Source organism: Crocuta crocuta, unplaced genomic scaffold (genome assembly GCF_008692635.1).
Source record: "Crocuta crocuta isolate KB4526 unplaced genomic scaffold, BGI_CrCroc_1.0 scaffold61, whole genome shotgun sequence".
Classification (NCBI taxonomy): domain Eukaryota; kingdom Metazoa; phylum Chordata; class Mammalia; order Carnivora; family Hyaenidae; genus Crocuta; species Crocuta crocuta.
Window position 1 is genome coordinate 1,087,051 of NW_027528369.1, and position 72,089 is coordinate 1,159,139.

Consider the following 72,089-nt stretch of genomic DNA (forward strand, 5'->3'; position numbering starts at 1 on the left):
CGTAATCCAACTGAATTAATGAGCTGTTTTACATTCTTTCTCTGTGTTGTCTTTGAAATTCCCTCTGTATTTTACACATATGACACATCTTATTTGGATTAGCCACATTTCGAGTGCTCAACGGTCATACGTAACTTGCGGCCACCTCATCGAGCCATACAGGACTGACATTTTTCGACTAGCACCACTGTCTCTTAAATACATCTGATTTCATTACTATTAAGATGTCCCCTGAGTAAGGGCAGATGCTCTTCTCCAGAGTTGCTGGCAAGACTGATGTTTGATGAGTCTAATAATACAGACTGTATTCTCAGCGCGCTTTACCAGGTCTCCAGATTGATTGCCAGCCCTGTCCAGTCTCCTGAAGGATAGCTCCCTCTAGTGTCTCTCCTTGGGTTAGCAAATTGTTTTCAGCACAACATAACGCTTCTCGCAATGCCATGTCAGCATTTTTCCTTCTTCCACCAAGGATATATACCATGCGTAGAACACGTAAGAACTGATTTCCAAATAGCTTCATGACTTTCAGTTTAGGAAATCCAATCAGTAGACGTAGTCAGGGGAGGATTTGGGAGTTTGAGCAATCCAGAAGCCACGGCAGAGAGGACTCTGGAGGGTTTTCACCAAAGGCTTCAAATACAGTGAAGAAATCCGTGCAGAATTGCAGTGAAATGCTTTTGAACACTGGCTGATGTGTGTTCCTGAGGATACCATTTACCTCTGTCAGTGCGAGCCATTGAGATGCTTCCTCAATTTGAATGTTTATCTGCCATCAGTCACCCAAATCATGATGGGTATTTCTGGTTTCAGGATTGTCTGAAGCTTTCCTATGGTAGAAGCAATTCCTACCAATACCCAACAGCAAGCTTACAATTATGTTTCTAAATGGCTGCATTGAGCAGCTGCATCGGACCGTTTTCAAGTCCAAAATCCTTGCCTTCTCCACTGAGTAGCTGTATCGATTTCTGCCAAAGGCTTTGGTCTGTGTGTGTTCTAGTTGCTTACACTTCCGCAGTCATTTGTGCATTGGGGTGGTAAGGCTCAAGAGGCAATGCCTGATTGGCAGTCCTTTATAAATCTTTTATTTGTTTGTTTCTGTCAGGGCACAATTCAATCTCTGATTTCTTTCTGGTGACTCTGTGAATAGGACTAACAATATCCCCAAATGGGAGAGATGATTTTGCCATAACTCAAATAGTTTCTCCAGTCTCAGGACTGTTTAGTGCAGGGTCAAGATCAGATCATAAATTATTTCTCAAGCTATAAGGAAAGCTCTCTGTGGTTCTAGCTCTAGTTATTTTTCGAATTTTCAGAGACTAGGGTGAGTCTTGAATTTTAATGGAGTCTATCTGCTATGCTCTATTGGCAGATGGAAGATCTCAATCTCTAAATTCCCCTGTGCTTCCTCCTCTGAGGAGGCAATTATATTTCACTGATGCTACCAACTTACGCTTTTCTTTAATTTTTTAATATTTTATTATTTATTTTTGAAAGAGAAAGAGCACAAGTTGGGGAGGGGCAAAGAGAGAGGGAGACACAAAATCCAAAGCAGGCTCCAGGCTCTGAGCTGTCAGCACAGAGCCTGCGGCGGGGCTCAAACTCACAATTTGTGAGACCATGACCTGAGCCAAAGCCCGAGGCTTAACCAACTGAGCCCCCCAACCCTTTAATGGTTATTATAACTATGTGTAGCCACACTAGATTGTGACTGGTGAGCACATGAACACAAATTGTACTTGACTGGCTTCTGAAATAAGAATAGAAAAGCAAACATGAACTAAATCGATATTGCATATTAGTCTCCTTTGGCCCATTGCCTTTTGGTGAAAAGCTTTTTTTTTTTTAAATCATATCTACAGTGCATCTGAGGTAATTGGTAGATGTACCTAGATGAATTCCCAGTCTCCCGCTATCAGTATCTGCAAATCATCTGCTTTGTCTTTTGGCTTGAAAGGGCTGTTAAAAAGAGAATTAATGGAGATCAATACACCTGCTCCAACCATTAATGGTAACTAAGGCATTAATCTCCTCTTGCACTCCTGGAATTCTATATTGTTTAATATTTTCTACGGAGGAGGGCTTGGGAATGGCAAAGATTCTCATTTAGCATTTGAGTTGAGACCAGGCTGAAGGTGGACATGGAAGACATACCATTTAGAAATGGGGGAGACATCCTCCATCTGCACGTGGTGTCCATCCCGGTTCTGGCATTTTAATACAGGTGGTGCAACCAGAGAACACTGTCTCTCATCAAGTTTTCCAAGTTAGAGCTTAACCTTTATCTGGTATTATCTATCATGGCATGTTCATAGTTTCACCTTAACGCCCTCTGGGGTGTTCCATCCACCCCCTGGGGATTATGTTACACTAGGTCCCGGGGGCAATCATTCTAAATACTTTAGTTATTTCCCAGAGGCCGCTCCACCCACATAATTTTCTAGTTCCTTGGATTCCCCCTCTGAGTGTTACGTGAGCAAATCCCAAACCTTCAATTTGCTTTAAAAATGTTACCATTTTAACCAGGGAATAAGTTCAGTCCCTCTTAAAGTCTTTCCTATTCTGAACTGCGATCTGTATAATTGGATTTATGCTTATCCATATTAGGTGATATGCAGTGAATCTGAAGGGGCTCTGAAGGTTTGTGGGTGTCACAGCCAGAGCTGAAGTTGGTTTTGCGCCTCTCAGGCCACAAGATTTTGCCACCGGCACCCCTACCGGGATCCTGTTCATTGCTTCCTTTATCATTCTGCCTTCTCAACAGAAATAAAGCAACTCCAGCAGACTACGTCTATTATCACTTCTTCCTTCCTTCTTTATAATTTTCCCCTCAGTCTACACTTTCTTTTGAGTAGCACAGGCATCTTGACACCATTGGATTCCCTGTAGAGTCCCTGAGCTTTACTGTCTCTTGAGTCTTTTCTTAACCTCTAGATTGCAGTACAACACGAGGAGCCCGAACCTGGGGAGCACCTCACACCACAGGATCTATCATGGTTTGGGTCAGTGGTATCAGACTAGATGTGCCCATTTTCTTGATTGTGGCAATGGTTTCCTGAGTGTATACCTGGGCCAAAAGTCTGAAGAGGTGTGGTTTGCTGTGTGCCAATTATATCTCAAAGCTGTTACGTAGATACGTTGTTCCAATGGTCGTTTAATTCCTCTAAAGTTGCATCTACGTTCGTCATTCCTCCTGCTTCAGAAAGGTGGTTTCAATTTGCCCAGCACCAGGCTGATGCATAGTTATCAATGGGCCTGAGACCGGAGCAGTAACATGGATAGTCTCTGGGAAGCTCCAAACCTGCAGATAGAGTTTCCTGAGTGTCCCTTCCCACGCCAGACATATCTTGGCTTGGGAACTTGTCAAGAATATAGGACAAGTTAGCCAGGGAGGCTGCTGAGCTCCAGGGCCTCACTAGGCACCAGACCTTGCTCTGGCTCTGTGTGTAGCCTCCATGCTTTAGCAGGGCTTCAGCCTGTGATCTGCAAGACAGTTCAACACAAACAATTTAGACGGACCAGGATACAACGCTAAAATCATTTCTAAATTAGTAATCAGTGCATAGCAAACCCTTTCAGGACCTTCATTTATCTTTTAGCTAGCATATTTGATCAGCTGATATTTGCAAAGAATTCTGGTCAGGGTCAAACTTCTTCAGGGATCCCCTAGGAGGGAGGAATAAATTACAGGCCCATGGTTACCCTTTCACATAATAGCTAAAAGACCATTATGTGGAAAGATTCTCCCTGAAATCTAATTCTTGCCTCAGCCAGGTCAATTTAGGAAGACTAGACTGCCAGCGGCTAGCTCTCAAATGCTGTCCAAACAGAAAAAAGCTTGTGGTTCTGAGTAAGGGCCAGGCTGTGCTTGCTGCCTCTATAGAAACAGATGTTATTCTGTGTGAGAACAACCATTAACCCATGGACAGAGCTTCCATAACCTAATAGTGGACAGGGAAATCGTCACTGTTTACTTTCCTATGTTGGTGCTGTAGACAGTAACTTCTAAGGTGACCCCCGGTGATCCCTGCCTCTGGGTACAAGTCTGTTAGTCGCTGTGTGTGTGTGTGTGTGTGTGTGTGTGTGTGTGCACGTGTGCGCACGCGCACGTGTGCGCTGGCCTAGAAATTTGTTTCTAGCCAAAAGAATATAGCAAAGGTGAGGGGTTATCACTTCTGTGATGAAGTTACATGATAATGTAACTTCCATCTTATTGCTTGCTTTCTCTGGAAGCAAGTTGCCATGATGGGGTGGCCCACATGCCAAGGGCAACTTCTAGCTAACAGCTAGCTAGGAACTGAGACCTTCAACCCAACAGCCCAAGGGAAACAATCCTGCCAGTGACCACAAAAATGAGCTCAGAAGCTAATTCTTTCCCAGTCAAGACTTCAGATGAGACCACAACCCTGGCGGACAGTGGGGTTGCCAAGTTTGTGAGAAGAGGGCTAAAGCAGAGGACCTACCTGAGCTGTGCCCAAATTCCTGAATCACAAAAACTAAGATAATAAATATGTGTTGGTTTGGCCATTAAGCCTATGGCAGATGGTTATAGAACAATAAATAATGAACAGAGGCACAATCTCAAAAGTATAAAGGCAAAGTGCATGCGTTATGACTTTTCCCCTCTGCTCATTTTATGGTTATTTTCCCTCTAGCTTTGAAGATGAGCTCATTCACTGAGCAGATCATGACTTGAGGTAAATAGCATGAAAAATAAAACTGCTTTGTAGATCAAGAAGAAAAGGTCACTGCCTTGTAGGTCAAGAAGGAAGTAGTTAAGAGAGATTGTGCAAAAACACAAAGAGTCAAGGGGCACCTGGATGGCTCAGTTAAGCATCCAACTCTTGGTTTCAGCTCAGGTCATGATCTTGCGGTTCTTGAGTTCAAGCCCTGCATTGGGCTTTGCACTGGCAGTGTGGAGCCTGCTTAGGATTCTCTTCCTCTCCATCCTTCCCCACCCCTCAAATAAATAAACTTTAAAAAAAAAAAAGGAACATAAAGGGTAAAGATTATGATTGAAGTTGGTCCCAAACAATTAAGGCATCAAATACGATCTGGCTTTGCCCATTAAACCCTCCAAACCTTTGGTAGGGACTGAAGTATAGCAGGATCTTCCCAGGAATGGCTTTAGACTGGGAGTCTGGAGCGAGGACCTACTAAACAAAAATGAGGAAGGACATTTATTTCACAGTGGTGTAAGGTACGTGGAAAAAACAAGAGGGCGGAAAGTGGAGTCTTGGGTATAAGCACAATTTAAACTGAAATCCTAATGGGAACTTGTGCCCATTGAAATCATGTAAGGTTTATAATTAAAAGCACAGGTTCCATTGGCTTGGCAACTGAAAAATAACAGGTGTTGCATTGTGAGCAGTAGGTGATCAGTTTAGGCCAGAAAAATGTCTACTTGTTTCAGGAAATGAGCAAAAAAAAAATCCCTAAAGTGAATTTAAAAAATATATGTCCAAGAGACAAAGGTATTTGGGAAAAACATAACTATATTTTGGCATACTGTATACTTCTTCTACATTTAACTTTTTATCAACTTTGTAAAGAATAACACAATGGCAGTCTCCAAAAAAAAAAAAAAAAGAATAAATCAACAGAAACAAAACATCAGTTTTTCAACTTACCATCCTCATTATTAAATACATAGAGAAATAGGGCATTAAATTCACCTCTCGCCACTGGATGTGTCTATATCCAAACTTTCATAAAGTTCTCTGAACTTTTAAAATTTAAAGATATTAAAATCTGACCCTGACTATGAATATGAATATTTTTCTTCATATTCTTTGGTGGAATTTTTGGGAGAATGTCAAGTTAACATGGGAATCCTATCTCCCCTCTTCTTTCTCCTGCATCCTGATGGACATCACCAAAATAAGTTCAGAATATGGTAAGAATATAGGTATACTTCCATCAAGGCTAATAGGAAGTAAAATAACAATTTTGAGGCTTTTCTGCTACCTATAATAGAGATAGGATCGTTTTAAACTAAGAATATAAGGGTAACCTAGCAACTCTCTCTTTTCTAATGAAGCCGTGTCATGTGGTTTCTGTTGGATGTACCTAGAGTGTTCTCTAAGAGGTTTTGAAGAAAAACAATTCATAGCCTGGGGGTTAGGGAAGACTGAGCCCAATAACAGATATGCCATTTGCTCATCTATTATTGGATATCAAATTATTTGGGACACCTGGAAAAGTCCCAGGAAAATAGCAGGTCCTCAAGAACTATGTCGAATCCCTGAAGGCATGTCTGTCTGATCAGAATCAAAAAGCCATGGCAGACGCGGAGCAGGAAGTCTCCCTGCCACCGTGCTGTTCACAAGTGAGGGTGTGGGAGGTGGCCACGTGATAAGTCACTGTTATGACTCCTCACTGCGCCAGGAACTTCTCATTGACAGAACCTGATGGAAGTGAAATTTCATTGTCGTTTGTGGGATTATCTGTTAATTGTTTATCAGACTCTGCTTTGTGTCTAACACGGGATCCTTTGATGGCTAGAGCTTGAAACTGACGGACTGAACCCCATCCAGCCAAGACATTCATTCAGTTTCCTGGACAGAACTTCCTTAATGCTTGCAAAGTCTATGACTCAGTGAAATTAATCTTAGGAAAACAAAGAAGAAAATCTAACAAATCAAAATTCTTTTCGAGGCTGACATCGTCTGGTAGAAGTTGACTTTCTGGACTCATTAAAATAACCTTCATATTTTTAAATGACAGTGAGAGCCAGAGTAAGGGGGGTGTGTGCGCGCATGCACCCATGGTTGCATGCTTCACTTCTCTGGCTTGAATTTGCAATAAAAGGTAGTGAGAGTATGTGGATATCATGTTTATATGCACATGAGCATGCATGTAATGTGTGTGTGTGTGTGTGTACACTTGTAAGAATTTTTTTTAAATGCAGAAGCCCAAGAGCTACAGACCTATGATAGGATATATTTTTTGTACATTAATCTTGGTTGTACCAGGATATTTATTTTCCCACTTTGCTATTGTTTGGGTCCTTATTCAGAGATTCATGGCCTTTGTATATCTGCTCTAAACTTTTCCAAGGCTATGCTTTATGACAGAGTTCTGAGTTTTTAGTCTACCCAGTACGTGTGTGTGTGTGTGTGTGTGTGTGTGTATGCATGCACGCATGCATATGTGTTGAACACCACAAGGCTCTGCCTACCTGTCCTCCATGGGAAGATAGGAGGCTAATTTATACATGGCCTGTGGCTTTATCAACATCTTCTCCTGACAAAGGATGAAATTCCGTTGTGGCTAGCTGGTATACTTAGAAAGGGTAAAACAGAACACCTGCACACCAGTCATTATCAATAAATATAACTCCGTTCCTTGTAATTTACAAAGATTGCAGTTGAGACCTGAACTCTTTTAATCTGTCTATTTCCCTGGGTGCTCTAAACTCTATCCTTATATTGATCCAGAGGAGGATTGAACCAAGAACCCAACCTGCTGATACCATCATGGGGCACTTTTCCTAAACCATAGTTTTCCATCACTGTCATTACAATTTTGAGGGCTGTTTTAACATACAAGATGACACCTACATGATTTAGTATAAAATGTTGAAAACATTCTGCACTGTGATGGTTCTGTGATGCTCATGGGTAAAGTTTTTCTCAGCAGAAGTGAGGGTAATTGTGTTTTCTTTGAGCACTGACTTCGATAGCTACTTTAGGATGTAGCCAAGCAGTGGGGTAATGTGCTCCCCTCACTACAGTGACTGATGGAGAAAAGGAAGTCAATTTCAACTGTCCCTTCTGGAAACTTTACGCGAACCAGATTTTATCTTGTATTCTGTATCTTTGTTTTAACTTTAACTGATTTTCCCCACTTAAGTGTCTTATTAATTTCATTATTCTCCATATATTTTGAAAGTTGCCATAAACCTGTTTTTAAAACTTTTTAATCATTTTATTTTTGAGAGAGAGAGAATGCAAGCAGGGGAGGGGCAGAGAGAGACAGGGAGACATAGAATCTGAAGCAAGGTCAAGGCTCTGAAGCTGTCAGCAGAGCCTGATGTGGGTCTTGAACTCAGGAACCATGAGATGATGACCTGAGCTTCAAGTGGGATGCTTAACCAACTGAACCACCCAGGCACCCAGCCATAAAAATCTATTTTTTTTTTAATGTTTTATTTATTTCTAGGAGAGAGAGAGAGACAGCGTGAACAGGGGAGGGTCAGAGAGAGAGGGAGTCACAGACTGAAACAGGCCCCAGGCTCCGAGCTGGCAGTCAGCACAGAGCCCGACGCGGGGCTCGAACCCACGAACCGCGAGATCATGACCCAAGCGAAAGTCGGACGCTTAACCGACTAAGCCACCCAGGCGCCCCATAAAAATCTATTTTTTGAAGAAACTAGGATAAGTTTTAAGACATCAGGAAAAAGTATATGAGTAAATAAATTGTGTCCAATGTTTTTAAAAATATGTACATTTAAAACAGCTATTGATTTAGTTTTAGAAATGTATATTATATTAAACATAAATAAATATACACATTTAAAATATATACCTATATTTAAGCCTTATATTTTCAAGCACTGGACACAACTGTAAAATATTTATGAGGTCATAGAGACAAAATTATAAAGAGTTAGGAATATGAAGAGGTTGCTATTTTAAATAAAGTCAAACAAAGCATCATTTCATTAGAAGAACAGGTAAACTTTCAGACAGAGAAAAACAAATACGGTATTTACACGTCTCTCTTCTCCTGTGCTTTTCTGTTAACTCTGAATGCACCAAGGATAAATATTATTGAAGATAATGACTTGCCTTGGGAAATATCATGGGTGTTTCCCCCCTCAAACACAAACAATAGCCTGTTCTGTTCCATCACACAATTTCTAAAATCAATCTTGTGAGGAGACAGCACAGTCTTCAGCAATGTTTAGGATGCAGGACACTGACTTAAATTAAGCCTCAAGATGCCTGAAACAATGACTGCTGGGAGTGAAAAACTTAGAAGGTCAATAATCCTCTACATACTCGCGAAATAGAGAACTCGCTCCTAAAAAAAGGACTCCTTTCCTCAACAATAAGGAGAAAGTAGAGCAGATTTTAAGATAAATATTTTCTTGTGCTTAGGGTTGTTTTTGTGACAATTCCCATCATGCTTCAGAATGAGACAGTTCCGAAATGCAAATTTTTTAAAGTAAAGCTGCTGCATTTTCTTTTGGGGGAAAAAAAAAACCAAAAAAAAAAAAACCCTAAACAAACCAAACACGTAGAAGTATCAATGCGAAGATAAATTATTTTTTTCCCCATAATGTTGCAGAAATACCTTGGTACTTTTGAAGTGAGGTCATATATATAAATGGGTTGATCTGTGGTTTGCCTTTTTTGAAGTAGGGGACATTGCTAGTCAAGAGGCTGGAGTTACTTAGCACGGTCTGTAGGTATGAGATTTTGCATAGTGTTAGGGATAACACAATATAGTAATATGCTCTACATATGCATACATACATGTATGTGCATTTCTTAAGTGTATATGAAATTTTATTTTTTTAATGTTTATTTTTGAGAGAGACAGAGTGCAAGTATGGGAGGGGCAGAGATAGAGACACGGAATCTGAAGCAGGCTCTAGCCTCTGTCTGAGCTGTCAGCATGAATTCATGAACCAACTGTGAGATCGTGACCTGAGCCCAAGTCAGATGCTTAACCGACTGAGCCACCCAGGCGCCCCCAGAGTGTATGAAATTTTAAAAACACTTGAAAATTCAACACTGCAAAATTCTCGATCCTTGAGATATTTGTTTCTTCCCACCCTAAAATATAGATTTCCTCCAATATTTAAAGAGTGCAAATCATTAGTAAGTTCAGCTACATTGGAGTCAAGAATTTCTCTTGGTCACAGGTAACACCAGAATTGCATTCTAAACAATTGGGCAAAATCAAGTGTTTGCAAGGATATGAGACAACAAAAGCTTTTGTCCACTGCTCATGGGAGTGTTTATTCACACAACCTTTTTGGAAAAGAGTTTGACACTGAGATGAGAGATGATTGTTCAGATGATATTTGGTGAAATAGAGCTGAAAGATCAAGAAATAATATTTTTTTCAGTTTATTAATTTATTTTGCAAAACAGCTTTTTTTTTTAAATTTTTTTTTTTAATGTTTTATTTATTTTTAGGAGAGAGAGAGAGAGAGAGAGACAGCGTGAGCAGGGGAGGGTCAGAGAGAGAGGGAGTCACAGGCTGAAACAGGCTCCAGGCTCTGAGCTGGCAGTCAGCACAGAGCCTGACGCGGGGCTCGAACCCACGAACTGCGAGATCATGACCCAAGCGAAAGTCGGACGCTTAACCGACTAAGCCACCCAGGCGCCCCAAAACAGCTTTAATTGTACAAACACATAAAGGGACTGATGTGATCATCTGGGTAGTCCTTCCGGCTAGATTCCCAGCAAAGTGTCCTGTAGCACTTTGACATTTTGGACATTAAGCTAGTCTTTGGGATGCAAAGCTTTAGATAAAAAAGGGCAGGATTAGAGAATAGAGCTAAATATCAACCATTCTCGGTAAAGAACAGTCTTTTATAATGTCGAAAAGAGATCTTTGATTGACAGCAAAAAGAAATTAAGCAAAAAAGGAAATTATTTTGAGCTCAGAATTTCCCACTGTCAGAAGTCCGAGCTGCAAGACTGAGATGTCTAAAAGCTAAATTGTGTGGCTAAACTTTTCATATAATCCCTGAACTTCATGAGAAAAAGAAATCTAAGAGCGAAAAGATGTGAATGAATTGAAATTATGATTTAAAATAAAATAAGAATGACTTCTTCCCCGAAGTTTCTTTGACAAATGGTCCTAGGAAAACTGGATATCCATATGGAAAAGAATGAAATATTTGACATTTATTTGATACCATATAGGAAAATCAGCTTAAAACAGATTAAAGATTCCAACAAAGACCTGAAACTATGAGACTCCTACAAGAAAACAGGGGAAAAGCTACATGACCTTGGTGTTGACAATGGTTTCTTGGACAGGACACCAAAGACACAAGCAACAAAAGGAGCAATAAACTAATGGGACTCCATCAAACTAAAAAGCTTCTGTACAGCAATCACTCATGAAAAAACAGTCCATAGAATGGGAGAAAATATTGGCTAACGCTGTATCTGACAGGGGTTAAGCTCCAAAACATACAAGGCACTTATACAACTCAATAGCAAAATAAATAATCCTAAATAATCCAATTAAAAAATGGACCAAAAGGAGCCTAGGTGGCTCAGTCGGTTAAGCATCCGACTTCGGCTCAGGTCATGATCTCACGGTTTGTGGGTTCCAGCCCCACACTGGGCTCTGTGCTGACAGCTAGCTCAAAGCTTGGAGCCTGCTTTGGATCCCTTGTCTCCCTCTCTCTCTGACCCTCCCCTGCTCACGCTGCCTCTCTCTCTCTCAGAAATAAAGTATTAACAAAAATTTTTAATGGACCAAAGATTTGAATAGACATTTCTCCAAAGCAGACATACAGATGGCCAATAGACACCTAGGAAAGATGCCCAACATCACTCATCATCAGGAAAATGCAAATCCAAACCACCATGTGATATCATCTCACTCCAGTTGGATGGCTATTATCAAAAAAGAAGATAAACATTGGTGGGGATGTGGAGAAAAGGGGACACTTATACACTACTCATACGATGAGAAATGGTTTTGCCATCGCAGAATACAGACAGTATGGGAGTTCCTCAAAAATTAAAAATAGAACTACCATATGATCCAGCAATAGCACTTCTGATTATATATGCAAAACAATTAAAATTAGATCTTGGGTAACTCAGTCGGTTGAGTGTCCAATTCTTGGTTTCAGCTCAGGTCATGATCTCTCACAGTTCTTGAGTTTGAGCCCTTCAGTGGACTACATGCTGATGATGTGGAGCCTGCTTCTCTCTCTCTCCATCTCTCTGCCCCTTCTCACACTCTCATTCTCTCTCTCTCTCTCTCTCTCTCAAGATAAATAAATAAACATTTAAAAATTAGATCTTGAAGAAATACCTCCACACCCATGTTAACTATAGCATTATTCACAATATCCAAGATATAATACAACCTAAGTGCACATCAGCCAATGAATGGATAAAGAAAACGTGGTAAATACATACAATGGAATAATATTCAGCCTTAAAAAGGAGGAACTCCTGCCATAAGCAACAACACGAATGAACCTGGAAGACATTATGCTAAGTAAAATAGGCTGGACACAGAAGGATGAATACTGTAATATTATACTTTTGGGAGGCATCTAAAATAGTCAAATGCATAAAAACAGTAGATGGTGGTTGACAGGAGCTTGGGGGAGAGAGAAGGGGGGAGTTGCTGTTCAAAGGGCACAAAGTGTCAGTCCTATAAGGTGAGTAAGTCCTGGAGATCTGCTGTACAACATCATGCCTATAGTTAACAATACTGAACTGTGCACTTAATAAATTACTTCTGGTGACTGATAAATTATAAAATAGTTTCTATTCAAGCAAAAATTCTGACACAGATTTTGAGGAAGAATTTGTTGTGTTTTGAGTGAATGAGAAATTATGCCATATCTCCAAAAGTCAGTTAAAAATGAATTATTGATAATGAGAGTTCATGCTACAAGCTATTGGCTGGATATACAATAGCTATTCACTTGGAAAACAATGTGAAAAAGAAATGGAGTATCCGAAGGAAGTATCACTCTGACCTAACTGCTTTTAAGTGAAATAAACTTATGTTTTATCTCACTTTTAAAGAAAACTAAGGATATGTGGCTAAAAAAAAACCGAGGAAGAAATTCTTTCAGACACGAACTATTTTTAGAAGATCATTTAATCAGTGTGATTTCTTAGACTTAAATTTTTTAAAAATTTTTAATTATTTTGAGAGAAAGAGAGAGAATGTGTGAGCAAGTGGGGGAGGGGTGGAGAGAGAGGATCCCAAGGAGGCTCCACGCTGTCAGCACAGAGCCCGACGCGGGGCTCAAACTCACAAACTGTGAGATCATGACCTAAGCCCAGATCAAGTGTTGGATGCTGAACAGGCTGAGCCACGCAGGCGCCTCCTTAGACTTGATTTAACTGGCATTCAGTGATTGACACAATCCACTGAACAAGCCAGGTGACTAACCTGCCAGAGGAAGGGTTATTTTAGGAAGGGAGAGAGAACACCCCTTTCTCAACGGTGACTCTCATGACTAAGACTTGTGTTGGTGCTGGCTTGTGCCCATGCATCCCTGGGGATAAGAGCTTGAAGAACTCATCCATTCACATAAAGTGCTGACGTGGAATCATTTTAGTAATAAACTCCGAGGAGTGAAGAGATACTGATGTTATCTCGGGTGATGGTTAGTCTCCAAAGCGAGCCACCTGCCATTCCTTTCCTCTGTTTCCACATAGCGCTTCTCACATCAAGAGATGGCAAACAATTCGCCCCATCTCCAGCACTCTCGAAATTGGGTCGTCCTAAGTGACTTGCTTGACCACTAGAATATCAATGGAAGTGATGTTCTGCGATTTGGGAAGCGAGGGACAAGAAGCTGGCGGATTCCATCTTATCCTTGCTCTGGGGAAAACCAGGCCATGTAAGGCTTCTGGGCCACTCCCCAGATGACCCCCTTATCCTCAGTGGAGATGCCTGACATGTGAGCCTCTCGTTCCAGCCACCATTTGATGGCAACTATCTGTGAGGCCCCGAGTGTGTACTGTCTAGTTGAGTGCAGTCAATGCGTATGACTATGACAAGTGATAAAGTATCATGTTAAACCCCTCAATTTGGGGGTGGTAGGTTAGGCAGCGATATATAGCCAAACATCTTGACTTCAAATGGGAATATTTAGCATTTTATCCCATCCACTCAGCATCTAAAAAGAATCTCCAAAAGTATCTTCTTAGCATGTTTCTTGTTGTTGTTCATCTAATTAGCACCCTGTTAAATGATATGCCAAGAGCGTCTTTCCTTCAGGCTACATTTCTTGTGTAGGTGTATGTTTTCTACAGGGCTGTCAACTCAGTGAGGCTGCAAGCCTCTAAATTTCTTCAAGACTGCACCACACATTATTTTCTGGCATGCTCTGATTATATCCCCTCTGCTGTCTGTCCCCGAACTATTTATAGTAAAAATTGATGGTGGTGAAGGAAGCCAAAAAAACCCCATATATATATATATATACATATATATAAAGAGCCTACAAATAATATCAAAGCAAAATATGAATTTCTCTCTCTCTGCGTCATGTTAGCCATTAATAACACAATCTGTTGATTCTCTCCTAAGATCAATTTCCTCAAAATATACTACAGTTTACCCTATGAAAGACTGAAATATTGGCTTCAATTTGCATTTTTCCCGATTACCGGTGAGGTTGAGCACTTTCCTGTTACGTGTTTATTGCTTTTCAGGTGAATTGCTCATACATATTTTGTGCATTACCGATTTTTAGGAGTTCTGTATACTGGCTGCTTGCATAAGCTATAAAGACCCTCCTTGCCTGTGTCTTACATTTTGAATCTGTTTATAACTTATTTTAGTGTCACAGGATTTCCTTTATGATTGTGCTGCTTTAAGAAAATCTTTTTTACCTTAATATCCTAAGGATAATTATCTATATATTTTCCAGACATTTTAGATTAGCTTTACTCGTTGAGGTGGTTAGAGTATTTGGGCTGGACTCTGGCATGTAATATGAGCAAGGAATATACATTTTTTCCTACGGATGTTAAATTTTCCCATTAGCATTTAATAAGAGAACCATCATTTTTAGTGATTGGTAATAATGCCTCTTTTAGAAACCAGGTCTCCACACACACCTGGGTACAATCTGAGGTCAGCATTGTCTTACTCTGTCTCTTTATCTATTAACACCATGATCCTTTAAAAGGTACTATTTAAAAACTGTTGCTGGGGTGCCTGGGTGGCTCAGTCGGTTAAGCATCCGACTTTGGCTCAGGTCATGATCTCACGGTTCGTGGGTTCGATCCCCACGTCGGGCTCTGTGCTGACAGCTAGCTCAGAGCCTGGAGCCTGCTTCAGATTCTGTGTCTCCCTCTCTCTCTGACCCTCCCCTGTTCACACTGCCTCTCTCTCTCTCAGAAATAAATAAACCATAAAAAAATAAATAAAAACCATTGCTAGTTACCTCAGAGCATGTTTTGCGATTATGAATGAAAGTCTTTGGTTTTTTACATTTTGATTTTTATTAATGAATAATTATTATTTTTCACATTAGTCTATCAAAGGAAATCGTGCATCCCACCAAAGGCAGTGATGCCAATACTGGATTGCCTGACTGTAAACCCCAGCATTATACTTGGTAGTTGAGTGGCTTACGATTCTGCTCATTTTTGCTTTATGTAGTCTCGGGCTAAGTTAATAGAAGCACTAGTATTTCTGGTTATACTACTAAATGACTTGGAAATCCCTAATAGGAGGCACTTGGGTGGTTCATTCGGTTAAGCATCCAATTTTTGGTTTTGGCTCTGGTCATGATCCCACCGTTTGTGAGTCTGAGCCCCACAAACTCGGTGCTGACAGCACAGAACCTGCTTGGGATTCTCTCTCTTGCTCACTATCGGCCTCTTACCAGTGCTCTCTCCCCAGATAAATATACATAAACTTGAAAAAAAAAAAGTCCCTTTTAACTATGTTATTTGCTAATTTTCTGTGCGGCAGGCATTGCAAACTTGAGCTAGCAAGTATTTCCATTAAAGGAAAGAGCTATGATTAATCCTGATAGGTGAGACAGTTTTGCTAAATGACATAGGTATTATTATATTGTGATTGCTCCAGCAGAGGGATCAGGAAAAACAGTATATTTAAACTGAAATTGAAATCTATTTTTCCACTGTTCCGTGTCACCTAAGTTCCCCTCCAGTTTCAGCATGTTAATATAACATTTTTCTCATGCCATGTACCTCCGCACATGCTTTTGTCTGATGCTGTTTTAGAACAAAAAGAATGGTTTTCCAATTTAACTATTACTTCTGAAATCCTGAGGACTTTTGGGGGGATAAATAAACCCCCCACAAATGTATAAATCCCCCATTCAGACTGGCTCTCACATGTAAGGATCGCATTTCCAAACACCCATGAGATGGACTGGCATCACGTGACTTGTGATACCAGGTTAAGCAGAAGCGGCCTGTGCTTCTGGTTCAGAGAGTTTTGTGTTGGTTTGAAACCCCCCACAGGCTTTTTTCCCTTTGCTAATAGTTGAAAAGATGGCGGCCCAAGTGACCTTGTATCCCCGATGAGCAATGTGCAGAGTCACCTGCCGCTTGGATTGGGGAAAAATATAACTAAGCCGCTGTGATTTGGGGTGATTTCTTCCTACACCTGGCCCATTCTGAGGAGGAAGGGCTGCTTTCATGGAAACTAACCTGTGGCATCAACACCAACGATAGTTAATAGGGAGACTGGAGGTAAACTGATATTGAATATGTACTAATGGCCATTTATCTGTGATGAACTTTTTGATAAAACTGAGTGTGGTCTGAAATAATTTGGGAGGTAAAAGAGTTTAGAGCCCATTAAGGACATGTAGAACTGAAAGAGGCAAGTGCCTTTTATCATCAAGTGGTAAAAGATAAAATTCACAAGGTCTTTGTTCAAGAAAGGATGATACAGCTTAGATGGCAAGGATCAAATCAAGGGTATATTTTCTCTCCATTGTTAGAACTTCTAAGTGGATTAAAAAGACACGTAGTAGATTTTTTTTTTTTTTTTTTAGATTGAGAGACAGAAGGTGTGTATAATCCAATGTATCTTTTGACGAGTTCTTTTGACAAGGTCATGCTTTTATTTCTTGTAGATTCCAAAGTAGTGTGGTCATATCTACAGCATATTCTTTTAACAAAGTTTCTTTGATTGAATAGATCCTAAAGAACCTCCAGTGACTTTTTGCAGGCTTAACTTACTGAGTCGTCTTACTCCTAAACACGTCGTCTTTCTTTGTGTAAATATTTAATTTTTTCCTTCCAAACTGGTGTGATTCCTTCTGGCAACAGACTGATTTCATCTAGTAGTTACCCAGAATTTCTTATGATAGGAGACGCTGACTTTTCAGAGGTATTTGCATCATCTTAATAACAAAATCCATACTTAAGCAAATATTTTGCTATACCCTAAGCCTAGGGGCTTCTCATATTGGATATTGCAACCTTCTAAAGTACCCTGGGTACATGTATTTTTGTTTTTTAATAATTTCATTTTGGCTTATTCATTGCTGGTGTATAGAAGTTAAAATTGATTTTTAAAATATTCTAGTGTCCCATTACCTTGTTGAATTAGTTTATTTAGACCTCTGTATATAAAAGATCATACCATCTTTGAATAGAGCTATCTTTCTTTCTTTCCTTCAATCTGTATGAATTTTGTTACCTTTCTGTTGCCTAATTTTCCTGATTAGGTCCTCTAGTCACACAAAATAAAGCACAAAATAAAGAGATATCTTTCTAGAGCAGTTTTAGCTTCACAACAAAATGAGGGGAAGATACAGCCATTTGCAAACATTTTCTCCCTGCATGGGGCTTGTTTTCTCATTCTCTTGAAATTATCTTTCCTCTAGTGAGTTTTTTTAAAATTTTTAAGACTGTTTATTTTTGAGAGAGACAGAGAATGGGTCGGGGAGGGGCAGAGAAAGAGGGAGACACAGAATCTGAAGCAGGCTCCAGGCTCTGAGCTGTCAGCACAGAGCCCACTGCGGACATCGAACCCACGAACTGTGAGGTCATGACCTGAGCTGAAGCTGGACGCTTCACCGACTGAGTCACCCAGGAGCCCCTCCTCTAGTGAGTGTTTTAAATGTTTATTTTGAAAAGAGAGAGGGGGGTAGGGGCAGAGACAGGGAGAGAGAATCCCAAGCAGCCTCCGTACTGTCAGTGCAGAGCATGATGCAGGGCTTGATCCCATGAACCACAACATCGTGACCTGAGCTGGAATCAGGAGTTAGACACTTAACCCATTGAGCCACCCAGGCGTCCCTCCTCTAGTGAGTTTTTAAGTTTTGTTATACTTTTCAGCTCCAGAGTTTCCATTTATTTCTCTTTAATAAGTTCTGTCTTCTTGAGACATGGTCATATCTTCCTTTAATTCTTTAAACATGATTTTTTGGTCCTTTTAACATCTTTGATGTCTAATGTATCTATGATGTCTAATAGCTGTGCTCTGATTTTTAAATTATATTTTAGCCTGAAAAGTATTAGATTTGATCAAATGCTGCCTACACATTAACCCTGGGTCAGCATAAACCACGTTTGTTCAACATCTGTGCTTAAGCCCTCTTGGCCAGCCAGATCTTAGCCTCTACCATTTTATGGGTATATGGCTTAGAAGCTCCTACTTTAGTTCTAGTTTAGATCTTTGTCTCATGTTCAGCCAGGGATGATCAGAAGTTTGGACATCCCTCTCCAGTCGCTCCTGGAAGGCACGATCCTGGGCATGCATGCACTATTCCAGAGCCCCAGAAACGGTTGTGATTTTACTTTTGAGCCCAGTTTTTTAAGGGTCGCCCCTGAGTTGCTTACTGTTCAGCCAGTGTTTGGTTAGAGCTTGCGCTTGTTCCTCTAGTGACAGTGAGGCTTCTGTCTTTTGTTGATGGACATATGACTTGGGGACTGTTTTTTACATCTGTGTCACACAAAGTTCTAATTTCTCCTGAGCGGGTTCAGCCTAGCACTTGTGCACAGACTTCTCAACCCTCAAAGTTGCGTGTGAACCCAGAATGGCTCTTAATGGCTGTGTTGCTCCTTGATTGTGTTCAGCCTCTAACCGGGCCACCATTGTGCTGTTTGCTGCCATTATCATGGAGCTATGGGCTCCCTCTTAAACACTCCACTAAGATCTCTGTTGTTTTGTCAATCTAAGAATGGTTATCTCCGTATTCTTTCCCAAACAAAGTCCCCTTAGGTAGAACAGCAGAGTCCTTGATCTACCGGGCTTGCCGTTCTGGGGCATCATACAGGAGCTTTGGTAAAAAGAGCTTCTGTGACCTTGTACAGGTGCTGGGGATAAGGACAGTGACCCCCTTCTGTGGTGGTGACAACTTGCTCTAAAAGCGGGTGCTGGATGACTAGTGTTACCTAGTTGGCGTGGCTTCTCCCTCCAGCATGAAACTTCCACCTTAAGAGCAAGCTGAGGCAAAGACAATTAGGGCCAGTAGGAACTCCCATCCTATGTGGAGAAGAGGGAGCCTGGTGCTTTCGGCTATGTCGTCTAGGGAAATTGCTTCTGCCATCAGGAGCTAAGGGAAATTAGAAATGCTAGTAACTTCCTCCTTTTGCAAAGAACTAGAGTCCTAGTCTGTGAGCTCTAGAAGAGGGAACCCTCTATTTTTAGCTGCCCCACACGGAGTGGTGCTTTTGCCACACTGACCTGTGGGCACGTGGGAGGGAATGGGTCAGATGCCACAGGTTTTCATTTTTCTGGACAAGCACGCAGACCTTGATTTNGGCACCCCAGACCTTGGTTTCTATATGTCAGTACCCACTAAAAGAATCAAGGATTCTTGGAGAAGTGGAGAAACTTCAAGATAAGCCTAGAACATTTTGTGCCAAAAAGGAAATCAGTGTTTAAAGTAATATGGGGACACATCAGGAGACAGTCTGGAGGGGTTCCCTGCAGGCAAAATCTGGAACAATCTGAGCATAAAAACTGAATTAAATAAGCAAATATGAGTCTATACTGATGTAAATAAATGAATGTGGGGAAAGAGGAAGCTGTCATGTAGAGCAGAACCTAATAAATACAGAAATAATGGCTTATTATAAAATCATGCGCTTTTTTTTTTTGCCACCATCACAGCAATGACTGATGCAGGCAAGTATCATTAATAGATGGATAAAACGGATAAAATTTTAATGAACAAAGTATTTACATAATCTCAAAGTATCTCCCTCGAGTTACTTATTAATCACAAAGGAAAAAATAGTAATTTTATAGGGAAGGAAACTGGTTGACACCATCTAATGATATGATCACCTTCACATCACCAGCAAATGGACAAGCCAACAGGCTGTGTCTTCTAAAATAATGCTCTGGGAAGACACGGCACCGAGTCTGTGGTGTCCCTACTGAGAATGCATAACCTGGATCTAGTCAGAGGGAAACATCAGGCAAATAGAAGTTAAAGGACATTTTGCAAAATAACTGGCCTGTGTCCTTCATGAATCTTAAGGCAAAGGAAAGGCTGAAAACTATTCCATACGAAAGGCGAATAAAGGTACTTAACAACCGAATGTGATTCTGGACTGGACTTGGCCCAGGAAAATATTATCATGAGGGACATTGTTAGGACAATTGGTAACATCTGAACATGAGCTGTGGCATATATGATAGTATTATATTGGTGTTAGGCATCCGGATTTTTATTTTGTGACTGCGTAAGAGAAAAGCCATATTTAGGAAACAGTCACAGCTTTATTTATGGAAAAAGAGATGTGATGTTTATAAATGATCTTCACGTCATTCAGAAAAATATCTGCATGTACTTGAAAATTCATAATGAGTCATCAGAAAAATACAGAGCATTTGACCACTATATGAAATTTGTTCTAAAATAAATGGCAATGGAGAAAAATCCATTTGCACTGCTATTAAACAACAGGTTAATTTTGGTCATTTGTTTCAGTAAAAACAGCTTCTCTTTGCACGACCAGGAATAACAGAATGTTTAAGGAAACTGCTTAATCGACCTGATGTAACATTATGTACCCACTAAATATCATTACAAAATACATGGTTAACATAACCATATAAAAGCATTGATGAGAGCTGTATAAAATTAGTATGTGAACTCGGAGTGGAAAGAAATTTGAGAATAATTTAATTTATGATGCAATTTTGAGCATCTTCCTCTGCTTTCTTTATCCTTGGGTTAATGTTCTTTAATAGCAAGTTCAGTAAAAAAAACTGAAGCGCTCAGTCTTAGAGTCCAGCACAAATACACTGCAAATGTTCTGAGCCTACAGCCACTGAATTCAAGCGAATTCATTTTTATGGGCATTAAATGAAATGGAAACAGGGAGGGTTGTAGCGTTTAACCAGTTCAGATTGGGGCCGGATTACCCACGTGTTAGGAAAATGTACCTCCAATCCTTGCCTTTCCACATTCTCACATGGCCCCCACGACAGCCCGTGGCGTCCATGAAAAGACCACTCCAGTTTATTTCCTTTCTTGGGGAAGCAGGCACAGAGAGAAGCACTTCCCAAGTTCTATTTATTTTGTTTGATATAACTGAGCTCAGTTGGACACATGCATGATATGTACTCTCTGCAGCAGAGGAGGAAACAAAGGTTTTGGCAAGGAATTTTTTTAAAGGCTCCAACTATAACAACAAACACAAACCTCATCTGCAAACCACTGGTGTGCTAGCCACGAGCACGGAAGAGCGAAGGAAGGAAAAGAAGGCTAAAAATTTCGGTTTCTGAATTTGTACTGACAAAGTGATCCGGGATAGGACAATTGTTCTAAGAAATAATTTTTAAAAGACATTGATAACAATTTTTTAATTGGCAGAGTTGATGCTACATCAAACCTTCACTATAGTGAACTCCGGATTTGTTCTTCTAAGTATATTTTTCAGATCTATTCAAACCCTAAAATCAATTAATATCCTGATTCTAGGTTTCAAAAGTACTGCAAAACCAACCCGAGCCAGTACAAAATTTTTAAAAGCTTGCTGTATTTATTTATTGGCCAGTTTTAAGAACATACCTGTGAAGAATCCTATGGAGGTGTTAGACCCTGGGGGTTGGGGGGGAGGAGTCTGGAAGGGAACGTCCTGGGGGAAGTTCCCATTAAGGATTGTGAACTCTCCCCCTGGGCAGGCAGGAGGCATCCATTGGTCTGTTCAGGATTCATTAATACAAATATTCATGCTCCTTGGTCAGGGAAGAGTCTTCAGTCAGGTCCAAAGCCAGCCTAGCATATGTGGGGTCACTCAAAGTTTACGACTCTTTAACAAGGCTGGCAGGTTAGAATAATTTTTGAGAAGCCGTTTTCATTTTGCTATCTCCTAGGCAAGTGCTCCTGCACAGGGAGATTTTTCCTTTTACACAATTATAAAGAATGGTTTCTAGTAAATGTGATCTTTGAGAAGTAATATTATGAAATTAAGCTGGAGAAAGTCTATTTCAAAAGCAATCCAACTCATGAGTTACATAAACAATGATGAAAAATGACTAAAGGAAAGTCATCTCAAAGGAGAGGACTGGCCCATGGTCTATCCAAATCAGAAATCAGCCCATACAAATGGATGTCATTATGAAGTATATATATATATATATAAAATATGTTGTACGTATGTATGCGTATATGCCTAAATTTACAATATAATGTATGTTTTATATAGATATAGCTAACATATTTGTAAAGTATAAGGGTAATAATACAAGAAAAACCTAATACAAGAGGTCCCTACCTCCTACTCAGTTCAAGAAATCACACACTACTGATTCCTTTGAAGTCCATTTTCTCTGCTGATCATTGACTTCAGTTTTATCATACTTCCTTTTAGTTTTAAGACTCAAAAATCAGGTTTGATCCCACACTATTATTAAATTTATGATGTATCATGCCACTGATAAGGTGTGTAGAATCTAAGAAATAAGGTCAACTAGGCATTTTTATGCACTCCAAGAAGGAAATAACTAGTATTCTAAGTGAGTAGGGGAAGAAAAAGATTGTAATACACAGGAAGGTATTTCTCCTCCCCTTAAATACTGAAACTTAAGGATTTTTCCTCTATGCTTCTAGGTTGTCTGGGGCTCTGCAGAAGATCAACGAGGGAAAACAGAAGGTTATTAACACATGTCTCCCATACACCTGCTGGTACTCGGTGATCAGGAACGAAAAGGGGTGGCGACAGTTTGGGGGTGTATGCATCAGGACAAAAGAACCATAACTTTTTAGTGAATCAACAAGACAAAGGAAAAGGACTTCGAGTTTCTAGGGTGGGAAAAGGTGGGAAGCTAAGGGCTAGTTAGTCGTGTTTATGGGGCGCCCCTAGTGGCATCTCTGAGCTGATTGGGGCCTCGAGATATCTCAAGTGACTCACCTCTGTCCTTCTAGGTAGAGAATGGAGAGGGGAAACTTTTGCTTTTCGACAAGCGGGAGGCCATTTCTTGTCTCTACTTCTCAGTTGCCTTCAGCTCAAAATAACCCTTATGCCAAAATGACGTAGTCAACTATTCTTCAGCGTCCAAAAAAAGGGCATGAAGAAAGAGGAAGAAGGTGGAACAGGAAAAAGCAACCTAGGGCTAGGACTAGGGTTAGAGTGAATGGGAGGGCTGGGCTGGGGTTAGGGCCCGAGCCCGGGACGATCCAGGCCCTGATCCGCTGGCAGTGCCACGCTCCACCGGGAGGGCTGAGCTGAGGGCGCATGGCACGGTGCCAGCCAGGTGTAGCGTTTGCATTCCAGGACCCGCTGCCTTGGTGGGCCCAGCTCCGGCTGGGCCTCCTGATACTGGTCATGCTGCTGTTTGCGGACTCGGAGAACACTGTGGTGATGTTTCACACTCCATGCCTTGAAGTCTGCACCACTTGTGGGCCCCAGGTGCGCGGCGTCCTCAAGCCAGGGACTCAGCTCCCCATGGGGCCAGACCCTTGGCTAGGGTTAGGGTGGCGTCCTGGGGAGTGGCCAGGACCAAGTTGGCACCGGTCCCGTGATCTCCTGGGAAGGCTGAAATGAAGGCCCATGCACGGGGCAGGCTCAGGTGCAGGGTTCCAGTGAACCTGAGGGGTAGGGCTAGGGTTAGGGTGTGGCAGAACGCTAGGGCTACGGTTAGGGCCCGAGCCCGGGATGCTCCAGGACCTGATCCTCTGGCAGTGCTGTGTTCCACCTGGAGGGCTGAGTTGAGGGCGCGTGGCATGGTGCAGGTCAGGCTTAGTCCAGGGCTCGCTGCCTTAGAGGGCCCGGCTATGGTGGGGACCCCGGTACCCACCGTGCTGACATTTCCGGGCTCGGTGAACGTCATGGTGATATTCCACGCTCTATCCCAAGGAAGCATGAGAGGTTTCTGGGCCCCAGGTCCATAGCGTTCTCAAGCCAAGGACTAGGGTCCTCACTGGGCCAGAGCCCTGGCTAGGATTAGGGCAGCGTACAGGGGAGCTGCAGGGGCCGAAGTGTCACCACTCCTGCGATCTCCCGGGAGGGCTGAAGTGAGGGCCCACGCGCAGGGTTCCGGTGAGCTTGAAAGTTAGGGCTAGGGTTAGGGTGTGATGCAGGGGTAGGGCTAGGGTTTCAGCCCGACGCCGAGACGCATCATGGCCGGATCCACCAGGAGGGCTGAGTTGAGGGGCGTGGTACAGTGCCGGCCAGGCTTACTGCTGGGGTTCCAGGAGCCGCCTTCTCGGTGAGGTCTCTGGTGGGCCTCTGGATACTGGCCATGCCGCAGGTTCCAGGCTCCGCGCACGTTGTGGTGATGTTCAAGGCTCCATGCCGAGGGAGCCTGCAGCGCTTCTGGTCCCCCGGTCCACGGCGTTCCCCGGCGGGGACGGCTCCCCGTGGGGCCAGAGCCTTTGCTACCTACTGGCGGCGTCTGGGGGAGCCGCCAGGGCGGAAGTGGCACCCGACCCGGGATCTCCCAGGAGGGCTGAAGTGAGGGCCCAGGCGTGGGGCAGGCTCAGGTGTAGGGTTCCAGTGAGCCTGAAAGTTCGGGCTAGGGTTAGGGTGTGCTGGAGGGCCATGCTTAGGGTCGGAGCCTGCCACACTCCAGTTCCCATTCTGCCGGCAGTGTGGTGGTCCACCCGGCGGGCTGACATGAGAGCCCGTGTGTGGGGCCAACTCAGGTGCAGGGATGTGGGGTGTCTGAGGGGTAGGGCTAGGGTTAGCGCTCTGGAAGGGAGCAGAATTCATGTCATTATGCAGATTGCCGATCTTGGAGTTGTGATTAAATAGCTAGCAAATTTGTCTCCATAAATCTGTGTCTTAGAGTGGTTTAATTTCCTTCGTGCTAGAAGTTTTCATTAGCAGATTCTTTAGAGCAGAACAGGATAGAATGATGAAAACTACAGGAGGAGGAGGAACCCCATGGGAACGGAGGAGGGTACCTTCACCCTTCTCCTGATCTGGGGTAGTTGGGAAACAAGGCCGTGGGTAGGAAGCCAAAATGATCTTCATGCCTGTGTATGAGACAAAAAATTGCCAATATCTTGAAAAGAGCCATTTGCATTTGAAGGTGTATCCAGTGATCTGAGAGAGAGCAGCACTTCGGGTGAATAATAACTTCACCTGCTGCAAGCTTTTCTTAACATCTCTATTTAGTGCTTGAATGCACCCTTCTATTTTGTTCTATCTGCTACTCTCCGAAAGTACTGAGCCCTACACAGTATCCAAAGCCCTCATTTTTAAGGCTAAGTACGTCTAATTCTTAGTACAGGTTGTAGGTGTGTAGACTAACTCTATGAAAAGCTGTATTTCCACATCTTTTTTTTTTTTTTTTTGTCATATCACAGTGAAAATGTAAATTCCAACTCTCTTTACGTCTCAGATTGTGTGCTGGGTCCCCTGCAGTTGCAGAAATAGTGCTCTCTTATCATCAGAAGGTCAGAATCTCCTTACCTGTGTGGCCATGGGAAGCACTGCTCCTACTTTCCAAATTGGATCCTTTTCTTAAAAAAGCTGCATCTTCTTTGCCTGAGGGCACTCTTCTGATATTCATATATTTCAAAGCAAGCTTCATTATCCAGAAAAGAAAAATTATGATGGTCTCTGCTTCTCTGAAACTATAAAAACTCACAAGAACCAAGTCTCTGTCAAGTCACCTGAATTTCCCCCCATTAAGTAGCTGATTTATTCAACACTAGTGGTACAGGAATATTTCTCAGACACCTACTCTACAGAAAGCCATTATCAAAATTCCATCTAGACCTGTAGAGGGTTTTTCTGGATACTCGGTTTACAGCCTGTGAGGATTCATTTTGTGTGTCAACTTGGTGAGGTCATGGTACCTGGATAGATGGTTAGACATCAGTCTAGATGTGGCTTGGAAGGTTTTTGTTTTTGTTTTTTGTTTTTTGTTTTTTTTACATGAGATTAACATTTAATTCAGAAAAATTTGAGTAAAGCAAATTATTCTCCATAATGTAGGTGGGCCTCATCCAATCAGTTGAAGGCCTTGACAGAAAAAGACTGAGGTCTCCCAACGAAGAGGGGATTCTGTAAAAAGCAGACAGCTTTTTATATGCAAACTGCAGCATCAACTCTTCCCTGGGTTAGCAGCCTCCCCGGCAGATTTCAGACTTGCCAGCCCCCATGGTAACATGAGCCAATCCCTTATTGTAATTGTGGTAGTTGTAAAACTACTTCCTGTCCCAACAGTACTATAATTTATGTTTCCTTTGGGTAAATCCAATTAGCAAAGACAGAGGACTTGGGTCCTGCCTCTCACTCCAGCACTTACAAACTCTTTCTTGCCCTCAACTGACTTCAGTGAAGTTGAGCTCAGTGACCTTGAGCTGAGTGTGGTCTCTGTCCCCTGTTGGAAACAGCCTAGAACGAGGAGAGTCCGTCTTCCCCGTTAACGTTGCTGCGGCTTTTGCTTTGGCAATAGCAAGAGACCGTTCTTTCCTGAATTCGATACTGAAGTTACTCGTAATTGGTCAGAAGTCAAAAATGAGGTTTCCGCGATCTAGTCAGATCTCTTTAGTCACTCAAAAATTGTGTACTTACCTGAAAGTGAAATTTCTTATTTAAAAAATTTTTAAAGCATACCCTGCGTGGAAGAATAGTGAATGTAAGCCTAGGAGTTAAAAAACATTTCCAGTAAAACTTTGAACCTAGAGAAAGTCTGGTAACCATATATAATGAAGGTCAAGGTTCTCTCTTTGCTCTACCTTTCTCAGTTCACTGGAGGAGCGTTAGATCCTTTCTCCTGTGGCATCCATTTCTTCCCCTCGCTCCATTCATCAAAACGTAACTCTGCACCGTAACAAAGATTAAAATCAAAATGTTGAAGCTGGATCTCTAAAGTCCAACATAATGCTTTTTATCCAAAATTAAACACTCCTAGGAAATGAAGGCTAAGGTGTCATTCTGATGTTGGAGGACATTGTGCTGTTTGTGAATGTTTATTGGTGAATGCCTAATATCAGCTTTAGCCTTTTTTTTTTTTTTTTGCCTCTTGTGCTAATCTAATTCCCCAGAGATGAATATTTAAATATTTTGTCTGTGGGATTTAGTCTCACAAATTAAGCATTTATGAATTACAGACTAGACTAGAATCCTCTTCGTATTGTGAGATAATGAGACACAATGGCCTCCTCTTAATCATATTAGAGAGGCCAGGGCCCACTGTCTGGACCATAAGTTGGATGGTCAATTTGTCTTGACCCGCTTTGAATTGAAAATTACTGTGCTAACGGGTGTCATTTGCTGTGATGATTTATAGCCTTCCAACACAGTGTTCCCACTGCTTAGTCATAACCTTCTAGAATCTGTCTCCATGGACAGAACATCAAGCCATGTCTAGACTGGCCTGTACGCATAGAATTTATACTTCCAGAATTATTTACTCAAGAGCTGTATGTTAAGACTCAGTTTAGAATCCATGTATCTACTCATTCAACAAAGAAGGTGCATATACTTCGTGTATGTGCTAACTCTACATACCAGCCACAATGTGTTCACAAACTAGAAAGCTTCACTGAATTGTGTGTGTGAAGTTTTTTGTGGGGCTTCATTATGTAGTCATGATTTATGAAATCACTGGACATGTAATTGAACTCAATCTCCAAGCCCCCTCCTTTTCTCTGACGTCAAGTTAGCTCAAAGTTACAACACTGTAAGCAGGGGTTGGCCATGAGTCCCCTCATTAACATAATATATACATACCTGTTACTCCAAGAGTTTTACAAATTCTTTGCCTGGAACCAGAGGCAAAAACCAAGTATATTCTTTATTATATTACAGATTATAGCTTTAAAAATTTAGGGTAGATGAGATCTACAAAGGTGACTAAAGATTGACCCTTTAGAAGTTCTGACCTCAGTTCATATCTACAATTTTCAAGGGCATATAAAGAATTCTACGCGGCTGACAAGGGTGTAAACTGACATAATCATTTGAGAACAAATATCTGTGAATAGCCACTAACTGTAAGCATATGAATACCCCTGGCTTAGCAGATCCACTTCTGGGTAAATACTGGATAAAAGTGTCCACTGTCAGGAAAAACTGACACATTTGAAATGCACACACACCCACACCAAAGATTACTGGGTTTGTATCTAGCTCCCCCTTCCCAGTCTTCTAATTCATTGTTTCTGAGCTATTTTCTAATCTGCAGGTGGTAAGAAACTCTAGTACTGTAAATGATTATGTTTCCATAATAATTTAATGAATTTAGTGTAATGCAATGGATAACTGTCCTGTAAATGTTGACAAGTTTAGCATTTACGCGTAGATTCATTTCCGCATTCCTGATTGCCTATATATGGGTTTGAATTCTCCTTTGAACCAATGGAGGCCACTGTGCTGGCCTCCTGCTTGAGTTATATAAAATCTATGGCATGTGTTCTTTTCACATTTGCATGAAATTTATGAATTTGCCCTTTAAAAAAATGTATCAATTACCACCACTGAAACCAAATGCTGGACAATTCATGGAAGTATTACATCTATGTGGGTGAGAAAGGGTTAACATTGGGTCTGCAACTCTGCTCCATCCTCCTTGGGGCTAACTCAGGCAGTTTGTCCTCCTTTAAACAACTGATGGAATTTACTAGCTGGAAGATAAATGAGGGTCTTCTGGGGCTGCTGTATACTGATTTCTTACCTTCTTTTTTAGCATGCTACACCTGGTGTGTCTGGGTTGTATATTGTACATAAACCTCCAGCAGGGATGTGCGGGGGCTGGGAGTTTTCACTTCATTCCCCTGAACCAAAAAGGCATCTTGGTGTAGAAGACAAGTTGACCTATGGAGCTGCATCTAGAAAGAGACAAAGTAGTGATTACTTCTGACATTACAGCATTTTATAAAAATCCTGCTGGACCCTCATCTGAGACTCCTGGAGGTGTAACTTTGTGGTCACAGTGTATTTGACTCACAATCCACAACTGATAAATGTGCAGGTAGTTTAGAGCTCAATAAAGTTAGAGGTTAACCAGAAAATATTGATAATATGATTTATTGGCCTTTAGACAGCCAATCTTCTACATAATTTAGCAATCTTAGACATATTTAGACATTTCCTTCCTGACTAACCAGTCTCCTTCTTTCTCAATTGTTAAGTGAGCTCTTATAGTCTAGATGGTTCCCTCACTGATGAGTTTAATAAAATTTTGAGACTTGCCCTTTATACCCTGTTATCATTAAAGGCTAAGTAAAAAAAAAAAAAGCATTCTAATAAACTCTCATAAAGATGGAGGTCGATATTTCATTACATACCATTAAATATTATTTATTAAATACTGTTTAAATTTCTCTATTTTTATGACTACATGCAATGTTCTTCAACTGAGAAGTTTAGTCAAGAAATGTGCTTGTAGGAAGACAAGTTCAGTATTTACCTCAACAATTTGGATTCATAGTTACATTTTTAGGATATTTATGGTTAGGGCTACTGTGGAGTTTTGTTTTTCTTATTTATGGTCCTAAAAGAAGGAAAAGAACAGTTTTTTAAAAAGCTACCCATTTCTATTTCTTCACACCAACAGCAATATTCACCTTAACAGAACTTTGTGCCTCTGTGGGGTGGTTAACATCTTAACTGACCTTTTGTTTATGACAAACAAAACAAAAACACCCTACATTTTGGTTTGGATGGGATATTTGAAGAACATGTAGAAAGTGCTATCCCGAGTTAACAGTATTTCAAAGGAAAAGAAGTTTCTGTTTTCCTTTTATGTCTTGTAATAAAAAGTTCCATATTCTAGTCTTACATGTAAGGAGCTCGTACATGATTGATTACTTTATTTTGACAATAAGGAAAATCATAGAACCAATCAACAAATCTCACATCTGCGAGAAATGAGATCACTGGGCAAACAGATGCACCAAATTTGGAGACATAGACGGAAACAGAGAACCACAACCTACCAGAATGAAACCCACAAGCGGAACCAGACCTAGGTTCCTTTTACCCAGTACATTATATGCTAATGNGACAATAAGGAAAATCATTGAACCAATCAACAAATCTCACATCTGCGAGAAATGAGATCACTGGGCAAACAGATGCACCAAATTTGGAGACATAGACGGAAACAGAGAACCACAACCTACCAGAATGAAACCCACAAGCGGAACCAGACCTAGGTTCCTTTTACCCAGTACATTATATGCTAATGGCAAGAAAAAAATCTCAGAGTACTAAAAGGTCAAAAATCACAGTTTGAAGAAATAGGACAAGTATTAGAACCAGACTAATGATGTCAGGGATGTTAAAATTAGCCAACCAGGATTTCAAAACAACTCCATCAATGAAAAGAGATTATACAAGAGGAGATGTATAATGTTAAGCAGTGACAGAAATTCTATGAATCAATTAAAAGTATGCGAGATCAATAACACGTTAACAGAAATGACACAACTGAGAAGAGAGTCTCTGAACTTGAGGACATTTCAATAGAATCTTCTAAAACTAAAAAGCAAAGAAAAACTGAAACAACCCCCCCCACCCCCACCACAGAATATGCAAGAACCCTAGGGCAACTACAAGAGGTGTGATACATGTGTAAAGGGAATACCAGAAGAAGAGGTAATAGAAGAAATATTTGAACGAATAATGCCTGAGAATTTCCAAATATTAATGTTGGACACCAAAGCACCACTCCAGAAAGCTCAGTGAAATAAATTTAAAACAATATAAGTATAAAACAAAAAGCTACACTTAGGCATATCCTATCTAAGCTTCAGAAAATCAAAGATAAAGAAAAGCCTTGAAACAAAGCCCAGAGGATAAAAACACCTTATCTAGAGAGGATCAGAGTTAGATCTGATTCTCAGAAACCATGCAAGCAAGAGGAGATGGAAGTGAAGTATTTAAAGTGAGGAGAAGGGGAAAAGTCACCAATTTAGAATTCTGTACCTGTGAAATTATCCTTCAGCAGTTAAAGAAAGAGAAATTTCTCACACAAGTAAAAATTGACCAAATGTGTTGCCAGTAGACTTGCTTTGCAAGAAGTATTAAATTCTCACTAAGTGGTACTGAGGGAAGACATCTCAATAAAATAATATATGACAAATCCACAGTTAACATATTCAATGGTGTAAACCTGCAAGATTTTCATCTAAGATCAGGAACGAGACAAGGATGCCCACTCTTACCACTTTTGTTCAAGATAGTATTGGAAATCCTAGCCACAGCAAGTAAGAAAGAAAAATAAAAGGCACTAAAATTAAAGTAAAACTTTATTACAGAAAAGTAAAACTGTCACTATTTGCAGATGACATGGTACTATATATATATAAAAAAAGCTTAAGACTCCACCAAAAACTATTAGAATAAAGGAATTCAGTAGAGTCATAGGATACAAAAATAACATACAGAAACTGGTTGCATTTCTCGACACTAAAAATAAGCTATCAGAATGAGAAATTATCGATGTAATCCCATTTACATTTACATCAAGCAGAATAAAATACCTAGGAATAAATTTAATCAAGGAATAAATTTAATCAAATTAAAAGACCTGTACTCTGAAAACTCTGAGACATTGATAAAAGAGCTTGAACATGGCACAACTGGAAACATATACCATGTTCATGAATTGGAAGAATATTGTTAAAATGTCCATATTACCCAAAGCAATATACATAGTCAATGCAATCCTTGTCAAAATATCAGTGACATTTTTTACAGAAATAGAACAGGGAATCCTAAAGTTTGTATGGAGCCACAAAAGGCCCTGAAAAGTGAAAGCGAACTTGAGAAAGAAGAAGAAAGCTAGAGGTATCACACTGATTTCAAACTATGCTTCAAAGTTGTAGTACTAAAAAAAGTATGGTACTGGCACAAAAGCAGACACACAGATCAGAGGAATAGAACAGAGAGCCCATAGATGAATCTATGATTGTATGATCAATTAATCTATGACAAAGGAGGCAAGAATATACAAGGGGGAAAAGACCATCTCTTCAATAAATGGTGCTTGGAAAACTGAATCACTGTATTATACTGTATACAAAAATAAATTCAAAATGGGTTAAAGACTTACATTTAATACCTATCTGATACCATATACAAAAATAAATTCCAAAGGGATTAAAGGTTTGCATGTAAGACCTAAAACTATAAAATTCCTAGAAGAAACCATAGGCAGTGAACTCTTTGACATTAGTCTTAGCATTTTTTTTTTTTTTTTTGGTTCACTCTTCTCAAGCAAGAGCAATAAAGGCTAAAATAAACATATGAGTAGATCACACCAAAAAGCTTTTGTACAGAGAAGGAAACCATCAACAGAATGAAAAGGCAACCTATGAATGGAAAATTATATTTTCAAATCATAAATCCTAAATATACAAAGATCTTGTAGAGCTCAATATAAAACAACTAACCCAATTAAAAAATGGGCAGAAGACTTGAAGACATTTTTTCCAAAGAAGACATCCAGATGGCCAACAGACACATGAAAAGATGCTCAACATCACTCATCATCAGGGAAATGCATATTAAAACCACAGTGAGCTTTCACCTCCTATCTTTCAGATTAGCTATTATCAAAAAAAAAAAGTAATAATAACAAAATAACAAGTGTTGGCCAAGACGTGAGGAAAAGGGAATCCTTGTATATTGCTGGTAGGAAAGTGCAGTGGTGCAGTCACTATGGAAAATGGTATGGAGATTCCTCAAAAAAGCTGAAAACAGAATTACCATGTGAGCCAGCAATTCCACTTCTGGGTATTTATCCGAAGAAAATGAAAACACCAGTTCAAAGAGATACATGCACCCGCATGTTCACTGCAGCATCATTTACAATAGCCAAGATATGGAAGTACACTAAGTGTCCATCCATAGATGAATCGTTAAAGATGTGGCATACAAACACAAACACGACGGAATGAAATCTTACAATTTGTGACAACATGGATGGGAACTGGTGGGTATTATACTGGGTGAAATAAGTCAGATAGAGAAAGACAAATAATGTCTGATTTCAATTATACATGGGATCTAAAAAGCAGAACAGGTGAACAAACAAAACAGACTCACAGACATAGGAAACAAACTCGTACGTTTGTACGAGTACATAGTACGTAGGTGAAGGGGATTAAGAGGTACAAACTTCCAGTTATAAAAGAAATCAGTCATGAGGATGTAACGTACAGCATGCTATATATAAGTTCTTCAGAGATAAGTAAAATGACATAGGTCAGAAACTCAGATGCAGGGCCATCTGGGTAGCTCAGTCAGTTAAGCGTCCAAACTCAGCTCAGGTTATGATCTCATAGTTCGTGAGTTTGAACCCCAAGTGGGGCTCTGGAGCCTGGAGCCTGCTTCCGATTCCGTGTCCCCCTCTCTCTCTGCCCCTCCCCTGCCTTCACTCGGTCTTGGTCTCTCTCAAAAATAAATATTAAAAAAAAAAGTCAGATGCACATAAAGAGCAAGCATCAGAGAAGAAATATGTGAAGGGAAAATAAAACCATTTAATTTTCTTTTTCTAAATTAACAGATAACTGTTTAAAATCATAGCAACAACATATGTGATCATGTATGTTTATATGTTTGTAGATTCTTACGTACAAATGAAATGAAGGGCAGCGATAATACAAAGGATAGGGAGAAAAAATAGGACTATTTTGTCATTATAAGGGCATCTCTAACACAGCATCAAACTATAGGAAGCCAAAACTGAGAGAAATGCAAGGAAAAAGAGATGGATCTGCTGTCAATGTTGGATACTTCAACATTCCTGTATCAGAAATGGAAAGATCCAGCAGGCAAAAAAAAAAAAAATAAGGACATGCTGAATTCAACACATCAGACACTGGATATAATATTGTCTGTAGAACACTTCATCCAACAACAGCAGTTACACAGGCTCACAGGCAATATTCACCCAGCGAGCCCCATTCTGGGCCATAACACACCTTAACAAATTAGAAAGAATAGAATCCATACAATGTCAGCTCTCCGATCACAATGGAATTTAACTAGAAATCAGTACCAGAGAGATCGCTGAAAAGTCCCCTTAATCGGGAGATTGAAAAAGACACTTGTAACACGCAGGTCAAAGAAGAGATCCCAAGAGAAATTTAAACATATTTTGAATGAAATGAAACGACAACTTGCCGACATCTGTAGGATGCAGTGAAAGCAGTGCTTCTGGGAGTCTGAATCTTCCTCTTCGTGGAACAGACCTGCTGTCCCTCTTCCTCCCACAGGGTCCTCGCGGTCCCCAGGACTTTCAGGCCACATGCCCGTTGAGCTCCATCATGCGAGGGCACCTGCTTCTCCTGCAAGACACTCCCGTGGTCAGAGCTGAGGACATCGCGGGCGTACATAGGTGCCTGTCCATCCTCAGGTTCTAGCTCAGGTTTCTGGGTTCCACCTTGTCCACGATGACCCCATTCTTCACTGTTCTTCCTCAACTGCCTGTCATCTTGATTTCAACCTCAAGCATCAAAGACAAACAGCCTTAAGGAGACTGCTTAACCAGCTCCCACAATTGCAGAAAGTCAAATCCCCATGACAGGCAAGCAGGCCACCTACCAACAACTTCATGCTTAGCGGTGAAAGACTGGATATTGCCCCCTACCTTCAGGAACAATACAGAATGTTCACTTTACTTTTTTTAAAGAGAGAGTATGCACAAGCGAGAGAGTGGGGGGAGGGGCAGAGGAGGAAAGAGAGAGACTCTCAAGCAGGCTCTATGCCCAGGGCCGAGCCCAGTGAAGGGCTCGATCCCACAACCCTGGGAACATGTGTCCTGAGCTGAAATCAAGAGTCAGAACTCAACCGACTGAGCTACCCAGGTGCCCCCAAGTGTTCACTCTTACAATTCCATTCACTGCTGTGCTGGAGCTCCTAGCCAAAGAAATATGGTTAGATAAAGAAAGAAAAGGCACACTGCTGGAAATGAAGATAAGAACCATCTTTACAAATACCCTGATCATCTATGTAGAAATTCCTAAAGAATCTACATGAAAAAAAGAACTAAAAAAAAGTGAATTTAGCAAGTGTACAGAATTTAAAGCAAACAGGAAAAGGTACATTAAATATATGTATATGACTTGAACTCTACAAGAGAGAAATGTAGTCTATCCTGATGGAGAGCAGGTTAGCAATTGCCTGAGGCTGGACCCTGGTATAGGTTTGATTAGGCAGGATCCCAAAGAACCTCTTGAGGTGAAGTTCTATATCCAGAGGTGTTCGTGCTTATATTAGTATGTACATTTTTTTTTTGGTTCATGGAAATCTGCACTTAAAATAGATGTATTATGGAAATTATATCCCAATGAATTTTAGAAAGTTTTTGTTTTTATTAAAAACATTTTTTTTTTAGTAATATCTACACCCAACATGGGACTTAAATTCATAACCCCAGGGGCGCCTGGGTGGCTCAGTCGGTTAAGCATCCTACTTTGGCTCAGGTCATGATCTCATGGTTTGTGAGTTCTAGCCCCTCGTCGGGCTCTGTGCTGACAGCTCAGAGCGTGGAGCCCACTTTGCATTCTGAGTCTCTCTCTCTCTCTCTGCCCCTCCCCGGCTCACATCCTCTCTCTCCCTCTCTCTCTCAAAAATAAACCTTTTAAAAAATGCTTGTCCTTCAAAACACATTTAAAAAAATAACCTTATAACCCCAAGATTAAGAGTCACATGCTCTACTGACTGAGTCAGCCAGGAGCCTCCTAGAAACATTTTAAAAATCACATATCTAAATTCAATATTTTTTAAAATATTTTTATTTCTAGGGGAAAGAGAGACAGTGTGAGCAGGGGAGGGTCAGAGAGAGAGGGAGATACAGATTCCGAAACAGGCTCCAGGCTCTGAGCTGGCAGTCAGCACAGAGCCCGACGCGGGGCTTGAACCCACGAACCGCGAGATCATGACCTAAGCGAAAGTTGGATGCTTAACCGACTAAGCCACCCAGGCGCCCCTAAATCCAATATTAAGACTACTGATAATCTCCAATCTTTTTATAACAACATTCAAGAATATATATGCTCGTATCATTACAAACACAACCAGATTCCATTTAAATTTAGTAATTTAAGTAATATGAACTTGAACAAGTCACTGATGTTTTTGGACATAGAATTTGATCTTCATATACCCTGGGGTCTCATCTAGAACAACAGGTTCTGAGGGGCTATTGAAAGAAGCTTCTGTGATGATATAAATGTTCTGTATCTACTCTGTCCAGTGGAACAGTCCAAAACTTCATGTGGTTATTGGATACTGAAAGATAACTACCTGGGGCACTGGGTGGCACAGTTGGTTGAGTGTTCCACTCTTGGTTTTGGCTCAGGTCATGATCTCCTGGTATGTGGGATCAAGCCCCACATCAGGCTCTGCAGAGCCTTCTTGGGATTCTCTCTCTCCCTCTCTCTTTGCCTCTTCCCCACTTGCATGTCTCTCTCTCAAAATGAATTTTTTTAAAAATAGGACTTAAAAAAAGAAAGATTACTACCAAGCTAGGAAACTGACTCTTTAGTAGCATTTAATTTTATTTACTTTAAACTTAAATAGCCACACATGACTGGGGGCTACTATAATTGACACCCTGAAATAAAGTCTTTTTTCATCCGAATGTACTACTGTGAGTCTAGAGCTATAGCGGTAATTTAAAAAAATCATCTCTTAAGTAACCTCAAAGTTTTGTTATATGCAGCTTGCATTGATAGTCTGTGATACGGTGTGAATTACAGAAGACACATGCCATTGCAGGGATAGATGGCGATATATCGACTATAAATAAGCTATTTAATTGGTACGTGTGTGATTTCTGACTCTTTTACGTGTCATCACACACACAGCCTGCTGGTTGGATCAATTTCACCAAGTGAAGCCTGTGAAAGAAGAAATACCACTCGGATACATTTTAAATGGTGATCACTGTAGGTAAACAAGAACAATGGTGTTAAATTATTTTCAAAGAAGCAAAATGTAAAATGACTTGCATTTGGAGAACACCACCCAGTGAGCTTAGTGGCACGGTTCTGACAGTTTGCCCGAATTTACTCATTGCTAGAAGTTGGCTCATTAAAATATTTTCTCCACAGATCTGCTCCTTTTCTACAGTGGTTTAAGATGTGCACAGTATCCTTAAATGTGAACGCTCATTTTCAAATAGACCTTCATATAAGAAACAATACTGCAAAATAATATGTTTTTTTATGATGTGTGAATCAAGACCTCAAAGCACATGTAATCAATTGACTTACCTTTAATACACCTACAAATCTTCACCTTGTAGAAAACACAGTGATAAAAAAGGGGTCCCTGAAATAACCTGTAATGTTTCACTGTCATTTATGATCTGATTCATCCTTATGAAATGTCTATCCTATACACAGGGCAAGTTGAAATTAAACTTTTATTGTTCAAGTAAGTCTGGACTCAAAAGATTTGTTCCTATAGAGGAAAATAAAGGGTCTGTCTAGAAACTGTACTTAACTCTCTACACATATACCTTCCATTATATTTATACTCCTATATGTATATGAAATATGTCCACTAAAGCCTTATAGAATTAAATGCACAGATCACACATAACATGTAACAAATGACATGTGTCGACAACATAACATAAAATAGCTTACACAGATCTTCCAAGGAACACAGCTCTTGTGAGATCCTCTGTTACATAACACTCTCACAGTCAAATGGAACAGAGAATTGCTATCTACCTTCCCTCTGGGAGATGCATTGAACTCTTCTGTACCCTAAAGCAACTGAACTCCTCCTATACAACAGTGGAAAGTGGATAATGCTGTCCAACCAAAGAGTTTATAAATGTATTTGGCCAAAGTACCTCTTTCCACTAAAATACTTATTATTAACCTGCTCTAAGACTAATGGTCCAAGGAACACACTGTGGGGAAAAAATCATCATAGAAAGCTCCATTCATTTTTCAATGTAGCTTACAATATTCATTTCAGTATGGATCCAAATGCAATGGCCATAACTTGTGGTGTTTACCTTATTTTCCTAAGTTTGTGGCAGCCTTACCTAAGATGTGTCTTTCTGTATTTAGCCAAAATGGACTCCATTACAATAATCTTTGTAAGCATTTTTCTCTGAACATGACATCTTTTCATGCACATGAGCTTATGCATATAATGTAATACATCCTGTATTAAAACATACTTTTGGATATTATTTGTGACCTTACAGATGAAAAGATTCTATATATAGTTAATGGGCTGCAGTTTCCTGTTGACTGAAATGTACAAATAAACAGGAGACACACCGTAAAAAGATCCCCAGGCCTCTGGGGCTTCTCCTAATTTCTGATTGTCTAACTCTGTGCCTGGCTGAGTGAGCCCATCTTTCTAATTTTTATATGCAAAAGAAGGATACAGGACATTAAAGTAATTTATCTATATATTATCCTGTTATAAAATAAATTTCAAGGGATTTCTAGACGTATCCTTTCTTACACATAAAAAGATTTATCTTAGGGGTGCTTGGGTGGCTGTCGGTTCAGCGACCGACTTCAGTACAGGTCATGGTCTCATGGTTCGAGCCCCGCGTTGGACTCTGTGCTGACAGCTCAGAGCCTGGAGCCCACTTCTGTTTCTGTGTTAACCACTCTCTGCTCCTTCTCCCTCATGTGCTGTCTGCCCCTCCCCCACTCAAGTGCTCTCTTTCTCTCAAAAGTAAATAAAAATTTAAAAAAATGATAAAAAAGATCTTACAAGAATATGTATCTCACACAGAAGATAAAAATAATATAAATGGTTACAGGGAAAATATTAGCAGAAAGGTAAAAAATCAGAGCAAGGCTGAGGAAGACAATCAGTTCATCCCCAAAAATGCTTTTCATTCTAATACTCTGGGATGCTATATTTGCAAATGAGTATATGATTTATTTTACTTGAGTTTTACTGGCTCTCTGTTTTTCACGCTTTTCTAGTACAGTATCTAGCGACTAGATAAATGTGCTGTGAAACCGCATCTTTAAAGGAAATTATACTCTGAATTTATTTAAATCAGAGTATATTTTATAAGAATTGTTTTCAGGACTTGAGGAAAATTAAATAAAACTGCAATATTTAGGAATTTACTTTGTATCTCTGAATATTAAATAAGTTCATTCCACACTGCTTATAAATTTATATGCACATTCAAATTCTGTATTTGATTAATATGTATTTTACTGAGTCTTCAGTGCTTCATAATTATTCTGTTTTGGGAAAAATCATTCTTTTAAGTCACAGATTTAAAAAACAATCTCAATATCTCATTTATTTTCTGGTTTTCTTCCTTTATCATATTGACTATTCATTTTAGGAATATTCTTCTAAAGATGTTTTCATTGTATGAACATCTTTTAGTTCACTACTTGTTGCTTTTATGCTTTATTATTTTTATTTAGAGGAAATAAATTCATTGATCCTCCTTATATATGCTTGAGCCCCTCTTCATAACGTTACATGAGAATGAGGTGATACATAGGACTCAGCCCTTATGCATTTCTGGTTATTATTCTCAGCACATACTCCGGGCAGCCACCATCGTAAGATAATTCAGTGTATCTGAAAAGAGGGATGTGGTAAGGTCTGCTCTGGGTGAGAGGCAGGTATTTTGGCTCCAATTACTCTGCATTTGTTCTCTCTGCTTCAGTATTCCTCAAATACTGTATTATCTGCTACATGGTCTTCTTCAGATGGATGTTATTTTGTTTGGATTACATATTCTATGATTTAACAATGAGATTGTACAGGTTCACAATTTTTTTAAGTTCATTGAAATATAGACAGTAGAAATTTCTAAATGGTTCTAAGTTATTCTCTTTCAATAGCGATAATAAACCTTATACCTATATTTTTAACTTGGCACTGGATGGCACTTGCTTGGGCAGACGGAAAAGGTATATAATTCAGTGTTATCAGCCGATTTCAGTGTACTATGTGCTAGGCACTGTGACGAGTGATTAACATGTAAGCTGTAACATTTACCTCTCATAGAAGCATTTTAAGAGATTCTGAAAAAAAGAGATGCACGGGGATTAATTAACTTCCCAAACCATAGCCGCAGCAAGGCAACAGACTCTCTCTCTCTCTCTCTGTCTCTCTCTCTCTCTCTCACACACACACACACACACACACACAGCCAAAAGATACAGTTACTTGCACACTTGGTAATTAACCTATGATTTTTCCTCTACCATCTCTAGTCTAGTACAACTAAAAGTAATACAAAATAAATACAGAAATTTAGCTGTGGGAGTTTTTTTTTTTTNCGACTAAGCCACCCAGGCGCCCCAGCTGTGGGAGTTTTGAGCCAGTAGATTTCCATGACTAGGAGAAATTAATCATGTTTGGGAAAGTAGAGTGGGTTGGAAAATACCTGACAGAAAAAAAAGAACATTGAGTTCCTTAAAGAGATAAAAATTTTACGGTAATGAGAATGTGCTCAGTTATAAGATGTTTTCAAATGTATTGGCTTTTTGATAATACAAATATCAGATGAAAAGCAGTTGGGTCTACTGAAATGCAGAAAATCATATATATTTTTCCATGTTTCTGTAATGGAAGTAAACAGTAAATTAGGATTTGGCTTAATTTAATTTTAGGAAAATTGCACAGATATTTTATATCTGGTCCGCAAAACAGGATTCTACAGTATCTTCCCAGAGATGTTGATGTTGAGATTAGTCTAGTGCATTTTAGTATTAAGTATTTGTGTGTGTGTGTGTGTGTGTGTGTGTGTGTGTGTGTGTTTTGAAAGAGAGAGACAGAGCAAGTGGGGGAAAAGCACAGAGAGAGGGAGACAGAATCTGAAACAGGCTCCAGGCTCTGAGCTGTCAGCACAGAGCCCAACACAGGGCTCAAACTCATGAGCTGTTAGATCATGACCTGAGCCAAAGTTGGATGCTCAAATGACTGAGCCATCCAGGTGCCCCATGTTCAGTATGATTTTTAAGGATCAAATCCTTTATTATGTTCAGGACAAGAAAACATATTAATTTTGTCTATCAAATCTGAACAAACTAAATTAGGCCAGCTTCCTTTTATCCCTTCCCCAGCCCAGCCTTCATTCTAAGGCTGCCGCTACTTTTATTTCACTCAGGGCCCATAACAGAGTTGGAAAACCTCTTCTCTCTTCTTTGGGCCCTCTTTATGGTTATGGAAATACTGGCCCAAAGAGGTTAATGATCTATGGGAGGTTGTAAAAGTAGGCCGTGGCTGCTGTGCCCAGCCCAGGATTCATACAGTGTCCTCCCCGCTGGGGATAGCTCTGTGGTACATGGGTACAAATGCAGAAATTCCACAGATTACTGAAGACAAAACAGCAGCAGATTTTCCTGAAAATCTGTTCCGTCACAGGAATAACAGCCTAAAAACTTCACCGGCAGGACTGAGGAAAATATGGAGAATGGAAGAGACCAGTTAGAGGTGACTAGAGTGAAAAGCACATCAAGGAAACAATTTATGCAAGCATGTTGTGTTTCCAAATAGAAGGAGTGTGGTTAGTTCATGCCTAGTCCATGTCTGTAGTTCAATAATTCACTTTCTTTGAGAAGAGACCCTCAATGAAACCAAAAGGAGGAAGAAGAAGAAAAATCCAGAGACTAAGAATAAGTCTCAACGCAAGGTCTGGCTCTTGTATAGAAAGCTTTAAAACTCTACTAAGATAACAGAGGTACACGAAAGGGATTCTCAAATGGCACAAAGACATCTCTTCTTCCTGGAAAGGTGCATTAAACATCATAAAGATGTAAATGTTTTCCCATCAGACACTTGTCACCTCAGACCAGCAATAGGGTACGTACACATACTGTGCTGTAGAAAATTATATATTTTCATCTTGATTGGTAAATGGGTACAGGAGCGTGCATGAGGAGTGTCTGGAAAGATGCACACCTAACATTAATGACAATTTAAGAACCAGTACTAGAATCAGGAATTGTGGCAGATCTGTGAACTAGGGTCTAACACGCTTCATGTCCTGCCTCATTTTTTTTAAAATCGAAATTATACACTGTTTTTACCTTACCATTTTATAGTCAAGCAAAACCAGAAATGCGTTCAGCTCAAATATAACGAAAAGTAGCTTTTCCCCCTTATTATTTTCTCTTTTTATCCTGTTTAGATTGACTTCATTGATGACCTGGAAGCTGAGTTTTCTTTCTTCTGAAAAGAATGATGGACAGTACAAGGACAGAGGCGTGCAGGTTAATGCTAATAAAATGTGAATAAAATCTGTGCCAGCATGAAATCATCCCTCAATTTCCATTTCTTCTGCAAACAATCTGTTGATCAGATGCTTTTATTATGTGTGCGTTTCTCTCACGAAAAGAAACAAGGTGGTGTTTTGAGAATACTAACTTTTGAGAGGAAATTTTAGCCACTGATCTTGGAAGACCTTGCTTTGTAGAGTTCCTGTGTATATGTGTGTGTGTGTGTGTGTGAGAGAGAGAGAGAAAGTGTGTGCTAGGTTTCCTCTCTGTACCCTTGAAAATTAAAGAACATTTTCAATCTTCACTGTTGTATTGCTTTCTTTCTCTTCCATTTCATTCCTCAGCATGATAGTTAGCCTTCAGCAGGAAGCAGGATGAAGAATCCCCAACCAACGAGGACTGTGTCCTACTTACTAGATCCCGTGGATTTATTACCTTTCATGTCAAAGGGGAGTTTAAGTTGCAGATACCATTAGGGTTGCTAGCAAGCTGACTTTATAATGAGATTATTCTGGATTACACGGGTGGGCACAATGTAGTAATGGGGTCCTTAAACTGGAAAGTGGAGGCTGACAGTAGGTAAGGGTAATGTCATGAGGTGTGAGAACGGGCCTCTCTACTCTTGGTGCCTTTGAAGATGAAGCAAGAGCCCATGAGCCCAGTAATGGGGGATGGTCTGTAACCGGGAAAAGGAAATAGATTCCTCCTTAGAGCCTCCCAAAGGAACACAATCCTGATACCATGATGATTTTGTGTTCACTGAGACCCATTTTAGATTTCTAACCTCCACAGATCTAAGACAATACACTTATTTCATTTTAAGTCTGTGGTAACCTGACAGCAAAACTGAATATATCAATCTAGAAAGCAGAGGACAGGGTGCTTCCCTGCAACCTGGCTCACCAGACTGGACTGGATGCCTGCTTTGAGCTCTCAGACCCCCGCACCCCACCCTGTGTTAGTTTCCCTTGGTGTAGTGGTTAGAAAGGAGCTTGAGGACAAATCCTTACTTGTCTGAGGCCCAACCTTTAATCTCTTGGATCTCTGATGAGTGTACTTCTAGTTCAGAGATGCTATAAAAATACACTGAATAGAACTACTGGTTGCTTTGTCCAAATAAAGTTATTTTTAGAGTATAATTTGACTGTAATCTACTTATTCTAGCAGCTAGTGTTCTGTTTACCATGTTTCTGAAGACCTTATGCAATGTCATATAATGTCTGAAACAACCCTTTGAGTAGGTACTACTGTTATTGCTACTATCACTCTCCTCATCATTCCTGATTTATTTATTAGGAAACTAAACTGAAGCACAGAGAAGCTGCTGACGGACTCCATGGCAGTATGCTTTACCACCTTGTTTTTAACCTTGGCAATTTGCCTCTTGAGTCTGAGTACTTAATCAACACAATCTGACAGTTCTTCGATATGTCCATATTAAAAAAAAAGTCTACCCCCATAAATCACCTGTGATGTTGAAAGAAGAGGCTTTAGCTAAAAATGTTAAGGTTATCATACCCAGAATGACGGGCCCAGGCAGGGGAGTGGATGACTGAAGTCACGTCACAGCAAGGTAGGTACCCTTCTGGATGGCCTCCGGCCCAGAGTGTACGGGAGCTTCCTCCTGAAAGAGATGCACAGACTTGAAGGCAATCCTACGTGTACTCCTGTTTTCATTTAGCAGGAATCCCAAGTTCACAGGGTATGGTTTGAGGAGGACCTCAGAATGCCCCTGAAGCCTGCTGATGTGTTCCTGCTACAAGGGCTGCAGTCTCAGAAATGGAAGGTCTCAGGGAGGTGCCGTGGGTACCGGAATGCTCCAGCAGATGCACTTTAGGGCCAATGTGATGGGAGTAGCAGCTGTCCACAGCTCGTTCTTGATAGAGTCCATCTCTCCAGGCTTAAGCCCAGATCTCTTTTTACTTTTTACATCCTTTTCTAAACCAGAAATATTTTGCCCCAGTCAAACCTTGTTAATCGGCCACTAACTCCTTTCTTGCTGACTCTAAACTTAGCTGATGTATGCCATTACTATCAAGCACAAAAAAGAGGTAGGAAAAAATCTCCCCGAGCACAACAAAATTTCTTACTTTCACTGACCCTAGACTTAAGAATACTTTCTACCATTTGCGTATTCCCTGATTTACAATCCCTAAATTCAGAGGTTTAACAAAATAACACTTTTTATTCAGTGACTTTGAAAGACAGTCTTCTAGTATGTTCTAGGAAAAACTATTTGAAGCATTCAGAACGCAAACTGGCATATCACCTCAGTGGTGATGATGTTCTGAATGGGCTGTTAATTGAGGAAGAGAATTATTATGTGTGTTAGCTGCCAACACAAAACCATCCTGGAGAGGAAAATAACAGCAGTATCGACTCTCTTGTGACATCTCTTTAACCTCTCTTTGAAAAGTAAACCCATGAAAATTTTTGCCCAATATATACTGAAAAATAAAAACAAAGCCCAGAGTACCCACAAAGGTTATGAGATTTCCATAGTTTTTCTTCAGAGACAGTCAACCATTGAATATGCATTCTCATAAGACAAATTCATGGAAAAGAGACTCCAAATACCAGATTGAAGGTTGTCTCAGTTCACTGAATGTGAACAGAACTGTTACAATATTCATAGGCCAAACTCACACTGAAAAGGAGATTTTTTTTTCCCAAAAAAGCAGCGCACAGCATTTTATAATGCATCAAGTTATAGAATATATTCATATTCAATAAACCTAGTTGTATTTTATGATTACAGATAATATAAGGCTTTGTATGAATGACATTCTTGATGTATTGGAAAAAAAATAAATGTTTAATGGCATGAAAGCCTACAATTTAAGGACACAGTTTAAGTAGGCCCCATGCCCAAAGTCGGGCTCAAACTCATGACCCTGAGATCAAGAGTCACGTGCTCTGCCAACTGAGCCAGCCAGGCGCCCCAAGGACGCATTTTTAAAAAGCAGCTTTTTCTTAAAGAATTCAAATATAATGTTATAAAAAAGTAATGTTTATGTAAGAAGTGCCAACTTTTACCTTTAATTTAGCAATTTGATGTCAGTTGTCTGTTTGCTTTAATCTCCCCACTTCTTTCAAGAGGGAAAAGAAAACAGTAGATCTGTGACCACACTGTAGTCATTAAGACATCCTGAAGGGAACAGAGGAGATGAGTCCTTCTCAAGTCTTGACATTTTCAGCCCCTGCAGAGGAATCAGAGGAACAACGATCACAAAGAGGGTAGCTTTCGAAGGTAACCTAACAGCAATAAAAACCTAAACAGTTTCCGCTTTTAAAAAATGACCTGAATTAGGTATACTTAATTCTGAAGGTATGTATCTGTCCCTATCTACCTAAAAGTTAGTTTTTGTGATACAGAAGGAAACTAATTCCTGCCTCTTAATGGAAACAGAATACAGAAAAGTGTTTATTGAAATAGTTAAAATATTAAGAGGTGTGGAAAAATCCTTTCAATTTACTTACATTGATACTGTCTCTGAATATGCAGAATGTATTAGTAATTTATGTAAAATGAAAACACTGAAAAGTCTAAACAGCAGGGACCCGAGTACATATATAGGATGCAGGCAGATTCTATGTTCACTCAGATTTAAAAGGTTTTCTACTATTTCAGAACAGCATAAAATATGGTTTCCTACTATCCTTGGTAATGAAAATCCAGCTAGACAAATGGACAATTCCTGAAACTCACAAAGTCACTGATTGATCTACCATATCATAAACTTGCACATAGATGAACCCAAGACACCAAAGGATCTTAGCTAACTTCTACCTTATTTTCCCTTTATTGTTCTTTGATTTGAGAACCAAAGTTCAGTGTAATGGTTAATAGGGAAATTGTGGGTAAGCAAATATTCTGCATAGAAAAAAAAAAACCCAGAAAAATCGGTCTCCAGAAAATAAAAAGCCACTTGATATTTTTCACAATTATTGCAAAATATGTCAGCAGGAAGAGACCACCAATTGAAAGCTCTTCTTAGTTACAAGTTGATTAATAATATGTAGAATTTGAAGCAACATGTAAGCAGTGATTTGTAAACTACAACCCACAGACGAAGACCCTAGGAATCACCGTTTGGGATGCTGTGCCCGTGACCCTTGCCGGTGCTCGCTGGAGAAGCTTCACAAGCTCATTTCATCCATCAGTGACACTGGTCCTAAGCATATGTAGCAACTTCTCCTATCTTGGATCCAGGTGACTTCTCAGAGCGCGTGCTTAAACATCATCCACGTCTCAAGTGGGAGTTTAAACAAGGCATATGATATATGGTCAAGCACACGGGTATTTATGCAACGTTACTGAGGCACATTATGGACCTTAGTAAGTAACGTATAGGAAGGTAACTAGGTTCAAAGAAGTTTACAAATAGGTCCTCTCTCGGAGATAGTCCAATGTTGTGCTTGTCAAATAGAAAGCAGTAATACTGATTCTTTTTGCTTATTGTGCAACACCAGCTAGCAAAGGTTTATTATTTTTTCCTTGGGTGATATTTCTAGATGAAGTGAAGTGCCTGATAATTTCTTTTAACATATTTGCAAAGCTGAATTCAGCCCCATGATTCATTGTAACTGCTTCAGAACACGATGTGAGAATTAAAAAAATGAATAAAAAGGCCGTAGAAAGGAAAATTCAAAGCACGCCATTTGTTAGAATCAATTTTTTTTTCTTTTTGCAAGCATAGCACTTCAATCTCAATAGTGTTCCAAAGCCTCCAAACCTTATAATGGTGGGGATACACGTATTTTTCTCTCTGAAAAACAGGCCGGGAGATAATGAAACTATAATTTCAGAATACTGCAACTGATATAAAATGGCCACATGTGCTCAAGAGTGCTCAAGCACTCTGTAGGAGTACTTTCTGTAAGATAATCATATATTAAACTCAAGGAGTAAGGAAAACGAATTTTAACAAAGCCAAGGAAAAGCAAGGAAATATTAAATATTGTGGGATCACATTCTAGTCAAATCAGAATTTCATTAATCCACCTTGAATCAATTTAATTCCCTCCTACATCTTAATCAAGACAGCTTTGAAGTGATAGAACCTTTGAGATGGACTTTAGAAAGCAGTGAATTCAGCAAAACCAATCTGTTTCTTTATATAAATAATTACATCAGTATCAAAGGCGTTTTCTGACTATCAGACAGGTGTGCAATTTAAGACATTTTTAATACAGTCATTAGGTGTTTATGGAAAGGCTGTTTCAATTTACACATGCATATTTACCTGTAGTTGGCTTATACTGGGTGAAAAGAGGAGATCTAATACTTTGAAGTTTATTTTTATTTTTCAGCTGTCAAAGAGTTAACCTGAGGTTCTAGTGAAAGATATGTTTGAGAACAAAGTATATGCATACATACACACACATATATTTGGTTTCTTTTTGTTTTGTTTTGTTTTTGAGAGAGAGGGAGGGACAGAGAGAGAGGGGGACAGAGAGAGAGGGAGAGAGAGAGACTCCTAATCAGGTTCTGTGCTGTCAGCACAGAGCCTGACGTGAAGCTCGAACTCACAACTCTGAGATCATGACCTGTGCTGAAATCAAGAGTCAGGTCCTTAGCTGACTGAGCCCCCCAGAAGCCCCACAGTATATTTTTTGCTTCAGCGTTGTTTCCATGCTCTAGAGAGTCTTGCACACATTGCCTGGAAACCAGTAAGATGGTCCTACTCTTTGTAACCCATATGGAAAAAGACTTCCTTGACTTGCAAAGGGCTTAAACAAAGCAATCAGGAAAATACAATCTATATGTAAATTTAAATTTATTAACATTTCTATATATCATATATTTATACAAAATTTATATATATATTACTTGTATATATATGCATAGAAAAATAAATTCTAATGGCAATACTATAATGAAAAGATATGATAACAGATTCTCTAATTTGAGTCTACATTATCGATGAATTTGATACCATGTGATATCAAAGTGTTCATAATCTCTACTGTATAGAAGAATGTAAGAATATATGCCAGCCTACTAGTAAATCAGGGTTGGGAATGACCCAGCAGAGAGGCAACTATGGGTTTGGAAATACTGGATTTATGATCTACAAAAAGGTTTCACATAAAAATGGCTTGACCTAGAGGTGTAAAGATATGCACTGGCTTTTCCTAGAAACTGCTTTAAAATGTTTAAGGTATTTAAAAAGGAAAACTGGAATTGAGCTGTCTAAAGATCACATGTATTTAAAGGAATAATTTTAGTTATTCTCAAAATAGGATGATTTCACCAATTTTAGTTGTTCTCAAAATAGGGTGATTTCACCAGCTAGTGTGTGGAAGGTCCTGTCCCAGAAGTATAAGTGCCCAAAATATTTAGGTTCATACAACTCTTAAGTCTGCCACCCTATATTCCCTAAACTGCTGATTCTGATGTACTGTTCTCATTATTCACATAATATTTATTAATGTCTAATCTAAACATAGATTATCAGTCTTGCTTTTTAATAATATGATGCAAAGAATCACCAGTTCATCCTAAGCAGAGTCACAGATGTAGCATATGTATTCCACAGATACTTAAATGAACTTAAATGCTTTTATCTCCTCCTTTTTATTGGGGTCTTTGTTGGGTTTTGAAATCAAGATAATGCTGGCCTTATAGAATGAATTTGGATGTTTTTCTGCCATTTCTATTTTTTTGAAACCAATTCAGAAGAATAGGTATTCTTTTTTTCTAAAAAACAATTATTTTCATTTTTGTAACAATTATAAAACAATTTTTAAAGTTTATTTTGGGGGGGGTTGGGCTGGGGGTGAGGGGCAGAGAGAGAGGGAGACACAGGCTTTGAAGCAGTCTCCAGGCTCTGAGCTGTGAGCACAGAGCCCAGCACAGGGCTTGAACTCATGGACTGGGTTAAACGGACGTTTAACCTACTGAGCCACCCAGGCGCCCCTATTAATTCTTCTTTAAATATTTGGTAGAATTCCCTTGGAAGCCATCCAGCTCTGGACTGTTGTTTGCTGGGAGATTTTTTTCTAATTTAAATCCAAGTTAGTTAACATTTAGTGTAATAATGATTTCAGGAATAGAATTTAGTGATTCATCACTTATTTATAACACCCAGTGCTCATCCCAATAAGTGCCTTCTTAATGCCCCTCACCCCTTAAGCCCATCCCATCACCCAACACCCCACTAGCAACCCTCAGTTTGTTCTCTGTATTTAAGAGTCTCTTATGGTTTGTCTCTCTCTGTGTTTTTATATTACTTTTGTTTCCCTTCTCTTATGTTCATCTGTTTTATATCTTAAATTCCATGTATGAGTAAAATCATGTATTTATCTTTCTCTGACTTATTTCACTTAGCTCGATACACTTCAGTTCCATCCACATCTTGCAAATGGGAAGATTTCATTCTTTTTAATCACAGTAATATTCCATTGTGTGTGTGTGTATTCCATTTGTGTGTGTGTGTATATATATATATACATATACACACACATATACATATATATTCCATTGTGTACACACACACTTCGTGTGTGTGTGTGTGTGTGTGTGTATGTGTGTGTGTGTGTGTACCGCATCTGCTTTATCCATTCATCAGTTGATGGACATTTGGGCTCTTTCCACACTTCTGTTATTGTCAATAGTGCTGCTATAAACACTGGGATACATGTGCCCCTTTGAATCAGTATTTTTGTATACTTTGGATAAGATATCTAGCAGTACAATTGCTGGGTAGTAGGGTAGTTCAATTTTTAATTTTTTGAAGAACCTCCATACTGTTTTCCAGAATGGCTGCACCAGTTTGCATTCTACTAGCAGTGCAAAAGGGTTCCTCTTTCTCCACAACCTCGCCAATATCTGTTGTTGCCTGAGTTGTTCATTTTAGCCATTCTGACAGGTATAAGGTAGTATCTCATTGTGGTTTTGATTTGTATTTTGTTGGGAGAGTTTTCATTACTGAGTCTATTTCTTTGCTGGTTATAAATCTGCTCACATTTTCTATTTCTTCCTGTTTCAGATTTGGTAGTTTATATGTTTCTAGGAATTTATACATTTCTTCCAAATTGACAAATTTGTTGGCATATAATTGCTGATAATATTCTCTTATAATTTTATTTCTGTAGTGTTGGTTGTGATCTCTCCTTTTTCATTTGTGGTATTATTTATTTGGGACCTTTCTCTTTTCTTTTTGTTAAGTCTCACTAGGGATTTATCAATTCTGTTAATTCTTTTAAAGAATTCTCTTATTTTCATTGATCTGTTCTAATGTTTTTTTGTTTGTTTCTATATCATTTATTTCTGCTCTAATCTTTATTATTTCCCTTTTTCTTCTGGCTTTGGGCTTTATTTGTTGTTCTTTTTCCAGCTCCTTTAGGTGTAAGGTTAGGTTGTGTATTTGAGACTTTTCTTGTTTCCTGGTCAAGGCCTGTATTGCTATACACTTCCTTCTTAGGGCCACAACTGCTGCATACCAAGAGGTTTTGGGCTGTTTTCATTTTCATTTGCCTCTGTGTATTTTTTATTCTTCTTTAATTTCCTAGTTAACTCAGTCATTCTTTAGTAAGAGGTTCTTTAGCTTCCATGTATTTGTGGTCTTTCCAAGTTTTTTCTTGTGGATGATTTCAAGTTTCATAGCATTATGGTCTGAAAATATGCATGGTATGACCTCAGTCTTTTGTACTGGTTAAGGCTTGATCTGTGACCCAATATATGATCCATTCTGGCAAATGTTCCATGTGCACTCGAAAAGAATATGTATTCTACTGCTTTAGGATGAAATGCTCTGAATAGATCTTTTAAGTCCATCTAATCCAGTATGTCATTCAAAGCCACTGTTTCCTAGCTGACCTTCTTAGATGATCTGTCCATTCTGTAACTGGGGTGTTAAGGTCCCCTACTATTATTACAGACCAATATCCCTGATGAACACAGATGCCAAAATTCTCAACAAAATACTAGCAAATTGAATCCAACAGTACAGTAAAAGAATTATTCAACACAATCAAGTGGGATTTATTTCTGGGCTGCAAGGGTTGTTTAATATCCACAAATCAATGTGATACACCACATTAAAATAAGAAAGTATAAGAACCACATGATCTTCTCAAGAGATGCAGAAAAGGCATTTGACAAAATACAGCATCCTTTCTTGATGTAGGGATAGAAGGAAACCTCAACATCATAAAGCTACATATGAAAGACCCACAGCTAATATCCTTAATGGGGAAAAACTGAAAGCATTTCCCCTAAGGTTAGGAACACAACAGGGAGGTCCACTCTCATCACTTTTATTCATCATAGCACTGGAAGTCCTAGCCTCAGCAATCAGCCAACAAAAAGAAATAAAAAACACCCAAATTGGCAAGTGAGAAGTCAAACTTTCACTCTTCATAAGCAACATTATGTTATACGTAGAAAACCCAAAAGACCCACCAAAAAATTGTAGAACTGATACATAAATTCAGCAAATTTGCAGGATAAGAAATCAACATACAGAAATCTGTTCAGTTCCAGACATCAATAATGAAGGGGCAGAAAAAGAAATCAAGAAATCAATTCCATTTACAGCTGCACCAAAAATCTTAAGATACCTATGAATAAACCTAATCAAAGAGGTAAAAGATCTATATTGCGAAAACTATAGAAAGAAAAACATTTATGAAAGAAAATGAAACAGACACAAAGAAATGGAAAAACATTCCATGCTCGTGGATTAGAAGAACAAATATTGTTAAAATGTCTGTACTACCCAAAGCAATCTACACATTCAACACCATCCCTATCAAAATAATACCAGCATTTTCACAGAGCTAGAAAAAACAATCCTAAAATACATATGTAACCAGACAAGACCCCAAATAGCCAAAGTAATGTTGAGAAAGAAAAGCAGGAGGCATCACAATTCTGGGCTTCAAGCTACATTAAAGCTGTAATCATCAAGACAGTATGGTACTGACACAAAAACAGACATATAGATCAATGGAACAGAATAGAGAAGCCAGAAATAGACCCACAAATATATGGTCAACTAATCTTCAATGAAGCAGGAAAGAAATCCAATGGAAAACATACAGATTCCTGAGCAAATGGTGTTGGAAGACCTGGATAGCAACATGCAGAAGAATGAAAATGAACCACTTTCTTACACCATACACAAAAATAAATTAAAAATGTTGAAGGACTTAAATGTAAGACAGGAAACCATCAAAATCCTAGGAAAGAACAGAGACAGCAACCGCTTTGACCTAATTTTGCAAATGACATATCAGAAAAAGGGTTATTATCCAAAATCTATAATTTACCAAATTCAACACCCCAAAAACAAGTAATCCAGTGAAGAATGGGCAAAAGATATGAACAGTCACTTTTTGAAAGAAGACATCCAAATGGCTAACAGACACATGAAAAAAAATGCTCAACATCACTCATCATTAGGGAAATACAAATCAAAACCACAATGAGATATCACCTCACACCTGTCGGTATAGCTAAAATTAACAACTCAGTAAACAACAGATGTTGGTGAGGGTGTGGAAAAAGGGGAACCCTCTTACACTGTTTGTGGGAATGTGGACTGATACAGCCACTCCAGAAAACAGTGTGGGCGCTCCTCAAAAAGTTAAAAAGAGAACTACCCTTCAACCTGGCAATTGCACTACTAGGTATTTATCCAAAGGATACAAAAATACTGATTCAAAGGGGCACATGCACCCCAATGTTTAAAGCTTACCATCAACAATGGCCAAATTATAGAAAGAGTCCAAACATCCAGTGAATGACGAACAGATAAAGAAGATGTGCCATGTATATACACAGTCAAATATTACTCAGCCATCAAAAAGAATGAAGTCTTGCCATGTGCAATGATGTGGATGAAACTAGAGTGTAGCATGCTAAGCGAAATAAGTCAGAAAAAGAGAAATATATCATCTGCGAAGAGTGAAAGTTTGACTTCCTCGTTGCNCATATGTAAAATTTAGAAGACAAAACAGATGAAATAGGAGAAGGGAGGAAAAAATAGAATAAGATAAAAACAGAGAAGGAGACAAACCATACAGAGGACAAACTGAGGATTGCTGGAGGAATGGTGGGCAGGGGATAGGCTAACTGGGTGAATAAGAAGGACATTGTCCATTAAGACGGACACTTGATTGGATGGGCATTGGGATGAGCATGTAAGTGATGAATCACTAAATTCGACTCCAGAGACCAATACACTAAATGTTAACTAACTTGAATTTAAATAAAATCTTAAAGGAAAAAAAAAACAATTCCTTTTCTTAACATTTGTAGGAAATGACCAACCCTTTTCATATACTGTAGAAGAGATGGGAAGGCTCACTGAAGTGAAATATGAGGTTCTCACAAAGACAGGGACATAGAGAATTCTTATAGCTTTGGATCAACCTTAAATGAGTGGTGAAATTTGTTCATGTAACATTTCCAGGATGAACATGATTTGTAAAACAATAATTATGATTCTTTTTGGCAAGTGTTAAACATTATGAAAAGGTACAAAAATGTAAGCCTCTTCATATACTGGTGAGTGAAAAATGCATGTGCTCAGAGAAGAAATGGTCAGTTTGTGAAATTTTTTGTCAGGACATTTTCCCAGAGGTGTTCGAAAACCACGAACACTGCAATGAAAAACTAAGACATAGTTTTTAAGTGAGGTAACTGAAAAAATACCAGTTTGTAATTACAATTTTCTTGGCAAATGTTTATGAAACAAATTGATATTAATGTTAAAATACCATAATTGTAGGGGTAATTTCTTAGACCGGATATTTTGATACTCTCTGGTTAAAATTCTTCTAGAATCATTCTATTTGCACAAGATTTATTAAATCAGTAAAGTTAAAATCATGAATGTAGCTTCATAGATGCATAGCATTTGTATTTGAGATTTATTTAAATCAGTTATAAATCACCTTATTGTAGTGACAAATCTAATCTATATGTAGAATAATTTTAGCTGCAAGTGAGATCATTATGCTACTTGCAACTGTAAATATTTGTTTAACTTAGAAGGAAAAACAGACATCATTTGGAATTGGTTTTGGATATGCTGGCATTTACCTGGGGTGGATGAAACATCTAGGGATGAGACCATTCATTGTGCATGAGAGAAAATTTAATCAATGTATTTCCTATTCATATAGCATTCAGTAACTTTTGAGATAAAATCTTTTTCTTTATAATACTGTAAAAGCAAAGTACTACATCTCTTTCTATGTACAAAGTAGGAATAGTTCCATTCATTGGAAGTAATCAGTTCTATTGAGAGAAAAATTCCCAAAGATGAAACTCTATAACTTCCAACATTAACAATTGTCCCCTTTTAACAAAGGATATCAACATCAACATGGTGTAATACAAACTGCCTCACGGAAATCTGACTGTAGTTTATGGTTCATTTTGATTAGGTTTCTCTTTTGCTTTTGAGGGAATTTAAAAGGCATTTAAAATTAGCCATGAATAGAAGCACGAAGAACACCTCCAACTTTAATTCAGTGGTATGATGGTGAATGTTTAACTGGCACTGGTGGCTGGGAGGGGGTGTTTCTGATTTGTAATATTTGCCAACTTGTGGGCTATAAGTGTTTCCACTATGGTCAGTTTAAGAGGAACTGTGTTTAACAATGATCTCTCAAAATTGCTCACACTTAACAATGGAGTCTTGCAAGCCACTGGAGCCAGCTCCATCCAGCACACCACTGGCCAGAAGGGGCAGGGAGGGGACACCCTTCTAGTGTCTGCTGACACGCGCTTTGCAGCTAAGGTTCCAATCCTGGCTCTGCTACTTATTTGCCTTGTAACTGCGGACAAGACATGTACAGTCAATGAGCCCCAGTTTTGTCGTGGTGCTATTGACATTACCAACATCATAAAGCTGGTGTAATAATTAAATGAGGTGATGCATGTAAAATGGTTAGAACGTCTGACAGAGTAATTTCTTGAATAGTATTTCTCGCCCATACGTGTGAGGCTTCATTATTATCATGAGAATTATGGCTATTACATTTTTTAATGTTTTCACTGGAGGTATGTCTATAATTTTATTTCTGTTAATTAGAGACCACTCTTAAGAATAAATTCTCCCTGACTTGAAGGTGAAATACATATCACTTTCAGGCTGCGAAAGCTTAGATAGCATAATATTCTAATTTCGAATTTTAATTCAGCAATGAAAGCAAACTATAGTGCAACACACTATTTTAAAAAATATGAGGGGCACCTGGGTGGCTCAGGTGGTTAAGTGTCCGACTTCAGCTCAGGTCATGATCTCACAGTTTGTGAGTTCGAGCCCCACCTTAGGCTCTGTGCTAACAGCTCAGAGCCTGGAGCCTGCTTTGGATTCTGTATCTCCTTCTCTCTGCCCCTCCCCTGCTCACGCTGTCTCTATCTCTCAAGAATAAAATAAGAACATTAGGAAAAAAATTAAATAAAATAAAAAATACGCTTGTTTATGACAGCCTTATGATAGACCTCATTGGTTTTCCACTTTTACCTCGTCAATTTCTTTTCCTTTCAGTATAATGTTTCTCCTCTTACCACTAGTTCACATTTCTGCCCTTTTACATTTGTGCTTATTTTTATAGCTCCCTAATTATATGTAATTATACTATAATGTGTCAGCAAATAAACTTCACTCACAATATCTGTTTTAATCCTCAATATCATCCTTTATTATACACTACTTTGATATGAGTATTGAAGTTCACAGAAATTAAGTGATTTGCTCCAAATCCTATCAGTGATAGTGACAGATCTAGAATCTAAACCGAGGTCACTTAAATACCCAGCTAGTGGTGTAGTCAGGAAGCAGAAGTGGGATGACTTCATGGCAACCATTAGCTCAGGAAGCATGGCCTGGGGTACAGGAGATGTTGAATATCTTGAAAGATCACTTGAACTCCATTGTATCAAGAAAAACTACAACTGTGAGAGTAACTGTTTGGTTAGAGGGAGTCAAGGGATGGCTGTAATTTTGGATGAGATCATACAGAAAGTCAAGGCCCTATTGAAATGACTCGGGAGGAACGTTTCCTTTTTAGACATCTTTTTCCCCTCTTAGGATAAATGCAGTCTAGTTGTACTGGGGAATNGGATCCAGGTTTTAATTCAGAAAATTTGACAGAAAAATCATTCGATGTTTTCCAATAATGGGCCAGTGCAAACTTCCGAGGTCCAATCAGTTATTCCCCAGTGGAGACTAACGTTATTCCCTTCCTCCACCCACCACTGGAGAATTTTGCTAACAACTCCATTAGCCTGTGTGAGATAATTAATTTGTAATTGCAAAACTTCTTTAAAGCCTACATTGTTATATAGTTGCTGTGTGCTGCTCAGGAGAGTAATTTAGGTACCCATGCAGAGTTTCAATAAAAATAAACTAAAACACATATTTCTTTAAGTTTCTCCTTACAAATGCATTTTGAAAATTCCAACTGCTAGGTTCAATGGTGCATGGAAAATGATGTTTGCATTTCATTATACTGATGTACCTTACAATTCAATGAACCTTCAAAGATAAGATGGATTCAAATGGGAAAACTCAGAGTCAAGTATAATATATCGTTTTATGGTCACTGTTAGACTGTATTAATGGTTAGATTTTTTAATATTTGGCATTAACAAATTTTGGTGCAGACTCTTGTTTTGTATTAAGAGACGCATCAGGATAACTTTGTAATTCCATTAATGACACTGACACACAGTCATTAGATTTTACTGCCTGTGTCAATTCAGCTTCTGAAACAGTATACCCCTAGATATAAAATAAGCTCAGTGTCATAACACAATGTTGGAAAGCAAAAATAATGAATCCCACTAGATACAAGGGGAAAAAAATCTGACCATTCTTGGAAACCATAAAATGTAATAACTCTACCTTATTGTAAGTGTAACAAATAATGGCATATAAAATGCTGCGTAGGGTAGGGATGGTTAGGTGGTGGTGGGTATATAATCTCTAGCATGGTAGCTGACTTCTCTTTAGGTTCTTTTCCTTTCAAGTAGTGACAATAGTAATATTTATCTGATAGATTAAGCAAAAGACTGACATAATATATATAAAACACTTAACGACAATACCAGGCACAGATTATGTGCTCTGGTATTGATATGCTGTATCATCATGATTATTAACCTCTCTTAACAAGTACTTGCTTTTAGGAGTAATTTCTAAGATGCATTCTAGCTCTTTATGGGAAATTCAGTACAAATACTGAATTGAATATGTTAAAGTGTACATGGTATTTCCTTTTCTCCCCACTTGCTTTTATCAATTCGAAACATTTATCAAATTTATCCACAGGACATGGCTAATGTTTAAAGCCCACTGGGCCTATTATTAATTATTCCACTGAATAAATGCAAAGGAGCCCATAGGTAGATGCAGAAGAAATGATTTATAATATTAATCATTACACATGCTATAATAGTACCTCTCATACTTTGAGGCCATAGACTATCCCACAGTTTATCTGGACATTGTCTTATAGATATAGATGCTTATGATGAATCCACTATATCCCTTTGATTATGTTATTAGAAAGAACCAGACAACCTTAGAGATGCTGTGGCAGCAATGATTAAAAATAATTTTCTTGATGATACAGAAGAAAAATCATGCCTGATTTCTAATGCAATTGGAATGTATGAAATGACAATTTATGTGAATTCTTGTTATCACACTAATGATACATACACACACACAAACACTTTTTTTTTTTTTAAAAGACACTAACCTTCTATCTTATTTCCTCCAATGAGAGAGAGAAATTTCAACTTTCAGCCTTCATGCATAGTTTAGTTTATGGGTGACACAAAATCTGATTATCAGGGATAATAAGCAAGGAGAGTTTAGCTGCCTAGGAACTAGCAAGATGCACAGCCTTGAGGTGTTCTTTTTCTGGAAGCACCCTTTACCTGCACAGACCACAAGGCACCCTCAACAGCTCCACCGAACAACTTTATTCTAAATAGCCAAGGACCACTCATTTCTCCGTAAGAGATGCTATTCGCTTTTGCTTCTCTAACTATTCAAAAAACTCTTTGAAATTAAAGAAAAATCAACACAAGAAAGTGAGCCTGGAAAATATTTCCTGGTCAGGTCACATGTACAATAAAACTCTGCCAACGAAAGCATGACCCATCGGCAACGAAAAGACTCAAGATCACACAATGGCTTGAGCGCATCAGGTGGCTCTTGAGGACCCTGTCCCCTTCCTGTTCTGGGTGCTACACCTCCACTCCTTTGCAAGCCATAATTCCCAACCCAGCCCTCTCATCTCCCACATCACTGAAGTTGCAAAGGGGTTATAATTTGGGTCCCCTTTTACTACCCAAACTTCTAATCTCCCAATTCTGAAACAGTCCCATTATTCACTTCTTCTGCTCCGTCCCCAGCCTCCCGCAGACTGTTAGATTAAATCATACATTTGAGCAGATTGGTGTCCTCACACTTTCCAAGAATACAGTGGCATCTGGGCTCTGATGGCGCTCAGCAATATTGTTATGCCCACTGGTCAACTACCTGTGCGGGGGAAAAGCCACAGCAATGATTTTAATTCTTTATTAACCTCCTCACAAAACCTGCAACCAGCCACCTTTCTCTGCTGATAATTTATCTTCCTTCACAGAGAAAATTGAGGCTTTTAACCCATATTCAAAACGTTTGCTTTTCTAGTGACTCCCACGCAGCCCTAAATATCCTCTGGTATCTCCTATTAAACATACCGATACAGCCTGTTCCTAACCTAATGTCCCTCTTGAGCTACTCCTTTATCTTTCTCCACCCCTTTCATAGCCAAGTGGTTTGGAAATAGGGTTTAAATTCGCTAACATTTAGCTTCCCTTTTAAAATTTTAATCTACAGCCAACTGACTTCTACCCCCATCAACTTCACTAAAAATGTTCTGGCTTTGTTCNATACAAGTTAGAAGTATATTTCTACTACAAAGATTGTACTTTTCCATTGGGGAAACTTTCAACTATATTAAAAGAGTGGCAAGATATGCACATATCCTGACCATTCATGGGAAAGCAGCGTTTTACATTCTCATGTATTTCTTTTTAAGACTTGTTCTATGCACACAGTGGCATTTTGTACAACTGGACATTATGCTTTTTGTTGAAAATAATGTCATAAACATTTCCCCATGTTATTAGTAATCTTCAGAAACAATATTTTAAGGCTGTTTAATTTTCCATCACATGGAAAAATATACTTAATTCTTGTGCAGCATGTAAACGAGATACATTCCTATATTATTAAGTGTCCTTGAAAAATGTGACATGAATGCATAGTAGCAGAGGATTTTGGTACTGTGGTTGTACAATAATTTAATTAATCTCTTTCTTCTAGACTTTCAGGCTATCAAATCTTTACTGTTGCAAATAGTGCTACAATGAACACTAAGGTACCCTAGATCATCCTGTATCTTCTATATTGGTATTTGTTATCTCTTCCCAAATTAGGATATAAACCTTCCCATTTAAGCTTATTTGTTCTTTGCACAATTACCACACAGAATTTCTCCTTACATCTCAAAAAGAATATATTATTAGAGCTTGTACCTAGATGGAAAGAAGACAGGGAAAACCATTACCGACAAAGGACGTGGCTAAATATTGGGTTCTTTTATTAAGGGATAAGAGGACCAATGTGGTTCCTGGAAGCCACATCTAGGAGATCTCTTTTCATCTGTCTAGACTTTTTTGGGTCACGAAGATATTTTATTGTATCCAACACAGCTTACGTATTTGAGTGACTGTACTTACCTTACATACAAGTGAGGACCATTGGTAACAGCACCTTAAGACAAATTAGCTTAGATTGAGGGGAAAATAGGAAAATGCTAAATAAATAAGAAAGTCTTTCCTGGCTTAAATTTCGCAGACAAAAGTAGCTTTTTAACTTAATCATTTAAAATTTCACTAAAGGCTGTAAAGTATTATTTTGTTGTGTTATTCATGACTTATACTAATGAAGTCTGCCTTTTCCACTAAACATGAAGGTGCTGTGGAGAAAATGATCATCAAGGGTACAGAGAGACTGCAGATCATTTTGTTTCTGTCTTGCTCTGAATCTTACTCCAGTAATTAGTGACCTCCGAGCTGGGGCAGAGTACCAGAAGAAAGGAGAGTCTCTGTTGGTGTGCGTGGAAAATAAGATCGCAATGAAAAAGACAATAAGATTGTCTGCTTGTCCAAGAAGACCATCTTCCTTACATGAACGTTAAGTAAAAATTTATACCTGATTTAGCTCCTGAAATTAGTCTTCACAAATGTGCACATGATCCTTGCTCAGGGACCACACTCATCTTCCTGTATTGTTCCAACATCAGTATATGTGCTGTTAAAGCGAGCATGTTCTTGAAATTATTCTGATTTAAACTGTGAAAAGACACGGAAAGGAACCCATTTTAATTTGCTACTTGTGTCTGGAAGGAGCTAGTGTAGGAAGATAGGAAGACAGTCTTAGATTAGCTGATTGATTAGTGTAATGACCCCAACTCATAAGTGTATTTTCGAATTCAAGGACAGATGCATGACCAGTTTTGATCTGCTAGGGCCTGCATGTTTGGAAATCTTTTCCAAGCCAAATAAACACAATTAAGTAGACTTTCTGACTTTAAGCGCCTGCAAAAATAAATGGTGTTACAATGAAAGTTTTGGTTGAGACACAGAGATGTAAAAGATATAGTGTAACGAGGTGTTAGGAGTCTGAGCACGACATAGATATCAAAAGGAAATGCTAGAAACTGACATTCACTTAGCTGGAGGGTACAAAATGGTTAGGAGTTTTATTTTTTTATTAAAAAACTTTTAATGTTTATTTTTGAGAGAGAGAGAGAGGGAATGTGGAGGAGGTGCAGGGAGGAGGACAGAGGATCTGAAGTGGTCTCTGTGTGGACAGCAGAGAGCCTGACATGGGGCTTGAACTCACCAACTGCGAGATCATGACCTGAGCTGAAGTCGGACGCCTGACTGAGCCACCAGGCGCCCTAGGAATTTTAGTTAGAGAGAGAGTTTTATGAAGATGATTTCTTCAGAAAAACCAGTGCCACTTGTGCCCGCCCCCCCCCCCCCACACNAGACAGGGTGTGTGTTGGTGTAAGCTTGTGTGTGCCTGTAGGGGGAGGGAGGAACATAATCCGCCTCCTTTATCTTGAGGGTAGAAGGTAAGCTTCCAAGGGAACCCAAAGGAAAGCTTGCTTCCTGCTTCCTAGAAGGGTTGAAAATGGTAAAATGGAATCTGATTCTTGCCAGTGAAACTTAGAGGTCTACAGAACAAACACTTTTTACATTTTTTAAATGTTTATTTTTGAGAGAGAAAGAGAGACAGAGTGTGAGTGGGGGAGGGGCAGAGAGGGAGACACAGAATCTGAAGCAGGCTCCAGGCTCTGAGCTGTCAGCACAGAGCCTGCACTGGATTCAAACTCAAGAACCACAAGATCATGACCTGAGCCAAAGTCGGACGCTTAACTGAGCCACCCAGGAGCCCCAAACATTTTTTTTTAATTAAAAAAAAGTTAGAAATAAAACAGAACAACGATAAAATTGCCACCCAGGAATTGCCCTGGACTTTTACTGAGCAGGGACATAGAGCAGGTGATGTTTTTCATGAAGCGGGTATGACCTTGACATAGTAAAACCTCAGCCTGGACCTCCTGGATCTATTCTGTCACCTGAACAAGTAAACCTGTGAAGAAGACAGAACTTGGGCAGAGAGTCTGTGTGGTTGGAAGGTCCTGAAAATGGAGGTGGAGCGGGGGAGTGGCAATCGTATCACAGAAAACAATGGCCCAAACTGCCATTCGGTGCAACGAGCAGACCGACAGGTCAGGGAGCTCTGAAGAAGTTATGGAAACACCCATGCAAGTGAGAGAATCTGCTTTACGTATCTTCCAGGTCTAGAGAGAGGGAAGCCCATGTACTACAGGATCAGGTAAGCAGAACTCTCCTACCACCGATTTCTCTCCTCCCTCAATTCCATCAGGCATTATCTAGCACTGAGAAGACAACACTGGGGTCCAGATCCAACTATACCTGAGCTTCTGGATGCTTCAGCTGCACAAGCAGCTTTTAAAACCCTGGAAATGATCTGAGATAATCCTATGTTTCCATAAAGTTTATAAAAGACATTCTACTCACAATTACTGAAGACTAGTTTCTCCACCCAGTTCCATCACTCCTCTCTTATGCTCCTCTCAGGGGACTCTGAAGAGGCTCTAGGCATTTTGACGTATTCTTAACTTTCAGACGAATCTTGATATTTTTCGACATTATCAATCACTGAGAATTCAAAACGGACCACAAAGGTAAACCATAGAGAAAGATCAGTTCCACTCAACACTACTACATAAAAAACATTTTTCCCCAAAATCACGTTCCTAGTAGTATTTATAGACTATCAAAGGGAATACACAGTGGATAAAAGAGATATTTCTCAGATATTTTGTGAAAAATGTTCCTGAAAAGTCACAAAGTTATGAGATTCTGAATTGCCTACTTCATGACCAGGTTCAAATAATATTTTCTTTATAAATAAATTCATTTCCATCAGTTGGGTTCCAAGACCAGACAGACATGATAAGAACACACAAAAGTCATGAAAATTCCAGATGACGAAAAGGCTAGGTTTACTTGGCTTGCACATAAATAAATATACATGCACAGCCTGGGCCGATGTTTTGAAGTAAAGATGAGCAGGAACATTCAGAATTATTTTGAGATGCTAAGAGATTAATTCCAGTCTTTGGATTCACAGAGAAAGAGACTTCTCCCTTAGGAGTCATGGTGACAAGAGGCATTCCCTTTTTTTTTTTTATTTATTTATTTATTTATTTTTATTTCTAGGAGAGAGAGAGAGAGACAGCGTGAGCAGGGGAGGGTCAGAGAGAGAGGGAGACACAGACTCTGAAATAGGCTCCAGGCTCTGAGCTGGCAGTCAGCACAGAGCCCGACGCAGGGCTCGAACCCACGAACCGCGAGATCATGACCTAAGCGAAAGTCGGACGCTTAACCGACTAAGCCACCCAGGTGCCCTGACAAGAGGCATTCTTGAGTTAACAGAAATGTCACAAAAACCATGGAATTAGGTGTAGAATTTGATTCATTTCTACACTAGTCCTTGAGGAAAAAATTAAAGCAAGTAAAGATCAGTTAGACTTATTTTTTAAAAAGGCATTATAGGGGCGCCAGGGTGGCTCGGTTGGTTAAGTGTCTGACTTTGGCTCAGGTCATGATCTCATGTTTGTGGGTTTGAGCCCCATGTCCAGCTCTGTGCTGACAGCGTGGAGCCTGGAGCTTGCTTCAGATTCTGTGTCTCCCTCTCTTTCTGCCCCTCCCCTGCCCACACACTCTCTTTCTCTCTTAAAAATAAACACTAACAGTGTGGAGGTTCCTCAGGAAACTAACAATAGAACTCCCCTAGGACCCAGCAATAGCACTGCTAGGAATTTACCCAAGGGATACAGAAATGCTGATGCATAGGAGCACATGTACCCCAATGTTCATAGCAGCACTCTCCACAATAGCTAAAACATGGAAAGAGCCTAAGTGTCCATCAACAGATGAATGGATCAAGAAGATGTGGTTTATCTATACCATGGAATACTACATGGCAATGAGAAACAATGAAATCTGGCCATGTGTAGCAACATGGATGGACCTTGAGGGTGTTATGCTGAGCGAAATAAGTCAGGCAGAGAAGGACAAATATCATATGTTTGCACGTATAGGAGGATTAGGAGGAACTTGACGGAGGAACAAGGGGGAGAAGAAGGGCGGAAATGGTGGGGGAAAGGGAGAGAAGCAAACCATGAGAGACTCTTGAATGCTGACAAAAACTGAGGACTGATGGATGTGGGGGGAGGGGGGGATGGGCATGGAGGAGGACACTTGTGGGGATGAGCACTGACTGTTATGTGGAAACTAATTTGACAATAAACTATTAAAAAAAAATAAACACTAAAAAGTTTTTTTAAAGCATTATATAATTATTACCAGAAAACAGAAAACCTGTATAAATTGAGGTATGTCCACTTAAAAATATGGAAGATAGATCCTAGTCAATGGTTATAGGTTCTTTGTGAAATGTGACAAATGTTGAACAGCTGGGGATTATTGTATGCTGCTGTTAAAAGGGAAACACTATGATTTTTCTTTCACTTTTTCACAAACAAAACCATCTGCCACTTTTCAGCAAAGTGAATCCAATGGGCGGTTGTAACCTCTGGTTGGACAACACATAACTGTTAGAAAAATAAAGAAAAGGGCTGCGGTCATGCTTTTAATAGCTTCATTATATGACCCTAGGTGACATCAGCAGGAAGAGTGGGGTAAGAACATTCAAAAATCCTCCTCTCCATGAAAGAAACAGAATACTGACGTGATGAACAAAATCAAGATTTTCAAAATTTTGGAAATCCACCAAAGGGATTAATACAGGGACATTTATTCTAGAAAAGCAGTTGAATCTCAGTAAGGACAGTCTACTTTGTCCTATTTTAACTTTCCCTGTCTCCATCCCAGAGATGGGGGTGGAAAGGCTGATACCACTGAGGGTGGAGAGGCCCCTTCCACCGGCACATAAGACTCATGAGACTTTAGAGGCTCAATGTCCCCAGCTTCATCAGAATCTTCCCACGTGACCCCATTCCAACTAACAGGCTCTCGTTCTTTCCTAGTCAGTGCTCTCACTTTAAGAAAAGACACCCTGAGAGGCTAGGAGTTCAATTTGTGCTGTAACTCAGCCAGTTGTAGGACGGGGTCATGTGCTTGGTTTTCAGGAATTTCAGCCCTGCGTGTATGGCATCTCCTTCACGACACATACAGAAGCTCTTGGGTCATTTATGACGTGTTCGAGCTGAGAAATCAAATCAAATCTCTGAGCTCTTCCATTTCTTTCACCACATTATTCAGCCACATTAGGAGCAAGTAACCAATGTCATTTATATTCCTCTATTTGCCAAAAATGTTTGAAGGCATACAGTCTTTTAACTCCTAGATTAGGAGTCTTTTGCATATTGCTATAAACGGGTCACACCATGGACAACCAGAGCTCTCTTATTGCCGGAAATAGAGTCATTAGCATCTTTAAATCTAATAAGATTAGAGAGCCAATTCCAGAAACCCCAGAACCAATTCAGAAAACTCGGCCCTAGATTTCACTTCCTCATAGTGCCTGGGTGGCTCACTTGGTTTAGCAATTGACTCTTGATTTTAGCTCAGGTCATGATCTCATGGTTCGTGAGTTCAAGCCCCTCATCTGTCAGTGTAGAGCCTCCTTGGGATTCTCTCTCTCCCTCTCTCTGCCCCTCCCGACACTTGCATTCTCTCTTTCAAAATAAATAAATAAACTTAAAAAAATTTTCCCTTCCTCTAAAACCACGTTTAGGTATTATTCAGGGTTCTCCAGACAAAGCTAACAAGAACAGATAGATATACAGAATATTTATTATGAGCTGTTTACCCATGTGATTATAAAGTTTGAGATGTGCCATGATCTGCCATGTGCAAGCCAGGAGCCCAAGAAAGCCAGTGGTGTTTGGTCCAACCCAAAGGCATGAGGGTCAGTGGATCCAATGGTCCCAGTCCAAGTCTGCAGATCTGGGAGCCAGGAGCACTAATGTCCAAGGGCAGGAGAAGAGTGTAGGTACCCCAGCTCAAGTACTAACAGCAAATCTGCCCTTCCTCCGCCCTTTTGTTCTATTGGGCCCTCAATTGGCTGGGTGATGCCCATTCATGTTGGTGGTGGCAATCTTCTTTATTCTGTCTACAGGTCCAAATGCTGCTCTCTTCCAGAAACATGCTCACAGACACACCCAGAAATAATGTTTTACCAGCTATCTGGGTATCACTCAGCCCAAATTGACATATAAAATTAACCTTGTTGTCATATTGTTCCTGTGAATGATCACATGTGAAATGTTTCCTTCCTGAGAGGCAGACAGGAGGAAGCCCATTAAGCAGGACCCCAGCTGCCTCCATGTAAGTCCCCAAGTACTACTGGGATGGTCATTCATGACACCACCAGGCAGACAGACTTCTGGAAATCTACAGTGGCCAGTGAACTGCAGAAGGGGAAGGACCAGGAACATACCTAACCTGCTATGTGACAAACACCTGCACAAGCTTTGGTGTGTGAGAGCAGGACCTTTCTGAAGAAAAGTTGGCCCTGACTCTCAGATTCTGCTTTCCGTGGGTTCAAATGAACCTCCGTTGGAATTCAGGATGTGAAGCCTCTACCCTTGACCCCAAGAAAAGCAGGACACCAAGCCCATGTGCTTCTCCCCACCTCCTCTATGACCTTGCTATGTGGCCCTAGGTATGCCATGTAACTTCCAGGACTTCTAAGTAATGAACCTTTTAAACATTTTTTTTTTTCAAAGTTCCCTAGTGGTTATTGCTGAGGGCTTCTTGAACTCACATGAACCACAAGGGCCAGGCAAGCCACATTCCTAGTTATCAACAGGCTGAGATGGACATAAAACACTACCTTGCAGCCTAAAGCATCACTCATGAAAAAGGCAGAGTACGCAAACATGCAGCATTTAGTCCCCCTTACCTTGACGGTGACAGATAGGGAGCACAAAAGAGCAAACAGTGCTCTGTACCTGGAATAATAATATTTTAAGAGCAACTAGAACAATTTGAAAAAGCTGTGCTTCTAAACTATAGACATCCCTGTCCTGTATTATTTGTTTCTCCATTTATTATTAATTTTTACCTTACGTAAATAGGAGTTTATACTTGCTTAGGAATAAAAATATGTCTCCCACAGGAGCTCTCTGCTTCTGTTGCCCATTTCCTGTTTGCAAACACAACCCTTTGTGAGAGAATAATCATTTTTCACAGCGATGGAGGTGGGAAACATTACCTTCCCACACATGTGGGACATAGAGGGTAATGACAGAATATGGTAGTGGTGGCTTCCTGGATCAGGCTCCAAATGCTGCTGTTTGGGATCATGCGGAGAGTCATTATGCCTCATGCCACTTTCCGCATTTTCCTGCTGGCATGGGCACTACCATTCCTTGACTTCCTGTGTCTCTTATGTAAGCCTTTCTTGGGCTCACAAAGTAACATTCCATCATCACCCACACTTACCACTGAACAGGCTGGCTTAGGCGGAATGTGCTCCAAGTTGTACAATATACAAATGGCATGTTTGGGGATGAAATCACCCCCCCCCAACTCATTCTTGCAAGTGATATAGGAGCAGGTCACCGCTAACCACAGAAAGTTAGGGAGGGGAATGCAATTACTGCTCATCAACAAAAAGAAATGAATCACTGATGAACGTCAGAATACGGATGAATTTTGAAAACATGCTGAACAAAAAAGCCTGACACATGGAAAGTATAATTAAGTTTCTTTGATATTCTAGAAAAGGCAACACTAACACCAAACTAGTGCAGAAAGCAAATCAGTTTTTGCCTTCTCCTGGGGGTTAGAGGGGACGGACTGCAAATGGGCCAAGTGAACTTTGGAGCATGATAAAAATATTCTGTCTCAGAAGAGGCGGTGGTTGCATGTGTGTCTGCATTTGTCAAAACTCATTGAACTATATACTTAAAATGAGTGCATTTTATTGGGATGTAAGTTATGCCTCCATAAAATTGATTTAAAAAAATCACACCTTTGAGGTGAACACAAAGCACAGTATTGCTTCTCATCCATATAATTTGACTACATGAGAAGAATAAAATCTTGAAAAAGAAAAGACAGGAAGCACATGAGCAGGACCCTTGAACATCTGCCCTCATCCACATTCTGAGGAAATTAATCAGAATCAACTTAACATGTCAGACAATGGCACACATATCGTCTAAGTGCAAACAACAACAAAATCCTCCCGGAATTTTCAACTTGATAGTATTACTTGAAATTATGCTTATTTTTGGCTTGAAGGCTATGAATTGGTATTTCTGTCCTCTGATAGTTTGCACATGTGCATGAGCACCATCAAATGATCACATGAATAAAACATTACAAGGAAAAAGATGATGCACTTATCTCGGAGAACTATTACCTCATGCGAACGTATCTGAAAGTTTCTTTCTCTTCTTTTTTATTTTAGAGAGCACGTGCACCCAAGTGAGGGAGGAAGAGCAGAGAGAGAGGGAGAGAGAGAATCCCAAGCAAGCTCCATGCTTGATTGACACAAAGGGCTCGATCCAATGATCCTGGGACCTGAGATGAAATCAAGAGTTGGACGCTCAACGGACTGAGCAACCCAGGCAGCCTCAAGTTTCTTTTAAGAAGCAAAAGTAAGTCAAATGCACCCATAAGCTGTCATCCTAACAGATTTCCAAAAAGGAAAACATTCTTGACATATCTTTGAAAAGTCAGTGAAGAATTGGTCATAGTCTTTTTCAATCCATTCTGTAGTTTTAATGCCCCATTTGTACTATGTGAATAGTTGAGAGGGTCTCATTTTTTTCCAATCGCTCCTAAGATAATAAAAACCCCTCAGAAGTCCAATTGTAATCAGTCTAATTTTATCAATTAAAATGTCTCTGGTCCTATTAAGAGTAAACCTTGAAACTCTGTCCAAGGTTGGAGCTCCTCCCCCACTCAGTTCCAGCCTCCTACAGGCTGAACATCTACGATGGAGAATGGAGACCACCGTTTGTTTCCCATAATATGCTTGTTCTCCTCTCTCCCCCCTCCATTACCTCATCAGGCTACCAATGGCTCCTTTGGTTTTAAAGTCGAGGACGGGACAGGGTACAGAGACAGAATAGGTCTCAGTTGACTGGCACAAAGACTTCATCTGCAGCTGATTGGTGCTAGTCCCCTCTTTGGGGGCAGAGGGTCTCTCAGATAGGACCCTCCAGTATTAACACTTCCTCCTTGGCAGCCACTATAAAAGATGCCTCTTGGGTGCGTGGGTGGTTCAGTCCATTAAGCGTTTGACTCTTGATTTCAGTTCATGTCACAATCTCATGATTAGTGAGATTGAGTCCCACGCTGGGATCTGTTCTGACAGCATGGAGCCTGCCTGGGATTCTCTTTCCCTCTCCCTTTGCCCGTCCTCTGCTTGCTCGCTCGCTCTCTCTCTCTCTCTGTCAAAATAAATAAGTAAACTAAACAAGCAAACAAACAAACAAACAAATAATGCCTCTTAACGTTTGTCTCCTATGACATGCCAGTAACAGATGAGAGAATGAGTCATCCCTAGATAAGAGATTTTAAATATTTTCCCAGAAACCTGAAAGTGGACAGAAATTTTGGTGGAAGAAAGAGGAGAGGATGTCACAACCCCAGGAAGGACCAGAGGAGAAGAGAGAATCAGCCTGCCCTGCCAAGCAGAGTCCCAGAAATATCCAGAAGTGGAGCTGGCAGGTATCTGGGAGATCAGAACGAGAGGCAGAGCTAAAATGACAGAGAGCAACTGAACCGCTGTTAAAAATGTAATCCTCCGGGCCCCATACATCTCCTCCAAATTCATGACCAAAAAGTGAGCCAGTCAGGCCAAGCTCTACCAAAGGTTTCCTCTAAGTGCTAACACACGCTGTCTGAAGACGAGAGCTGGGACACCAGGGCGGAAATTCCCCTCCGCAGCGAGCCCTCCCACTCTGGAAGAGGGCACCTCAGCGCCAAGACTGCTCTTTACTCGTCCCACCTAAAGTGAAGCTCTGGAAAACACGAGCATACAGAGCTTCCCAACAGATTTTTTACGACATTAGAGACAAAAGGCCAACAAAGGACCACCACACTCTTGAAGAAAACCAACAGCATAGGTCAGTGAGGAAAAATGAAGTCCACAATGTTAATCAATATTTTAGCAATTAGTGTAAGTGACTGACAATCCATCTCAAATTGGCTTATTCAACAAACAGACAGACAAGCAAATAAGTATCTTAGTTTTCTGGAGCCGCCATATCAAAGTACCACAGATTGGGTGGCTTAACCAACAGAAACTTATTTCTTCTGGAAGAGGCTAGAAGTCTTAAGATCAAGGTTCCTTCTGAGGCCTCTCTCCTTGGCTTGAAGAGCTAGATGACTCTTCTCCCTCTGTCCCTGTATCCCAATTTCCTCTTCTTACATGGACACCAGCCACACTGGGTTAGGGTTCATCCTAATGACCTCATTTTAACGTAATTGAAAGACCCTATCCCCAAATACTCTCCTGTTCTAAAGTACTGGGAGTCAGGATTTCAACATAGAAATTTTGCAGGGACACAACTCAAGCCTATAACATGCATTTGCTCCATTAACTGTACACGATAGGTCAGCCATAACATTAGGCACAGTCAGGGTCATGTGTCCAGCGACGGCCTCAGGAGCAGCTTCACTTGCCTTCTGTTGATTGTGTTATATCTTACATTTAGAACAGGCACACAGGTGATTTTAAAAAGTAATTCAGCTCTTTGTAAAGAAATCAACTGATATGCACATCAAACAATTCTAAAATTAAAATTCTACTTAAATTTTTAAAAATATTTTATTTATTTCCGAGAGAGAGAGAGAGAGAGACAGCATGAGCAGGGGAGGGTCAGAGAGAGAGGGAGACACAGAATCGGAAGTAGGCTCCAGGCTCTGAGCTGTCAGCACAGAGCCTGACGCGGGGCTCAACCCACAAACTGTGAGATCATCGCCTGAGCTGAAGTCGGCCACCCGGGCCACCCAACTGACTGAGCCACCCAGGTGCCCCTAAAATTCTATTTTTTTCAGTTTTTTTATTTTGTGAGGGAGAGAGAGCGAGCGTGCGCACGCAGGGGAGGGACAGAGAGAGAGAGGGAGAAAGAGAGAATCCAAAGCAGGCTCTGTGCTGACTAGATCTCACCAACCATGAGATCCTAACCTGAGCTGAAATCAAGAGCCAGATACTTGGCCAACAGAGCCACCCTAGCACCCCAAATCCATGTCATTTGGCCGTCACTTCTTGGCCATATCGTTCCACCAATGCTTTCATCTGCATTCATTACCCCTTGTACTGTAGACACAATAGTTCTCATTCATAAATCTGGCCGCCGTGACAGCAAGGCAGACACAGTCACAGTCAAATGGCCACTTCGTGTTTCCAACCTTTCTGTTGCCATGAGGATGCGGGGTGTGTGGAGAATGGAGCCTGGAGGTGAGGACAAGGAGGCAGTGCCTGTCAGGACCTTAGCAGAGCTCCCGACCTCAGGAGAGGCCTCCATTCACACGCCACCGCTGACTGGAATTCACCCTGGATTTTTTTCTTAGATTGTTGTATACCACCCTATAAAAGAAACCCAGGCTTCCAAATCTGGATTACGTTTTTAAATCAAACCAAAAATGGGGCGCCTGGGTGGCTTAGTCGGTTAAGCGTCCGACTTTTCGCTTAGGTCATGATCTCGCGGTTCGTGGGTTCGGGCCCCGCGTTGGGCTCTGTGCTGACTGCCAGCTCAGGGCCTGGAGCCCGTTTCGGAGTCTGTGTCTCCCTCTCTCTCTGACCCTTCCCTTCTCACGCTGTCTCTCTCTCTCGCCTAGAAATAAATAAAACATTAAAAAAAAATTAAATCAAACCAAAAATGCATGTATCAATTATAACGACTGACAATGACCCAGGAGATGGATATATTTAAGAAATCATGGCAGTGTTTACAAGCAGCATCTGAGGACACATTTTAATATGTTTCTTGTGGTCTAAATTTGGTGTCTCTCTTTAATAGCTTTCATAATGACTGGCTTAGGCCATCTATACTCAAGTGGATTCCAAAGTGTTTCAGGGAACTAGGCAATCAAAATTGACCAATTTAAAAGATGTGAAGGGGCACTATTGATTTTTTTAAATGCTATTTTTAATGGTTTTCTGACAGTTTTAGTGGTAGTTGGAAGAATGTCAAA